The sequence below is a fragment of the Erigeron canadensis genome, chromosome 6 (genome assembly GCF_010389155.1).
Source record: "Erigeron canadensis isolate Cc75 chromosome 6, C_canadensis_v1, whole genome shotgun sequence".
NCBI lineage: Eukaryota > Viridiplantae > Streptophyta > Magnoliopsida > Asterales > Asteraceae > Erigeron > Erigeron canadensis.
Window position 1 is genome coordinate 11,469,503 of NC_057766.1, and position 72,089 is coordinate 11,541,591.

General features: G+C 35.0%; 5 protein-coding genes across 5 annotated transcripts in view; 4 read left to right on the plus strand and 1 right to left on the minus strand.

Annotated features, from left to right (window-relative positions):
* Positions 1 to 538: 538 nt before the first annotated feature.
* Positions 539 to 1,583, plus strand: LOC122603990 (endochitinase EP3-like). The gene is made up of 2 exons (XM_043776866.1): positions 539 to 974; positions 1,110 to 1,583. The coding sequence occupies exons 1-2, from the start codon at positions 578 to 580 to the stop codon at positions 1,517 to 1,519; spliced, it is 807 nt and encodes a 268-aa protein (XP_043632801.1). The 5' UTR covers positions 539 to 577; the 3' UTR covers positions 1,520 to 1,583.
* A 36,522-nt stretch (positions 1,584 to 38,105) lies between these two features.
* On the plus strand, positions 38,106 to 39,462 carry LOC122604305. Its single transcript, XM_043777192.1, has 3 exons — positions 38,106 to 38,465; positions 38,612 to 38,664; positions 38,979 to 39,462. Exons 1-3 carry the CDS (start codon positions 38,106 to 38,108, stop codon positions 39,460 to 39,462), a joined length of 897 nt encoding a protein of 298 aa, XP_043633127.1.
* A 16,204-nt stretch (positions 39,463 to 55,666) lies between these two features.
* Positions 55,667 to 61,713, plus strand: LOC122605912 (peptidyl-prolyl cis-trans isomerase FKBP16-3, chloroplastic). The gene is made up of 7 exons (XM_043778872.1): positions 55,667 to 55,793; positions 57,085 to 57,365; positions 57,710 to 57,793; positions 58,073 to 58,122; positions 58,273 to 58,321; positions 58,790 to 58,864; positions 61,376 to 61,713. Exons 1-7 carry the CDS (start codon positions 55,757 to 55,759, stop codon positions 61,493 to 61,495), a joined length of 696 nt encoding a protein of 231 aa, XP_043634807.1. The 5' UTR covers positions 55,667 to 55,756; the 3' UTR covers positions 61,496 to 61,713.
* Positions 61,714 to 64,254: 2,541 nt separating this feature from the next.
* Positions 64,255 to 64,999, minus strand: LOC122603397. Its single transcript, XM_043776084.1, has one exon. The coding sequence runs from the start codon at positions 64,922 to 64,924 to the stop codon at positions 64,424 to 64,426; it is 501 nt and encodes a 166-aa protein (XP_043632019.1). The 5' UTR covers positions 64,925 to 64,999; the 3' UTR covers positions 64,255 to 64,423.
* Positions 65,000 to 71,579: 6,580 nt separating this feature from the next.
* The window catches only part of LOC122603396 (ferredoxin--NADP reductase, root-type isozyme, chloroplastic-like), a 3,378-nt gene continuing 2,868 nt past the window's right edge, over positions 71,580 to 72,089 (plus strand). The window contains exons 1-3 of the mRNA XM_043776083.1: positions 71,580 to 71,798; positions 71,875 to 71,934; positions 72,078 to 72,089. The exon at positions 72,078 to 72,089 is cut by the window's right edge and continues 324 nt beyond it. Of these exons, the coding sequence (XP_043632018.1) occupies positions 71,754 to 71,798; positions 71,875 to 71,934; positions 72,078 to 72,089 (117 nt within the window). The 5' untranslated portion in view covers positions 71,580 to 71,753. The remainder of the gene's footprint in view (positions 71,799 to 71,874; positions 71,935 to 72,077) is intronic.

The following is a 72,089-nucleotide window of genomic DNA, read 5'->3' on the forward strand; positions in this document are numbered from 1 at the left end:
TTTAACTTCATAAAATTCATGAAGACCAAACATGTATTCATTAAACAAAAATTATTATAAAATAATATTTTGAGATATTTCACACCTAAACTTAGATGTCGAATAACTTTATATTTACTTTGTCTTATATTATTTATTTTATTATCACAACATCATATCAAATTTAATTTTAAAAAAAAAAAACAAACATTTAAATCAAAACTCTTCCACAGAAGAGATTTAGTATTTTATTTTATGTAATCTTTCAGATTTGCATTACGCTGTATTGTTTAGCCTTGTGTTTAAGTTTTTCTTACAGGTTCGAATTACCAATATTGTTTAAGTTGACTTTCAGAGGGTTTTAATAAAATATTTAAATAGTTAATAAATGTCAACAAGCGGACTTGTGAAAATTTGAAAATAAGCACTTTTAATTTTGACGACATTTCATGGTCAACTAGTTTGACAAAGTCAGCTTAAAACCAAGTCAAACCATACAACACTGTTTATTCGACATCCATTATGTCCCCACGCTTTTCACACACACTATATAACTAACACCACAATTCCACAAACTAAACCACACAAACCAATCATCATGAAAACTTTCTCAGGAATCATCATCACCGTACTACTTTTCATATGCATCCTCACCGCCTCCGCACAAAACTGTGGCTGCAGCCCAGACTTGTGTTGCAGCCGCTTCGGTTTTTGTGGCAGCGATGAGGCATATTGTGGCACTGGATGCCAACAAGGGCCATGCTTTGGTCCACCTCCGACAAATGATGTATCTGTCCCTAGTATTGTCACAGATGCATTCTTTAATGGAATTGTGGACCAATCAGATGCGGGTTGTGAAGGGAAAGGGTTTTATTCTCGTGCCGCGTTCCTTGAAGCCATAGAAAATTATCCTCAGTTTGGTAGAGTTGGTTCGGAAGATGATTCAAGACGCGAGATTGCAGCTTTCTTTGCACATGTGACACATGAAACTGGACGTAAGTTTATCGATCAGTTTCTATTTTGGTAGACTAATTACATTATTAACCAATATAACTAAAACATGTGTTGATGTTGTAAAAGGATCCATTAATTACTCATCTTTAATTAAGTTTGTGTGGTTTATTGAGCAGATTTTTGCTACATCGAAGAAATAAATGGTCCTTCAAGAGACTACTGCGATGAAAACAATACTCAATATCCATGTAACCCTAACAAAGGTTACTACGGGAGAGGTCCAATCCAACTATCATGGAACTACAACTATGGACCAGCTGGGCAGAGTATCGGGTTTGACGGATTAAACAATCCCGAGACTGTGGCCACAGATCCAGTAATTTCCTTTCGAACCGCCTTGTGGTTTTGGATGAATAATGTTCAATCACTCATAGTTTCAGGCCAAGGATTTGGATCCACCATTCGGGCTATTAATGGAATGGAGTGTGATGGTGGAAATTCTGATACCGTAACTTCTCGTGTCCGGTACTACACCCAATACTGTGATCAACTCGGTGTTGCACCTGGTGATAACCTTCGGTGTTAGACTATATATACGTGAAATAACTGTGTATTGATTTGACATTGAAAATGAACTCCAATTATCTGAACTTGGTACAACGTATGCGTATTAGAATTCATTAATTGATGTTACACTTTTTGTTATCCTAGCATATATTCCCGGTATTTTGTAGATGTTAAATCAGTTAACATCTATTAAAATACTTGTAGAATTATGTGAAATCCCATAAAAAGTTTTTAGCAAGAACGGTCAACAACTACAGCAAATTCAAGGGATTAAATTAAAAAAATCAAGCAAATAACAGATTAAAATAAATACAAATCAAGTAAATAACTCACCAACCGTCAAGCGGGGTTCTATTCCCCCGTGGAGGATCACCATGTCCATCACCATCATGTCTGCTAAGATCCACGTCTATCATCTAAAAATTAAAATGCAACAATACAAACTAGTGTCATCAAGATCTATAAAAACACAACCTAATAAAAATATTACCAACTTAAAAGTAAAACACAACTCGATATATATATATATATATATATTGATTTGAATTAATGTCTTATTACTTATTACAAATCATGATTGATATTCAATTGGATTCGTCACTAGAATAATTGTATGTAGCCTTATCACGACAGGCAACATAAACAGCTTCATTGTTGAGTTCCATTTCGGATGTATCACTATTAGGATCATCGCGCGGGTTACGGTTGATTTCTTTGTGTGTTTTAATTTTGAAATAAGGGTTTTGTTTACCAAATAAATATGGCGGGTGTTTTGAGTGTTTTCATCGGAGAAATCGATATAGCAATAATAAAAAAAAATAAATTCTACAGCAAGAACATTGTCTTTGCATAATGTTTATGATATATTTTTTGTTTTTTTAATATTGAGTAGTTATTAATACTCTTTTATAATCTTAATCTTAATATATACTATAAGACAATTAAATATCTTATAAAACAGTTAAAGTAATGACTTATTAACCAATCAATTCGCTCAATTTTATCAAATTGACTTTCGCTTATCTCATCATTTAATTTAGTTATAATTAAAAAATCCTACTAACCATTATCCAAATGTATTACTCCGTATTATATTAGTATTTGTAGAAAAAGTTTCATTAATTTGCAATTTTTTTTTGTTTTTCATTATTAATTTATACTTTTTAGCATTGAATACTTAATTTATATTTATTTTAACCATCAACTTGAGAGAATTTTAAAAAAAAATCTCATTTAATTAATTAAAAAAATTTCAACATATGAAATATTATCTACAATTTTTTTTTCAAAAGATAAAATAAATATATGTGTTCAATGTTCAAGAAGTATATTCTTTTAAATTTGTTTTTACTTACATTTTTTTACAGTTAAACATTTATCTTAGCTTTAAAATATTATAGACAATCCGCGTAATCACATCTCTCGATTTTCTCAAATTTTCAAGTTTGACTTTTCTTGACTTTTTAGTATATAAATATAATAAACTTTGTTATATATTTAAACTTTATTAACAAAATTTTCTCCCTTTTATGTATTAGTTTTGCGTATTAATGTTTAAAGTTATAATTGTCACTCAAATCAAGAGTCCTAATTGTTATCAAAGAATATAAAAACAATCATAATTGTTATCTAATTATCATAGAACATGTGATTGAAAATAAACTTTTTCGTGTTATGAACCCGCATCATAATTAAAAACATATAGCTAAATGTCAAGTACGGCATTATAAGTATGTTTATATTTTAATTCTTAGTTATAATTCATAATAATATCACATTATGAGTAGAACTGGTTTCAATAATTGTACAATAGATGAATTATTGTAGTATGTGTCTGGTGTAACGATTACTGCAAACAATTTCATTAACATCTCTCAGCTAATAATGACAGTGACGAACCTATGATTATTATACAACAACTTGCAAAATATAACACTTGGAATCGTCTATCTTCAAAATTATAAACTTTTATGACTTAAATGTATGAAGATTTAATATTGATAATATTGTAAGCTCCGTGTCCAGCCTAAAATCTAGTTTTAACTATATAATTTGTTAGGTCCAGATTTACTGGACTCACTCCAGACATAACTACTGGAGCCTTCTGAAGATTTGTCCAGAAATTATGTGAAGACCAGTGAACAACTTACTTGTATAGAAATCTGGATTCCACCAGATTTGTTCACTGGACTTTACTCCAGTCAAGATCTTTCCACTGAAGAACATTCTCATTGAAGTCGAAGACTGAAGTCTGAAGAAAGAAGTCTGACAAATAGCGGAGCTCACTGGAAGACTTACCAGATCTCCTAACTGGAGTGCTTATCAGTGTTCTAGACCTTACAAGTCTGAATACTGATTACGAGGAATTGACTTTATGCTTTTACAATCCATTTATCTTTTGTTAAAAACCTTACACGCATGTAAAGGTGGTTGGTTAATTAGAAGACAAGTCACTATCATGTGACTTTATTCTTGTACTTTAATTAATGCTTTTAAGGAATTAATGTAATTTCCTTAAATGCATGTAACCATATTTGTACGGCAAAAAGAATATTATATTTATTCTTTTTGCCTATAAATACCAAGTCACTTCCTCGTCCAAATTATATACTTTTGCAATTTGGTGTCTTTGCTCAAATACTCTCGATCTAAACAGTCATACTTCACAACTTTAAGTATTTCGATCAAAGAGTTTATTTAGCAAAGATTAGATCACTTGTATTTCATAGGTTGTTTAGATACTTACTTTGTAATATCTTGTTCCGCAACAACCTTGTATTTTATTTAACATCAATAAATAAAATACACTTGAAAATTACATTGTGTCTCACCATTTACTTATTTGCTTATCTTTATATTGCTTAAGTACGTATTACGTTATATATATATTCTTGCATTTATATTAATCGTAATACTAGTCCAATCTAGTGCTTACTTGACATTTAATACTAGTCATCTCTAGTGATTACTTGAGTTGTTATTCTACACTTGTGGGTTAAACCATCGAGTGAGGGACTTCACAATTGGTATCAGAGCAGAAGGCTAACATACTTGCCTAGATCTGCATTCTCTCGAATGCCAACCTAGAGAATACACAAGGAAACCCTTTAAATGTTGGACCTCCACCCATAAATGAATTTGAACAAACCAATGACCAGGCTAACAATAATCCACCACCACCACCTCCTATTCCTGCTTCTCCACACGTGCATGTGCATTACTCGAATACTCCTGTTCCCAAATTTAGTGGGAATGGTGATGAATTTGGCACGTGGAAGGCTAGGATGTTATTACATGTTACTGGTATTGAAAGGAACATGCTTAAATTTTTAAATGAAGGACCCTATATTCCTAGAAGTCCTCTCAATCCACTTCTTGATCCAACTGGAGCAAGATCTGGGAGGGAAAAGAGAGAGGAACATTGGTCTGAAGAGGAAAGGAGACTTGTCAATATTGACACTACTTTAAAAGTCATGATCCTTGGGGCCGTTCCTGAAGCTCTAATTCCTACACTAGTGCTTTATCCCAGTGCCAAAAGCATGTGGGATGAACTAGTGAACCAGTATAAAGGTGGTGATGATACTATTGTTACCAAAAAAGTGGCTTTAAATAAGAAGTACGAGTCATTTTTTGCCCTACCCAATGAATCATTAACTGGTACCTACACCAGATTTATGTCTATCATAAACCAGTTAAGAGGGCTTGGGGTAGAGAAGGACAAGGACATACTTCTTGAAAAATTTTGTGATATTCTTCCTTTAAAATGGTCTCATATGATCGTGGTCTTGAGACAAGGTAAAACCTTGCATTCCCATACTCTGTCATCTTTGTACGGAGCCTTCAGATTCACTAAAGAGAATCAAGCCCAGAGAATTGAGGCAGAAAAAGATGCTATTAATCATGCTTCCAGTAGTTCCCCTGTGGTTAGTAATACTGAACCACCCCGTGTAGCATTAATGTCTTCCGAGAATGTATTTTCTATGAAGAAGATGATGTCTGAATTAATGGATTCTGGAGTCATGAATAATATCTCTCCAGATTATGATGAAACTGATAGTGATGATCTCATGGCTATGATGGCTAAAACGTTTAACCGTTTCAAAGCCAGAGCTAACAGACCCACTGGACACACTGCACCCAGTTCTTCCACTGATAAGACCAATTTGACATGCTTTAAGTGTGGCAGAAAAGGTCATTTCATGAAAGAGTGCAAGTCAAATCAGTTTGTTTCACAATCTGGTCCATCAACTCTTATAACAAGCCTGATGATAGCTATAGATTAAAATACAAAAAGCTTAAGGCTCAAATTGCTTTCATGTCTGCAGAAAAGGATAATAATAAATGCATGGTGGCAAAAGAATAATGGGTTCCCTCTGATGACTCATCAGTCGATGATGAAGAGGAAAGAAATTGTTGTTATATGGCTCTAGCTGATGAAGAGCATCTGGTGAAAGAAGATGTCACATCTGGAAGATGGGTGGACATTGTCATTAAAAAGGTAATAGATTATGACAAAGAAACTGATCCTGAGTTAAAATTGGACATTGGTGAAGCTTTAAACTCTGATTTAATGTTTGTGGAAACTGTTCGTTCAGAAATGTCAAATAATTTTGAAACAGATTTTTCTGAAATGACAAACTTACAATCTAAGTTAAAAGAATTGCAAGATATTGAACTAGCTTTCAAAGCACAAGTTTTGGTTACTGAACAATTGGTTCAAGAAAAGGAGGAACTGGAAAATCTTTTATCAAAAGAAAAACTTGTTATCCAGTCATGGCTTGAGACTAAGAAACCATATGATGCTGTACGTAAGCAGTACCCCTCCCAAAAACGTGCATATCTGGGGGTAATGTGAATGCTGCTGCATTAATACCTGTTGTTGACCGACTGCCTGAAGTGTTAAAACCTAGCACTATCTATGATGAACCAATACCACCCAAAACTTGTATTATTCCTCTTGTTCAATTGTATGAGGTTAAGACTGGAGCTCCACAGATGAATGCTACAGTCAAGAAGGTTAAGCAGAATAAATCTTTGCCTCAATCATCTTCTAAAGAACCATAGGTTCAGAAAAAGAAGAATGTTGTTCCTCCACCTAAGCCAAAAGTACAGTCAACTGGAAAGGCTATGGTGTCATCTGAAGAAAATATTTTGTTAAGGCTAGAGAGTCAGTTTTTACTACTGGCTCGTCAAGTTCAAAGTTGTAATGCAAGAATTAACAATTTTGAGAGTACTTCATCTGGCCCTAAACAAAATACAAAACCTTTTTCCAAGAAAGAAAAATCGAGCACACCTATTGATAAGCAAAAGAAAAAGGTTTCAAAACTGTCAGCTCTAGTGGTGTTTACTGAGAAACCCACTATTTTTGAAAGTGAAATCAACCAGATACCTGCTGGGATCCATCCTTGTGGATCCAGAGAACCCATCAGTCGATGGGTTCGCAAACCTTTAAACTAATAATCTGGTGGATGTGCAGGGCGATCGAAAGAAATATATATAGTATCTTGACAGCACTGCTGGCAGGACAATGACCGGATGTAAGACCCTGCTGGAGGAGTTCGAAGTTTCAGACGGACCCTCCATTACTTTTGGAAATGATGATTCTGGAAAGACTGAGGGATATGGTGTTCTGAATAATGGTCAAGTCAAATTCAGACGAGTGGCTTATGTAAATGGGTTGAAGTATAATCTCATAAGTGTGAGCCAGTTGTGTGATGATGGCTACCAGGTGTTATTTAACATCTCTCAAGGCATCGTATTTAATAAGGATTGGAAGGTAGTATTGATTGCTCCCAGAAAAGGGAATGTGTACATAATGGATATGGAAAGCTCTCCTTCAGAGCAGTGTTTCTATACTAAGGCTGATGAAGACACAAACTGGCTATGCCATAAAAGGTTGTCCCATTTAAATTTCAAAAATATCAACAAGTTGTCCAGAAAACAACTTGCAGATGGGATACCTTCTGTCTCCTTCAAAAAGGAAAGGCCATGTCCAGGATGTGAGATGGGGAAGCAGAAACGCACCAGTTTCAAGACAAAACAGAATTTTAGCATATCTGAACCTCTTCATATGCTTCATATGGACCTCTTTGGTCCAGTGAATGTTCAGACTCGTGCTGGTAAGAAATATACCCTGGTAGTTGTTGATGAATACTCTAGATATTGTTGGGTAATATTTCTTAGATCAAAGAATGAAACTGCTGCTGAAATCATCGCTCTTATCAAGCAAATTGAACTCAAATACAAGCGAAAAGTGTGTCAGTTAAGAAGTGATAATGGAACAGAATTCCAGAATGCAACTCTGGGGAAATTCTGCACTGACACTGGCATCTCCTAGAATTTCTCATCAGCACATACACCAGAACAGAATGGAGTTGTAGAAAGAAAGAACAGGACGCTGATAGAAGCTGCCAGGACTATGCTTGCTGAATCTGGTCTTCCTAAAATGTACTGGGCTGAAGCAATTGCAACTGCTTGTCACACTCAAAATCGCTCAGTATATGTGAAGAGGCACAAGAAGACATCCTATGAAATATTGAGAAATAGAAAACCAAATATTGGTTATTTTCACGTTTTTGGATGTCCATTATACATCCTGAACGACTCCAGTCAGTTAGGCAAATTTGATGCTAAAGCTGATGAAGGATATTTCTTAGGATATTCAACCATTCGCAAAGCCTTCAGAGTCTACAACAAGAGACTAGAAAAGGTCCAGGAGTCAATACATGTCACATTTGATGAGTCAAATGAGACAATCAATAAAAGGCCAACCCTTAATTCCCCTTCAGAAAGTCCAATTATCTTTGGTGAATCTGACCCTATCAACTACAATAAAGATTCATCTGAAGATGCTTCCAGTCATCCTGACTTGGAACCAGTGCAATTTGCAAAACCTTCCAGTAATACTTCATTCTATCCTTCAATAAGTTTCAAACTACCCTCTGAACTTGTTATTGGATCAGATGTTCGTACTACTCCTCCAGTATCAGATTCAATTGATTTTGAGCCAGTAATCCAAGAAATGCCTTTAAATGAAGAATTTCATGATGCAAATCGTGATCTTACAGATTCTGATGAAGATGCTGAAGTTGTCTGGCAAGATCCTACTCCAGAGAATCAATTGAATTCTTGCACTGATATTGTTGTAAGAAACAATCCTGGTCAATACTCTAAGTGGACAAAAGCTCACCCAATCAAACAGATTATCGGTGACTCCAGTAGAGGGGTTCAGACCTGAAGTGCCTCTAGTGAACAATGTTTATATGTCAGCTTCTTATCACTGATGGAACCGAAGAAGATTGACGAGGCAATGAATGACCCAAGCTGGGTGATAGCTATGCAAGAAGAGCTTCACCAGTTCGAACGAAATAAAATTTGGAATCTGGTTCCTCCTCCAGTTGGCAGGAAAGAACCAATTGGAACCAGATGGGTCTTCAGGAATAAGGTTGACGAAGATGGTCATGTGATCAGAAATAAGGCCAGATTGGTGGCACAAGGTTATGTCCAGACAGACCTTGACTTTGAAGAATCATTCGCACCAGTAGCAAGGTTGGAAGCCATCAGAATGTTTTTAGCCTTTGCTGCCCATCATAACTTCAAGGTCTACCAGTGGACGTAAAAAGTGCATTTTTGAATGGAGAATTAGAAGAAGAAGTTTTTGTCAAGCAACCTCCAGGCTTCATTGATGAAAAGCATCCACATTGGGTATATCGTCTGGACAAGGCATTGTATGGCCTCAGACAAGCCCCTCGAGCCTGGTATGATACTCTGACCAAACACTTATCAGAAAATGGTTTCAAAAGAGGTGCAATTGACAATACCTTATTTATTCTTCGTGAAAGAGGTAATCTTCTGTTGGTACAAGTTTATGTTGATGATATTATTTTTGGTTCTACTGATGAATCTTTGTGCAAGAAATTTTCAAAAATCATGTCTTCAACATTTGAAATGAGTTTAATGGGTGAATTCACATTTTTTCTTGGACTCCAGATTAAACAAACCAGTGATGGTATTTTTATTAATCAAGAAAATTCGATATGAATTCTTCACCCTCAAAATCAACTCCTATTTCTGCACCTTTAACAATAGATTCAGACCCTGATGGGAAGCCAGTGAACGCCACTGTCTATAAAGGCATGATTGGTTCACTAATGTATTTAACTGCCAGTAGACCAGATATAATGTTTGCAACATGTCTTTGTGCCAGATATCAGTCTAACCCAAAAGAATCTCATCTGGCGGCTGTAAAGCGCATTTTGAAGTATCTTAAGGGTACTCCCAGTTTGGGTCTTTGGTATCCCAAAGGCTCAGGCTTAGATATAATGGGTTATTCAGATTCAGATCATGCAGGTTGTAAGATAGACAGGAAATCCACTACTGGTGGATGTCATTTCCTTGGTGGCAAACTGGTGAGCTGGACCAGTAAGAAGCAAATTTCAGTCTCTTTATCCACTGCTGAAGTAGAATATGTGTCTGCAGCCAGTTGTTGTGCTCAGATACTCTAGATGAAGCACCAGTTGCTTGATTATGGTATTAAGTATTCTAAGACTCCTATCTTTTGTGACAATACTAGTGCCATTGCTATCTCAAACAATCCAGTCATGCACCATTGATGTCAGGTATCATTTTATTCGCGATCATGTAATGAAGAATGATGTTGAAATCCACTTTATTCCCACTGATAAACAACTTGCTGACATTTTTTACAAAACCTTTGGATGAGAAAACTTTTCAAAATCTTTTCAGTGAGTTGGGAATGTTGAACCCTTAATCTGGAACCTTGTTATGAACGCCTTTGTGACACTGGCAGGGTTCTTTGATTCCAGATTTATAAATCTATACCAGTAAAACTATCGAACGCCTTTGTGATACTATCTTTGCACTGATAGATTTATGGATCACCATTCCAAGGGGAAGACTCAGACCACATTTCTTTTATATATCTAAGTTTCAGGGGGAATTTATTAATTTATTTTCTCACTAGACAAATTTTTCTGAAAAATGTTTCTACTACCTTGTAAATGTGTCCCTCTCATTAATACTGGATAAGTTGATGTGCATGTTTGAAGTAACTTCTGTTGCTTTGTAAATGTGTCCCTCTCATTTGTTTATATTAGTTGATGTGCGTATTTGAGGATTACCAGAATGGTCAATCTAGGTACTTACTGGAGTGTCCCTCCAGTGTACCATTAATGCATGTTCTACTGGCCTAATCCAAAAGTGAAACTGGAGTGTCCAGTCAACCTCCAGATGCATTAAAATGAGTTTGTGTGTGTCAAGTCATTTCTTTTTAATATTTAAGGATAGTGCATGCCAACCTTACAAATTTTTCATCTGGACAGTTACTGTTCAGCTTACGTAGCATGACACTTTCAATTTAAATGATGGTTTTTGTTACCTTGGGAAGACAAAAAGTGTTAGTGGGTATTTTTTGTGGGCTGTCAACCGTTATACATTTATGTGTGATGGGAAACATTAAATGCGGATGTCAAAACTGTTTTGAACTTTTTCAAACTTACCGTTTTGAATTCCATTTTCTCTTTCCTCTATAAATACTCGCATTTACCTTCACTTTCAGATTCATCTCGAAAAATCATTTACTCCCATATCTTCAAATTCCTTCATTTATTTCCTTCTTCATGTACTCTCCAATCATCATCATCTCTCTTATTAAATTTCTGCTTTCACTTTCATTTTCATAATATCTAAAATGGCTCCTAAACCATCTCCTAAAATTCTTCTTGTTGCAAACTATAATCCTGCCGATAATGTCAAGAAGGCATCTCATATATCTCTTTCTGTTGATGCCATCCGCATAAATAAGAATAATTGGATGGCAAAACTCTCAACAAATCACACTGCCACTTCTATCATTGGAAGGTTGAACATCTTCTTCTTAAGTAGTCCACTCTATGGTGCCTTAACTCTAAATCTGGGCAAAATGTATCATGAATACCTTTGTGAATTCTGGTATACTGTTGTGTACGTGGAAAATGATGAATCCATCCACTACACCTTAAAGCAAGGCACCAAACACTTCACCATTACTGTTGATTCCCTCAGAGATGCCCTGAGGATGAATTATTTTGATGAGAATGAAATGCCCATTGAGATTCCATCTGGAATCAATACCACGGAGGTGTGCAGGTTGATGGGGCACACAGAAATAGTGGACAAGAATGGTCAGCTGCTCAGGAAGGGCACTGTATATATGAGCAGGCTGACAGACTCATGGAGGTATTTCTTCACTCATCTTGTTGAGTGTTTGGGTGGCAGTTCTGGAGGTCTGGATCAGATTAACCAGACACAGCTCCAGATTGCTTACTGCCTATGGAATAGATACAGGGTGGACTTTGCCCAGATCTTCTTTAATGATCTGGTGGACAGACTAAGGGTCAAGAGCAGGAAGGCCTTCATTCCTTACATTTGATTTCTGTCCATCATATTCAGAAGGGCCCTGAAGAATGAGTACAATGTAAATACAACTCATTTTTCAATGTGTGAATACCTGAGGGACCTCAACCAGTTGACCTCATCTCCTACTGAGGTCGACATCCCATCGGTGACGCTCTATCAGTCCAGAATTCAAGAAGATGCAATTGCATCATCACCTGATGAGGAGGTTGCTGGTGAGCCTCATAATGATGAGGAAATTGTTGATGAAGTTAATGCTGAAAGGGTGCAACCTATTTCCCAGATCGCCCCAGATCTTCAGCAGCCTGGTGTGAATATTGTTGAAATTCTACCTAACCCCACCAGGCCAAGAAATAAAACTCGTCGTCTGAGGAGAGACGGAGTTCTGGTATCAGCCCTTCCAGAATCTACTCATCAAGATTCTAGAGAAATGGGTCAGGAGACTGCCCCAGTATAAGTAGAAGGAGGTGGTGAACAAGAAAGAGGATCTGGATCTCCTCTTGTCATTCCAGTGGCAACTGCTGAAAGTGGGGACATCATGGCTGCTGATGGGTCCTTGATTGTTGAAGAAGTTGAAGGGGAACAAGTTAGGCAGGTTGAAGGAGAGAATCTGGAGCAGGTGGCTCAGATTGATTTGAATGTTGGGGTGGAGAATATACAAGTAAAGGACCAGGCAGGTGGAACCGGCCCAGATTGGGATATGGTTGATTCTCCACTGTCTGAGGATAATGATTTTGATGTGAACATGTGTTTTCTGGGAGAAGAAGAAATTGATCGCACCATCCACTCTGTCTCCCAGTCAATTCTATCTAATATGCCTCCTCTACTCCCAGTAAATACACCAACACCCCTTCCAGAACAAACAACAACAATTCTTGAATCACCCTCTGCTCCAGAAATTCAACATTCTGAACCACTAGCAGTCACCCAACCAACTGAAAATATCACAAGGGTGTTGCCAGTATCAACTATCACCAGAATTACCAATCCTCCCAGTGGTCTCTCCTCTTCTTCTTCAACCGAGGTCCAAGGCCTTTTTGATAAGGTGGCGGACCTGGAGAGATCACTTCAGGCTTCTTCTCAAGTTATTTCTGACTTCAAATCTATAATTTCAAATAATCTTAAGTCAGAAATGAACATTTTTGCTGGTAATGAGAAGATAGTCTTCGAGAAGCTGGATGAACTTGTCATGGCTACCAATAGAAATTCTGAATCAGTACAAGTTACAGTCCAAGGTATCAAGGAGGATGTGGTAAGAAGTGTTCAAACTGCCATTCAAACTGAAGTTGCTCAACCTCTGGCAAGTCTGACTGCTGATGTTCAGAATCTGACCATCAGAATAAGCTCTCTGGAGAGCAGGCCAACCCTGGTGAAAAACTCAGTGGTCAGCACCCTCAGTGATGGAGTTGTTAGGAAGTTCAGAGGAAATATGTTGAAAGAAATCACTGAGAAGGTGTCTGAAACTCTCCTTAGAAATCTCCGAGATGGGTTGTTGACTGAAGTTATGAAGATGATTGACGCCCAGTTGCCTCCCCACTTTCCTCAGGATCTTGAGATAATCAAAAAGGAAGTGATGCAGTTGAGGAAAACTGTAAACAACATTGCTCCAGTGTCTGGTCGAACATTTGACTCTTCTGACAGACATACACTGGATCAGGTGTGGAATCATCTTCAGTCTGGAGATGTTTCCAAGGGGGAAGGTTCTGGTTCTGGAACAGAGAAGGTTGATCTCAGGAAGAAGATAGAAGTCTGGAAGAAGGTGATTGGTGAAGATGTCACTGGTACTGAAGCCAGTGGACAAGTTAAGGAAGAGGCTGTTGGTACTGATGCCAGTGAGCCAGTTTTTGAGGAATTCCTAGATATCACTACAACAATGAAAAGTCTCAAAAGAAAGAAAGTGGTATCTGGGGAACCAACAAATGAGGCAGAAGAGTATGTATCTGCTGATGAGGCCAAGGCAAAGAGACTGGAGTAAGAGTGCATCTTAATTGAAATCTTGAAGAAAAACTTAAAAGATGACTTGATTGCTCACCAATTGGATATGGCCAGGCATGCGACTCTGGATTCTTACAACGCTGGTAGGTTGGGCGTACAAATTGAAGTTTACAAGAAAATGAAGGATGATCCCAGGCTAAAGAAGTGTCTGGATGCCTTGGATGATGTCTATATTCGATCTTATTGCCCAGAGAAGAGAAGAACTGAAAAATCTCCAGCAACAAGTAAGGAGTAATGCAACTGCTCTGGAGCATGAATATAGGAAGAAAGTCAAGGGTTTGCCTAAGGCACCAGTCAGGAAAACCAAAGCTGCCAGAGATGCATATCTCAGCACCTTCGTTCCCTTGAACACAACTGAAAGGATTAATAAAGAAAAATTTCAACAAATTGCTAAACAGAGAAAGGTGTCCAGGGAAGTGGATGAAATGGTGAAAAGGGCTCAGACAAAGGAAAAGTATGAACATTTGTCACAATTTAGAGCTGATGTCCGACCAATAATGGGTGCTGAGATCCATCTGGCAGAAAATCATGATAACTTCTCTAAGTTCCATGTCAAACTCTTCAGAGAAGAGAACTTTACTGATGAAAGAAAAGACACATCAATCAGGGCTTTTGGGTGGTCAGAGTTAAGAGAGATTGGGCTTTCATTCAGGGGTAAAGATGTCTCCCAGGATGTGAAATACTTTACGAAGAGGATTGGCAAGGAATGGATGAGGAAGGAGTTGATGGAGATGGAGCTGGGCTTAAGGACTTCTCTTACTTTGTCTTCATCTCCAGGTGTAAAGAGGAAGGCCACTGAAGAGCCAGCTGGGCATGCTGAAAAGAAATAGGCCTGACTTTGATATTGTACTTGTATTTAATTTAATGTTGATAAAATTGTAACTTTCCTCCAGTTGATGTCTGTAAATATAAGTTGCAATTCCTAATTTTTTTTTTACAAGTACTTATCCAGATTAAGTCTAGAAATTAAAATGTACAAACTTGGAACACTAATGATCTATAAAGTGGCTCTCCAGAAAATCAAATTAGACTTAGTCAAATTTTTCAAGGATTCTTCAAGCACAAACTTGTATAGATAAAAGCTTGAAAATCCTTCCATAATTTCTAAACAAATAGGGGGAATTTGTTAGGTCCAGATTTACTGGAGTCACTCGTCCAAATTATATACTTTTGCAATTTAGTGCCTTTGCTCAAATACTCTCTATCTAAACAGTCATACTTCACAACTTTAAGTATTTCGATCAAAGAGTTTATTTAGCAAAGATTAAATCACTTGTATTTCATAGGTTGTTTAGATACTTACTTTGTAATATCTTGTTCCGCAACAACCTTGTATTTTATTTAACATCAATAAATAAAATACACTTGAAAATTACATTGTGTCTCACCATTTACTTATTTGCTTATCTTTATATTGCCTAAGTACGTATTACGTTATATATATATATATATATATATTCTTGCATTTATATTAATCGTAATACTAGTCCAATCTAGTGCTTACTTGACATTTAATACTAGTCATCTCTAGTGATTACTTGACTTGTTATTCTACACTTGTGGGTTAAACCATCGAGTGAGGGACTTCACATAATTATTTTTCATATTTTTGTTATTGTTACTCTTTTATAATTTTAAGTATATATTTTCGTTGGTCGTTCAAATAAGGTTATAATGTATTTTGTATTTACAAGCTAAGAGTTAGAGTTTAATTCTAATTCTAATAAGGAATTTGAATCTATATACAATTAAAAAAAACTAATTTAATAAAATAAATAAATTAAAATGACACGTGTACGCCACGTGTTGTTTCAAAAATATCTCAATCCTGTTTTAGTTTATTAGTATATATATATATAATAAGAGAAAAGTGAGTATGGGGCTGTTTATGCCCTAACTTGGGTGAAAAACCTCTCACATACTAATATTTTGAATAAATATTTAGCCCCTAATGATTTTTATGGTTTAAAAAGAGGTATGTGAGTGATTTTTCACCCAACTTAGGTGCCTAACAGCCTCATATTCCTTTCCCTATATATATATATATATATATATATGGGAAAGGTTATATTAGGAACCCAAAAATTGTAGGAACCTTTTTTAAATAAAAATTATTTACTATATGATTGATTACACATCTTTATATGACTATGTAATTGCTTACAAATGTTCATAACTATCTATATACATTTGAGCATCACCAATCTCATTAAAACATTAATCTACAAAATAATTGCATACATATAATCAACCTGCATACATGTGATCAAATCATTATTCATGCACATTTGATCATAAAGTTCATTTCTCCAAAAATTGTATGATTGATGATAATCCATGTTTTTACATAATTATAAAATTAAAAGTTGAACCTAACTAACAATCGTCATGTTAAGAATAATCAAAGATTAAGTTTGATTTAAAAAAGTTTCAAAAAGTTCCCGCAATTTTTCGGGTTCATAGAATAACTTTTCACACACCAATTAAAAGTGAATATAAGTTTGTCTCAGACCTAAGTTTAGGTATGGAACCCGTCACACACCAATTTTTTAATCCATTAATTCTTGGGGGTTATGTGATTTATTTATTAAACAAAAAATATTTAAAAAATTGGCATGTGAAGAGTTTCATACCCAAGTTTAGGTATGAGACAACCGTATACTCACTTTTCCTATAATTATATGTATATATATGAATGAAAATATGTAGTGTTAGATACCTAAGCTTGGGTATAAAACCTTCATATCTTAATATTTTAATCCATAAAAAAATGAGAACCCATCATTTATCCATTATAAAATAAATATTAAAAAAATTAATATGGAAGTGGTTTTAAACCCAAACTTTTAGAATATGTGAAATAACCAATATAATACCATTCTCATATATTTACAAGATTTATCCTTCAATGCTTAAACTACATTTGTTACACTCTTTACATCAATTACCTATATTACTCTCCACCACCAGTCGTCGTCACCGTCGCCGCAACATTGAGTAGGTATCACGCTAGCTAGTGTGTGTGTGTGTGTGTATGTATATATATATATATAGGGAAAAGGGAATATAAGGCTGTCCGGCACCTAAGCTTAGCTGTGGATACCCGACAACCTTATATTCCCATCCCCCATATATATATATATATATATGGGACCAATGAAATGAGAATACCTTTAAATCAGAACAATGTGAGAAAACTTTAAAACTTTATTTTGATGCATAAAAAGTCCATAAAACTAACATATTGTACAACTAATTATCATTATTTAAGTGTTTAACAACATAAATTCTATCAAAATCGCGAAAATCATGTTTTTTTATTTTGTGCATCCATCTTGCATATTCATCAAAATGGATGAACCAAACAAAAAATGATGTTTTTTGATTGTGCACCAAACCGAGATTAGGCTTAGAATGGGGATGATAGGTGTTTTTGGTTGTTTATCGGCGATTCCCAAAAGGTAGAATGAATCTCTTTACACCGATTGAGTTTTTTATGCGATCTCTTTATGATCGAGTGTATTGTGTTGAATGCCTTTTTGAGGGTCTTACGACCTCCTTTTATAGGGAGGAGTATTCTTGGAGAACAAGTAGGCCGCTTAGGGTTTCCTAAGTCTTATGCCAGGGATATAATTTCCTCCATTATCAGTTGAAGGTGATAAGATTAAATCCCAAAATTATAGGGGAACAATTATTATTTTGTTATCTTACTGCAGGAGCCTTCGTAACAGGCAGTGCTTCGTACCACTTCTTTAGGTCCTGCATACCGCATGAGGGGTACGTCATCAAGCCCCCCAGTCCAAGGTGATGGGTTTTGCCAAATGAGCATTACCTTGGACTATAGTTGTAAATTTACTAACTCTTGTGGACTTTGTTGAAAAATGGAATCCAAAAAGTCTTGTTATGTCAGTACACGTATCCCAAAGTGTGTAATCGACGGTTAGGATTTTCGTTGGTTTCTTTTATTGCTATAAAGGTGTGCAGTCGTTGATGATCATTAAAGTATTTATGCTACTTCTTTTTTCCTGCTTAAAGGTCTTCTGCTTCTTCCCTTTATAATATATCGCCGCCATTTACTGTTTTTTCTTTATTATTCTGATTTCGTTGTTCATGTTGTTGCCGATCTGAAAGTCATGTCGTCCAAGAGGAAGTTTACAGATGTTGGATCTTCTGGTGCTCCTGTTGATGATGCTGTCGTAAAAAAAGGGAAGGGTCTTGTTTGGATGTCGTCTATTTCTTTTACTGGTAATACTTCTCGTAAGTTCATTGAAGAAGAATTGTCTTCTGAAGAAATGAGCGAGCGAAAAAATTTCTTGATCCGTGGTTTATGCTGAGAATATGTGTATTCTCAAGATATGTTCAAGGAATCCCAACCGGTGGTCGGGAGTTTGCTTGACAGGATCGCTGATTTGGAGAAACGCCTAACCGAGCAAGATGTGGAGGCAAAGGCTCTGCGTACTGGTTTAGAGAGGCTTCATGATGAACTTTTGCAGAAGGATCTAGATAATATGTGTCTGCGGCAAGAAGTGAAGAAAGTGATTCCTCATTTGTGCGAGATTCTTGCGACAGGTCCACAGGCGGTTAGTTTGATTGATGCTGTTGTAAATGCTTCCAAGAAGAAGGGGGTCCTGTCTGCTACTCATTCCGAGCATTCTTCTGAATATTTGGAAGCGAAGGAAGTTTTTTATCAAGCCAACTTGAAAATGGCAAGTTATCACAACAACTATATTTACGATATTACCCATCTTCGTAACTCTGGGGCTTACGACTTTTTGGTCGTAAAGCCTCATTTTGATTATGGAATTGTATGCAGTGGACTTATGTTGTCCTTTTTTTTTGTTCCATATACTTTGTGTGTATTTTTGCGTATGCCGAGTTATATGTTCAGGCGTCCCTGGCAGTTTGTTCCCTTTACTGAGGTTGTGACCCTCTATTTTTAAGATGGTGAGTCTTTTAGTTAATGCATTGTCCCTCATGGGGCTTTTGCTTCGTTGAATAAGTGGGGCTCATAGCCGTATATGTGTAAGACTATTTTGGAATACTATCGGTCCTTTAGGACTATTGGTCTTTTAATGCGATATGCCCCATTAAGGTATTTTGCTTTATTAAATATTTCAAGAGCATCCTAGCTGATACATATTATTGGAAAAGAGAGAAAACTTAACAGTAGAATTTTCGCAAGTTCGAACTGTTCCAAGTTCTATCAACTAGATCCCATTCGGGTGTTTCAAGTTTGTAAGCTCCGTTCCTGAAGGATGTCTGTACTCGATATGGGCCTTCCCATGTCGGTCCCAATTTCCCTGTGTACTCTTTTTCACTTGCGCTGTTTAACCGCAACACATAATCTGTGGTTTTAAAAGTCTTGGGATTTACCCTTTTATTATAGTATCCCTCAAATTTCTTTTTAAAGGCGGCTTCTCTGATGGCTGCTATCTCTCTTCGTTCTTCTAGTAGGTCCAAGTCTATTCTTAATTCCTCATAATTTCCTTCTGTATTTAGCATTCTATAGGTGGAAACTTGGAATTCTGCTGGGGCTACGGCCTCCGTTTCGAATGCTAAGGTGAACGGGGTTTCTCCGTTGCTCCTTTTTGGTGTAGTTCTGTTAGCCCAAAGGACCAACGGTAATTCGTTTATCCACCCTTTATGACTTCTCCCCAATCGTTTTTTTATCCCCTTGATTATTTCTCTGTTGGTTACTTCTACTTGTCCATTTGCTTGAGGTGGTAAACAGATGTGAATGATTGCTTAATTTGCAGTTGTTTGCAAAATTCTGCATACGATGTGTTCCCACATATATTTTATCATTTGATCTCCGTTCGTTGTAGCGAGCGGCTTTGCTTCAATCCACTTAGTGAAATAACTAATGGCTACAACCAGGAATTTTTTCTTGTTTTGAGCCTCGGGGAGTGGCCCTACGAGATCAATTCCCCATTATATGAAGGGCCATGCTAAAATAACCGAAGTCATATCATTCTTCGGTTGTTTGGGGAAGTTAGCGCGTAGCTGACATGCTTCACAATTTTTTAGCAGTGCTACTCAGTCCTGATGCATGGTTGGCCAGAAATATCCTAACCTCATGGCCTTCGTAGCTACAGACCTTGCTTCGGAATGGGCTCCGCAGATTCCTTCGTGTATCTCCCGGATAATCATTTCCGCCTGCTTAGGTCCTGCACACCGGAGCCATGGCGTAATGAACCCTTTTTTGTATAACTTCTTATCAAGGATTTTGTATTGTGGAGCCTTAACCCTTATTTTCCAGGCTTCATCTTTATCTGCTGGGAATATCCCACTTATTAGGAATTCGTAAATGGGAGTCATCCAGTTTTTTCCTTCCTCATCAACAAGGCCCGACACTTGTTTTTCTTTGATTGAGCTTTCTTTTAAGACCTCCACTAATACCTACTTTCCCAAACGTCTGAACGTGAGCGAAGCTAACTTGCTTAAGGCATCCGCTTTTTTGTTTTGGTTTCTTCAAATGTGTTCTATTTCGAAGTGGCTAATTCATTCGATCAATTCTTCTACCTTCCGTAGGTAGCACTTCGTTGTGCCTTGCTTTGCATCATATTCTCCTTTTACTTGTCGTGCCACCAACTGTGAATCGACGTATACTTTTATGTTCCGGATCTTCATATCTCTCGCAATCCGCAATCCTGCTAGTAGTGCTTCGTACTCGGCCTCATTATTTGTTACCTCAAATTCGAACCTTAATGCATAAGTGAACTCTTTGTCTTCAGGGCTAGTTAGCATGAGGCCGGCCCCGCAGCCATCGGAGGTAGCGGCTCCGTCAGTATACAATTTCCAGATGTCGCTTTCAACATTCCCTACTACTTCTAGTGACACAAAATGTGTCATTGAATTTTTTCCTTCATGCACTTCACTTATGAAGTCAGCCAGCACTTGTCCTTTAATTGCGTGTCTGGCTCTGAACTCTATGTCGTGTTCCCCTAACTCGATGGCCTATTTAGCCACCCTTCCTGGTTTTTCTGGTTTCAACAGTATTTGTCTTATCGGTTTATCAGATATCACGACAATAGGGTGTGCTTGGAAATACCTTCGTAACCTTCGAGCTACATGAACCAATGCTAAGGTGAGTTTTTCCAGCTCTGGATAATTGGCTTATGCGCCCGGAAAAACTCTGCTTACGAAGTAGATCATTATTTGGTGTCTGTCCCTTTCAGCCACCAATATTGCGCTTACGCATTCGAGCGAAGCTGCTAAATACATGAAAAGTGTTTCTTTTGGTTTTGGGGCTGTGAGTGTTGGTAGATCTGCAATATATTCCTTCATTTGCTCCAGGGCCTTATTCGCTTCATTCGTCTATGCAAAGTCCTTGTTCTTGGTGCAGTCTTTCAATATTTTGAAAAAAGGGAGCTATTTGTCAGCGCCTCGAGAGAGAAAACAGCTAAGTGCGGCGAGTTTGCCATTCAAGCTTTGGGCTTCCTTGATCGTCTTCGGTGCTGAGATTTGCTTCAGCTTGTTCACCTTAGAGGGATTGGCGTGGATACCTTTGTTGCTGATGTAATATCCCAAAAATTTTCCTTCTTCTACGCCAAAGGAGCATTTTTTGGGATTGAGCTTCAAGTTTATCCTTCGGAGGTTTCCAAAGGTTTCACGAATATCTTTTATGAGGCCTTCCTCATCCCTACTTTTGATGACTATATCATCCAAGTTTCTTCCTATTTATGTGGCAAACGCCTTATCGACTAACCTCTGGTACGTAGCCCCTGCGTTTTTCAGGCCGAACGACATCTTTTGGTAGCAATAAGTCCCCTTAATTGTATAAAATGCTGTTTTATCTTCGTTCCCTTCCACCATCTGTATTTAATGATACCCTTAGTACGCGTCTAAGAAACACTTCAGTTGGTGTCCCGCTAGTGATTCTACCTTCCAATCAATCTCGGGTAGGGGGTAGCACTCTTTCAGACATGTCTTGTTTATATTTGTGAAGTCGACACACATCCGCCACCCCCCGTCCCCTTTCTTTACCATCACCGGTCCAGCAATACAAATCGGGTAGGGGGGTTCTCTTATTATCCCGGCTTTCAGTAGTTCTTCCACTTCCTTCCTAGCAGCCTCGTCTCTATTAGTGGAGAGACTGCGTTTTTTCTGATGAACCGGCTCTATGTGCTTTCTTTCATTTAAACGGTGTTCCGTTACAAAGGACTTTCCTTCCGGTGTGAGGATCCTAGGGACTCCAATCATGTCCTTGTACTCCCATGCAAAAATATCCATATTCGACTGTAGCAATTTTTGGAGCTTGTGCTTGCACTCGTCTGAAAGGTGAGCACCTATGGAGACCGTCTGGTCTGGGAAGTTTGGGTTGACCATGATCTTTGTCGTTTTTCTTCTTCATGGGGTTCCTTTAGGGCGGAGGTTCCTCCGTCTTTTACTCTTTTCACATCGTTGATTTGCTTCGTTGGCTCATAAGACGAGCAAATCGTGCCTACTTGTAAGGTACCCTATTGTTGCGTGGATCGTAATAAGATGTGATTCGTTATGTCAAGAGTACGGAATCCTCTTGAGATAACTAGATTGCTATTGCCTTCCGTCGATTAATGAGCAATTAACCAACCTAAGGAGATGCACAAGACTTGTGGTTCATGTAGGAGATCACATGAAGGAACAATTAACCTTGATTCGTGTATAATCAAAATGATTCACTAAGATCTATAAGGATTCAAAACGATTAATCTAATTCTGTAGATTAGTTCTTGTATTTATACTAATTGGTATTGGGTTCGTGTGGGCTTCGGCCTTAATTACGTATTAGGCCCGTAACTAACAATAACCAATACACTTCATGCTGACGTCAGCACGAGGGTAATCTCATGTGCTGCTGATGTCAGCACGAGGGACGTGCCTTTGGTCCTTTGTTTGACTTCGTTTAACTCGTACATAACATCCAATCATCGTTTAAGTGTTCTACGACACTTATAAACCTTGATTCTATGTTCTTGTACCTGCAAAACAATATATAACACACAAACACAATACAAAACATAAACAAATATAATATTGAAGTTCATACGTAATCATTAAATATCAATACAAGTTCTTATTTAAATGATTACAAACATAGTTCCTAAAACATAAACGATAATCAAATCTATGTTGCGATTGTCACAACGAATCTGCATCTACAGACTCCCCTTGATGATTGCAACTAGATTTCTTTAAAGTCTTCGAACTTAAACTTCAAAGGTATCCCTTAAATAAAAGTCTTATGCTATTCGCATGAATTCTCTCTTGCAAACAATGTGCGAGAATGTTGCGATAGCGCCTTTATTCAACTCTCCAAAATTCCACTGCTGAACAAGGTGTATCCAAAAGTCTTCTCTGATCACCTCTTGACAAGTTGACAACCTGCATTGGATCATAAATACGTAGCAACATTTGTTCCTGTGAATCATCAACAAACATATGTGCTTCGCCTGACTTGATATCTATTTGCCAAAATGTCATCTCTGTCAGCATATCTTGATCCCATCTGATAGCGGGAACCTTCTTAACACATTTAATCCTTCTCTAGACAAACTGAAATGTGCCATCTGGATTTTTAATCTTCTTCAAAGGTGTTGGCTTAATCAACCTTTCTTCTGGCTTCAGACCTCTATTACTGAAATTTCTAATTCTTTCATCTCTGAATCTATTCCCAAATCTATCATGTCAGAATCACTGAGAGAGTGGAAATGTCTTTGACTCATTGACATATACTGGCATCCTTCTTTTCTCTTGAAAACAAATAATTAAATTCTATCATCATAAAACCAACTTTGTATCACTGAGAAATACTTAGGTGCATCCTTGTCTGAGACAAACTCCCAAAACATCGATGGTTTATACGTATCACGTAGCAACTAATGGAGTATGAGACCTCTCCATGGCTTCATTATAAGCAGCAAACTCTATTAACTTCAGCCAGTGAACTCTGAGAAGTTGGAAGTCTCTCTACAGCATCAACTCCTTTTCCTTGTCTTCTTCTTCGCTTCGAAAATCTTTCAGCCTCTTCTTCATCCTCTTCTGAATCATCAACCACATTAACAGGCAATTCAGAAGGACCAACATCAACACCAACTAGAGCAGAGGTTGAAGTAGAAACTCCAGTAGTTGGTGGCACAAGATTTGCAGGATCATCAATATCCTCCATAAGAGCATCCATATCTGAATCATGCTCCAGATCTCCAGCATATAAAGGAACATCATTAAGTCCCTCAAACTGATCAGCTCGTTCTTCTTGAGGATTATCTTGAGCCTGATCATAACCAGCAGCAGCAACAACGGGTTCTTCATCTTCCCAACCTTGTCTAGGTGCAACATAGTTAGGATTGATCAAATGTCCGAACAATGGTGGATTATCAACATCAACTGGAACATTTCTTCCCGACAAATGCTTCATGCTTTCAACAAATGCCTTATAAGTAAGACGACCTAAATTGAACGTAGGACCGTCAAATGGCAATTCAGCTGCAAAGTGACGACTGATTATCATCACAAATCTTGGAAACAGAAAGAATTTCTTGTCTGTACCAAATGACCTCAGCTGCTTCTCTAAATTATCAAAAATGTACTGAGAAAAGTTGTATGGCTTGTTCAGCACCAAAGCAACCAACTGAGAAGCGTTTTGGATATTCATTTCGTCATAGCCTGTACTCCGATGACTAATGGACCTCAACAAATAATAAGCAAGCAGCTTCCATTTGCCACGAAGATGATTCCTGAAGTGAGAAATAGCACCAATATAACCCACACGATGTAAAGCACCGTCACAAAATTCCTCTGAAAAGTCAGTCGGACCTTGCTCTATCTCGACATCACCTAAGTGTAATATCATCCGTAAGTCTCCAGCCGAGAACGAGAATGAACGTCTTCCAACAGTAGTGCGAATGTACATATGATCACCCATCTGCACTGAACGGGTTGAGTTCCAAAACTCCCGAATGAGACTTATCACCAACGAAGAGTTCTCTATCACTGCAAAATATACACGAGAACGTAAGAAACTGTAGGACATCGTGAAACTCTGGTGTGCACCTCGTTTGTGTAATGCTAAGATCGAGCGCAGCATTGTGCTCCTTAACGAACACACGAGCATTATTACCTTGTCCTGCCATACCTGCACAAAAACAGACAAAAAAACGACAAGAAAACGAAAAGTTAGAAATTAAAAACAAAAATTAGGGTTTTTGGACTTCTGCTTCGTGATGACATCATCACGAGGAAGATCTTCTTCGTCGTGACTTCAGCACGAGCTTCAAACGAAACCCAGAAACACGAAGTAAAAACATCTCCATTTGATGAGTTAATCAAATAAAATCATCAACGTGGACTTCTTTATGGATCATGTATGCCCAAAAAATCAAAAACCGAAACAAATTTGATTTATATCAACACCAAGTAAAGTGTTCTTCGTGTTCTTCATCTGCTTCGTGTGAATAGTAAACGAGCCATAGATTCTTCGATTAAACTTGATTTTAAACATGTTAATGTGAACTTTTATTAGATTTAAAGTGTACAAACATCAATTATTCCAATTTTATGTCCAATTTTAGTCCAAATCATCAAAAATCAAAGATTCAATCCTTAGTTCGTTCGTAGTACTGTTCACACGAAGGAAGGTTCAAACATTGGGAATTATAACGACTTGTAATCGTTAGTTCTTATAGTCAAAACATCAATAATCAATCATAGATCATGAAAGTACCAACAAATCTAAGTAACAAGCACGAAAAGAAGATGAAATCGATCGAAAAGAGATACGAATGAATAGTGCGCACGAGGGAGGCAAGTTCGTGTGATTTACTTTGGGTTAATTTTCGATTAATGGTAATTAATGAATAGTAATAACTCATATTTATATTCGAATCCTCATGGGCCAGGCCGAACACTTAGTTCGTGGGCATCGTGATGACGTCACGCGAGGCATGCTGACGTCAGCACGAAGGACTTCAAATTTTCAGATTTTTATTCACACAAGCTTCATTCCTTAGCCAAATTTCGTGAATTTTCCAGAATTCTAAACAAGGAAAAATTACGAAAATTCCAGAAACATAAACCTGTAGATACTCGTTACCAAAAACCTGTATCTACTCGAATATGCAATCGTAGATCATCCGTACTAACTTGTCATCACAATAATGTATCAAATACATCTTACATTATTATCTTGACATTAAATCGATCATTTCTTCATTGATGTTTAACTTTAAACAAATGCAAACTTACATCAAAACATATTTAATGTATAATGCATTACAATATATCAAAATATCATATCAACAACCTATCACATTACATCTTAGGTTGTGATCTTGATAGTACAGTTATAACCTATCACACTAAGTCTTAGGTTAATAAATACAAGGCAATCCATCCTTGTAGCACAGTTCTTGTAATATCTGAGCACCTTTTATTGTCCGTCGCAATGCAATTCTAAAAGCAAGCGAAAACAATTTTGCCTTTAATTACAAACTAAAATTTTGATGCCAATTACATTGTAAAATGAGTTTATTATATGTAACCTGCACACTTAACAAACTTCATCAATGCACCAAAATCAACAAAAGTATCATAAATATGCAAAACAACCAAAATCTTAACCTAACAATCATTACAAGATCTAAGGCAATTCCAATCTTTGTTAAACATACTTATCAACAAAAAACAATTGAAATTTCAAAAATTTACTCGAAACATATTCAAAAATATTTTGACTTTTCAATTTTCAAAACATTTCATTTTCTAAATTAAACAACTTATGTATTAATTATAAAATCCATCTTTTAAACATTTATACCGTAAGCAACAAGACTTATATAACTTACTAAGAATTATAACTTTTAATGCTTATCAAATCTCTCGTGCAATAAGAACTTGTTTGACACACAAACTGACACTTATTAATACAAAAATAAAAATAAAAACAAAAACAAAAATAAATAAAATAAAATAAAAACTAAACTACTTTATTTATTTACAAGAAATTTTAAGTTTCTGCAGATTAGATCAGATTAGCATTTACATAAGTCTGCAAGTGAGAAATAATTCTCTTATTATTAGTTATGAACAGTGACTCAACCACGATTACTGGTATATTTGTCCTCTTAAACACTCGGTACTTCCAGTTTCCTTTGAGTTGTGACACTTTCGACATACCGTGGTCAAGGACAGTCACCATGTAACCCGAGCAGCCTAATATGCCATTGAATACACATTCAGATATACTTCCGTAATCGATACAAACACTAAGATAACAAATATTCAATATATATTCAAAAACATCCTGAAACAAATCATGAGACACTTTTTAGATAACAATATTTAATTACTTTGTGATTTAACTTATTTGCTTTTGCATTTCATTATTTATAAGGAACCCGTGATTTTCTATGAGACCCATGTAGCGAACTTTCTGACAACCTATCCCAAGTTATTTAACTTTCATGCTCATGAGTTGTAGAAGTTTTTGTCTATATTTTGAACAAATCCTATAGTAATGCTAGATATTTCACAAAATTTAAGGACTAGATCAATTCATTACTGAAAAGCAAGCATTCTCAGCCATATATCTGAATATGTTTCCCACAAGAACATTGTATAATTTAAGTTCAGATTAAGGAAACCTTGCTACTTTGTGTCTACCAATATATCCCAAATTGTAATCACTGAACTAAACAGTTATATTACGATTAAGCAGACTTAAAAGCTAAGTATCCTCACTTCTAATCATCTTACAGCATTAACTTAAATCTCGTCATATTTTTGTCATTTTCTGATTTTTTCACATTTTTTTGGTTTTTTATGACACTAAGAACTCTTTTTGTATTTTTATGACTCTAGCTATTTACAGACACAAACTTACAAAATTAGTTCTTTGAGAGATTTAATATGAATCAGCATTCTTCATCCCATTGAGAAAAATTAACTTCTCAAATCGAGCCTTATCAAATGCTTTGGTATATAGATCGGCTAAATTATCATCGGTTATAACCTTTTCCAAATGAATTAACTTCTTTTGGGCACAATCACGCAAGAAATGATGTCTAATATCAATATGCTTGGTGACCTTATGCATGACAGGGTTATTTGTAATGTCTATAGCTGACTTATTGTCTATTCTAACAATAGTATCAAGAAAATCCATACTGTAGTCACGAAGTTGTTGCTGAATCCACAATACCTGGGAACAACAGCTACCAGCAGCCATATACTCTGCTTCACATGAAGACTGAGCAACACATGTCTGCTTCTTGTACTGCCACGATACTAATCTTCCTCCTAACAACTGACAACCTCCAGTCGTAGACTTTCTGTCATTGTTACAACCGCCAAAGTCCGAATTAGTATATGCAACAAAATCAAACGTTCCTCCCATTGGATACCATAGACCAAGCCCTTGGTTTCCCTTAAGATAACGTAGAATACGTTTTGCTCCAGTCAAATGTGACTCTTTCGGACTAGCTTGAAATCTAGCGCAAAGACAAACAGCGAACATAATATTTGGACGCGAAGCAGTCAGATACATCAATGAGCCAATAATAGCACGATAATAAGTTGTATCCACAAGTTCATCTTTCGGATCAAGAACCCCTAAACCATGATTTTGCTAAATAGGAGTACCATATGTCTTGGACTCTAACATTTGAAACCTCTCCAAGATGTCATCGACATACTTAGACTGGTGAATAAAGAATCCATCTTTCCTTTGATCGACTTGCAGTCCGAGGAAAAATTGAAGTTCCCCCATAGCTCTCATTTCAAATTCATTTTTCATGCTCATTTCAAACTCTTTGCACATCTTTATATTAGATGAACCAAAAATGATATCATCCACGTAAACTTGTACAATTAGATAATCTCGCTTCTTCCACTTGATAAAACAATGTGTTGTCTATCGATCCTCTTGTAAAACCATTTGTCAACAAATGTGTTGACAACTTTTCATACCACACTCTGGGTGCTTGATGCAATCCATAAAGAGCCTTATCCAAACGATATGCTCTTCTTGGATAATTCGGATCTTCAAACCCCGGTGGTTGGTGAACATACACTTCTTCTTTGACTTCACCGTATAAGAAGGCACTCTTAACGTCTAACTGATACACCTTTATACCTTTGAAACTTGCATAGGCTAAAAATAACCTTATAGCTTCAATCCTAGCAACTGGTGCAAAAGTTTCGTTATAGTCATATCCTTCTCGTTGTGCAAACCCCTGAACAACCAAACATGCTTTATTTCTAGTAACGATCCCTTTGTCATCTCGTTTACATTTATATACCCAACGAGTTCCAATCGGTTCTTTACCTCTAGGCACATCTACTAACTCCCAAACTCCAAGTTTCTCAAATTGAGCTAATTCTTCTTGCATAGCTTCAACCCAAAATGGATCTTGAAGTGCTGCCTTAACATTCTTAGGTTCTACTTGTGAAATGAAACCAGAATATAAACACTCAGTTATCAATCCATTGTCTTTCACTTCACAAGACAAACTAGTCAGATCCTTATTCAACTGATTTCTAGTTCGAACAGGTTCTGTAGCATTACCAAGAATATTTTCAACTGGATGATCCTTATTAATTCGATATTGAGGAACCGAATCAACATTTAGACTTTCTCCTAAATTTGTTCTAATCTGAAACTCAGGAGAGCTAAAATCATCTTCCGATTCTTCAGAAATAGGCTCATCATCTGGCAGTGTAACCTTCGATGGAGTAAGTGGTATAGTTTTCTCGAGTTCATTATCATCTGAATCTGATGTCTTACTCTTGTCCTTACCACTTTTATCAACATCAGTAGTAGACTGAACTTTGATTGGAGTAGTATCGACATTTCGAGTAGGCGGAGATGTAGGAGTATTATCCATGTGATCTCTTAAAATAATCACATCATCAACTGTCTCAGGATCTGAATAAGAATCAGGACCGTGTAGTGAACTAAACACACTATCGTAATCGAAGTTTTTGCCAGTTCCATAATGAATAGCGGGCTTATGACTGACAATCTTGACATTTGTACCCAAATCAACTTTGCCGGTCTGTTTGTTGTAAACCCGTCGAATTGATTTTCCCGGTTTATAACCCATGAAAAATCCCTCTTCAACCTTTGAATCAAACTTTGACTGAGGTAGATACTTCAAGAAAGTACACGGTACACCAAATGGTTCAACATTCTGTAAATTCGGTTTCTTCTTATGTAGAAGCTCATAACATGTCTTATTATGACGCTTAACTACAGTAACCCTATTTAAAATATGACAAGCTGTATTCACTGCCTCCGCCTAAAACATAGTAGGAAGCCCTGAATCTGCAAGCATAGTTCTGGCTGTCTCGATTAGAGTCCTATTCTTTCTTTCAGCAACTCCCTTCTGTTGTGGTTCATACGGAGAACTGTATTGATGTTGGATTCCCTTTGACAAACAAAAGACATCCATCACATTATTCTTGAATTCAGTTCCGTTGTCACTCCTGATTCTCTTAACACGAACTCCATAAATGTTTTCAGTTTTGACAAAGAAATTTATCAAAATCTGCGGAGTTTCATCTTTCGATTTAAGAAAGAATACCCATGAGAATCTCGAGTAATCATCAGTAACCACCAAACAGTAGTACATCCCACCGATACTTCTTACATTCACTGGACCAAATAAATCTATCTAAAGTAACTCGAAAGGATTGGCAATAGAATTTTCCTGTTTCGATTTATGTGAAGACTTTTGTTGTTTACCTTTCAGACAAGGTACACATTTGTCTTCCATTCCAAACCGTTTCATGGGAACGCCTTCAACCAAACCATGTTTGACAATGTCATTCATCTTTCGGAATTTGATATGTCCCATTCTTCTATGCCATAGTAAAGATTCAGATTCGTTTGCTTTCGATAACAAGCAAACAGACTCCTTTGGATCATCAACACTTAACACAAGGCCATAGATGTCTCTCTTCCTAGGAGCTTTTAGCAGGATCCAGTCCTCAGGAATAACATATCCTGGTTTCAATATAAGTGCTTCTTTCTCAGTAAAATGGACATTGTTTCCCTTGTCACAAATCTGAGAAACACTTAATAAATTATGTGCTAACAGTTCCACATAATTGACTTTCTCCAGCGTAATCTTCCTATTGACAACATCACCTTGGCCCGAGATGTTGCCGCCCTTGGGACCTGCGAAACTAACATACGAACCATTTACATCTTCATAATCGGACAAAACATTCTTGTCCCCTGTCATGTGCCGAGAGCATCCACTGTCAACATACCAAAGACTGATAGGCTTCCTTGGTTCTCCCTGCACATCAGACAATAAGATGGTTAGTTTCTGAAGGGAACCCAAACCTTTTGAGGTTTAGGTTTTCCGAATTCATCTCTAATGATCAATTCGGTCCAATATCCATCGCTCTGTAAAGGAGCCTTGGATGAAGATGGTGTCACAGACTGTTTCTTAGGTGGGGTGAAACGAGTCTTAAGAGGTGAATTCCTTGGTGAGTGAGTACCAAATCTAGGTTGACTCCCTAATCGATCATAGAATTTAGACGAACTATTAATTCTAGAAGGAGGAGATCGATTTTGTTGAGCCATCTTCCTAGGTGAATAACTCCTTTGAGGTGTGCGAGAACGACTCGGACTTACACTACTAGAAGTAGTATTCTGTGAAGGTCCCTGTCGTTTTGGTGTCTTAGATCTATTGAAATTAATCCTTTGATCTGTAACTGCAGACTCACCATATGACACATTTTTAAGTAACTTAACATAATTTTGTGCATCTTTATTATCAGGATGTCCTTTTGCATACCTCTCATAATAATCTCTTTTATATGCACTCATAAATTGTGGTGAAGCTACTTGTTCAACTAATTTACCCTTCCCTTTAGTATTAGGAATATCACTAACATCCTTTGACTTGACTTGACTGTCATTCTTAGGATTCTTGACTTTCCTATTTGGACATTCAATAGCTATGTGACCTTTCTCACGACAAGTATAACACTTCTTTACTTGTTGTTTTCTAGATTGACCATTTTCTATTTCAAGGATTGCTATACCATACTCCTTCTTTTCATTTATGGTATCAAGCGTCTGTATTGCTTCTTCCATAGTTCTTGCTGGTTTAAAAGGAGCATAATGTCTATCCTAATATGGAATTTGTTTAGCTAACCATTCTTTTTTATTTTCCACACACCAAACTTTATCAATTTTTGATTTAGGTTCAATCCTATTGATAGATACTTCTTTATCATAGAAAACTGTATCACAGTCTTTCAATGTGTAGTATACTACTTCATCTGGATTAAAACCTAATTCAGTTTGTTGGTGATCTCTTTGTAGAAGTAAATCAGAATCTTTAGTCACGTTACTTTCCTTCTTAAGAATAACATTTTCAGTGGTTAAAATAGTTAAATTTTCTTTCAATTTCAATATCTCAAGTTTCAAATCTGACACCATCTTACAAACGTCAACTATAGAAAACAAAGAACAAGATACCTTCTGATCTGCAGCCTTGCAATTTGCCATGTATGCAACAAAATCTTCAGTTGTCATACCTTCAGGTATCACGAAGTTCATCATTTGTTCTTCAATGCTCTTCATAGAAATGTCATCAACAGGACTCGATGACTCTTCCTTTTCTTCAGATGCTTTCACTGCTGTCATAGGTTCACTCTCAGATCTTACAGTCTCAGCAACATTACATACATTCTGCTTAACTATCTCAAATGCACTTTCTTCACTTGAGTATACAGCATAATCAATTGTTGCAGCTACCTCATCATATAATTCCACCATGTAGGCATGATTCGAGGTATCATCGGATTGTGTATCCCATTGATAAGTACCATCCGGATTCTGAACAACGGCCTTTGACTCCGAAAATGGTGACAAAACTGGCTGTTGTGGAGTAGCAGGATATGTAATCATTGCTTGAGTTTTATGATTACTTGGTGTAATACCGCCTTGATTGTAATTTTGATGACCAGCAATGGTATTATCAATCCTCTTAGATCGCTGACACTCTCTTGCAAAGTGACCAAATCCATCGCAATTATAACATTTCACCTTGGATTTGTCAAAGCCTTTAGTGCCATTACCTATAGGTCTCCCAGTTCTCTAAGTGAATCTTCTGACCTTAATAGTGAGCATAGTTAGCTGCCATTGTAGATCCATTTCTTCCAAATCATCAGAATCTATCTGATTGTAAACCTCATCAATTACTGCAGGATCAGTAATCTTTCCTCCGATAAATGCTTCATGAGCATTACGAAAGGCTGAGTAAACACTCATTCTACCTTCTGCAGAACTCATACTCATTGGCATAGAGTGAAAAGATTGTACATTGCTCTTGACATTCGTATGTGCATTGTCATAAGCAACATATCCAGCAATACCTTCAGCATCTACTATTGGTGTAGCTTCTGCACTACTTAGAAATGCATTATTCCCCAAGCTAGAACTTGCTAAATGAACAGACTTAGCATGATACAATGATGGATCTTGAGTGAAATCCGAGTGTGTATCTTTAATTCTTCTTTTCATATCTATGTTCTTAAGCTTGGAAACTACCTTTTCAAAGTCCCATGTACTATATTCCTGATCATCTTGAAGTTGATAAACATAGTCAGTCCATGTCTTAGGTAATGAGTCCAAAAACTTATCGACTAGCTCAGTTTGAGGATAAACAACTTCAAAATACGACAACTCAGTGGTCAAATGACTGAATCTAATAATAATCTCGTCAAGAGATTCTCCTTTCAGTCCGTTGAAGGCTTCATACTGGCGCTTCAGAAGTTTGATACGATTCTTCTTCAAGGTCACATCGCCCTCACAATATCTTTCAAGAGCGTCCCATAAGTCCTTTGAAGTAGTGTATTTTTTAAACAAATGTACACTATCTTGAGGTAAGCCATAGTAAGAGTGGACAAGGACTTTCCCTCAATTGCGTATCTTTTTCGTTCTTCAATCGGCATATCAACATAAGTATATCTACCAATCACTCCATTTTTCTCATACGAAGGCCAATCAAAACCTTGAGTTATCACAAGCCACATTTCCATGTCAGTGAGACGAATGTAATCTTCAAAACGTTTCTTCCACATCCAATAGTTTTCCATACGGAACAACGTTGGAGGTGTGTTTCCACGACCAACCTCATGATCATGCATGATCATTTGGCTGATGAGTAGGGCATTAGGTGAGTTTGCGGCAGCCGGTACGGTTGTCATTTCGAATCTTTTAGTAAACAAATCAAACGAAATAACACTAAGTTCATGTGGCACGAAGTACACGTGGCACGAGGCACAAAGTATATGTGGCACAAAGTACGAAGTATATGTGGCACAAAGTACGAAGTATACGTGGCACGAGGCACGAAGTATACATGGCACGTAGTACAAGGAACACTAGTCACGACCTAAGTCACGAAGAGTGGTTCGCGCTGACGTGGCACGAGGTTAACACGAAGTCAACAGATGACGTAAGCACAAAGCAAATCTTACTTCGTGCTGACGTAAGCACGAAGTGTCACATGAAGAAGAGCACGAAAATGCAAATTAACACGAATTTCGAAACGAATTTGCAATCAATAGCCAATCAAACGATCTTAAACCTTCTGGTAATCAACCTTAGGGCTCTGATACCACTTGTAAGGTACCCTATTGTTGCGTGGATCGTAATAAGATGTGAGTCGTTATGTCAATTAACCAACCTTTTGTAAGGTACCAATCTTTTAGTGCGGAATCCTCTTGAGATAACTAGATTGCTATTACCTTCCGTCAATTAATGAGCAATTAACCAACCTAAGGAGATGCACAAGGCTTGTGGTTCGTGTAGGAGATCACACGAAGGAACAATTAACCTTGATTCGTGTATAATCAAAATGATTCACTAAGATCTAAAAGGATTCAAAACGATTAACCTAATTCCGTAGATTAGGTCTTGTATTTATACTAATTGGTATTGGGTTCGTGTGGGCTTCGGCCTTAATTACGTATTAGGCCCGTAACTAACAATAACCAATACACTCGTGCTGACATCAGCACGAGGGTAATCCCATGTGCTGCCGACGTCAGCACGAGGAACGTGCCTTTGGTCCTTTGTTTGACTTCGTTTGACTCTTACATAACATCCAATCATCGTTTAAGTGTTCTACGACACTTATAAACCTTGATTCTATGTTCTTGTACCTGCAAAACAATATATAACACACAAACACAATACAAAACATAAACAGATATAATATTGAAGTTCATACGTAATCATTAAATATCAACACAAGTTCTTATTTAAATGATTACAAACATAGTTCCAAAAACATAAACGATAAACAAATCTATGTTGCGATTGTCACAACGAATCTGCATCTACACTACTCCTGTTTCAGATCAGAACTTGACAAGCCTATGGATCACTGAGGGTACTATCTCCATCCGCGGCATCACAGTTCTTCCCAAGAGAATGTTGTAGGGCGAAGGAGATCGCACTATCAAGAGGTCCAATGTTTCAGTCCTCTCATGTATCCCACCACTAATAGTGATGTCCAGGTCAATTTCCCCTAGTGGCCATGCATGCTCTCCCGAGAAGCCAGTTAGTGGACCCCGAAAGTCCGATTTTCAGGCTCGTAAGGCATCTGGTAATTTGAGGAAGCAATGCTCAAAAATGACATCGCACTCGCTTCCGCTATCCAGGTAGACCCTCCGTACCTCAATGTTAAATATCGTGGCTTGGATAATGATGGGGTCATTTGAAGGCTTATTTTCCCCTAGATGAGGGAAATAAAAACCCTCTTCTTCAATCTTTACCAGACCTAAGCAACCGGTTGTTGCCTGACTGATTGCCAGGGTAGATCTCCTGTTTTATAGAGATCTGTTTTTGTTTTTCTTCACCATTTCTTCCGGTGTGAATGCACAAAAATCTTTGTCACGGGTTTTTGATTTTGAGTGTGGTCCCACGGATGGCGCCAAATGATTGTGCACCAAACCGAGATTAGGCTTAGAATGGGGATGATAGGTGTTTTTGGTTGTTTATCAACAATTCTCAAAAGGCAGAGTGAATCTCTTTATGCCGATTAAGTTCTTTATGCGATCTCTGTGTGATCGAGTGTATTGTGTTGAATACCCTTTTGAGGGTCTTACGACCTCCTTTTATAGGGATGAGTGTTCTTGTAGAACAAGTAGGCCGCTTAGGGTTTCCTAAGTCGTAGGCCCGGGATATAACTTCCACCATTATCAGTTGAAGGTGATAAGATTAAATCCCGAAATTATAGGGGAACAATTTTTATCTTGTTATCTTATTGTCGGAGCCTTCGTAACGGACGAGCCTTCGTACCACTTCGTCAGGTCTTGCGTACCGCAGGAGGGGTATGTCATCATTTTTGATTTTTTATTTTTTTTGAGTGTACAATTTGTATAGTTTTTAGTTAAATTAGTAAGTAAAGTTTATTATTTTTTTAAGTTACAAGTTAGCAGATCTTAATTATAAAATCGCATGAAATTAACAAAAGTTGAAAAATGATAATGTAAGCATGGTTTTGCTTAATTCGTGTGATATTGACTGACAAACATGGGAAGGAGAAGAGAAAACAGATACATTCAAACTAAAACGCTTAACAAAATGCATCAATGACATTAAATTTCAAACTATATAAATAATAAATGATATATAACATGACGTAATAGAAATATTTTTCAAATACAATAATCAACAAATTTGACTGAGATCTGCTCGTTTTTCTTATCACGATTCAAAGACATACCATTTCTAGGAAACAACATCATTTTTATCACATGTTTACCTTTATGATTAACCTATAGGAATTATTGAGCTTCTTATATTTTATTTTGTATAGAACCATTTGAACGTTGATGATCTATATGGATCAATTGATGATCAATTGATCACCAAGGTTTACTCATAATCAGGGGCGGACATACAGTGTTAGCAACGGGGGTACTGCCCCAATAGTTTTGATATTGTTAGTACAAATGTTGTAAGTTTCTAAGATGTACATGGCCCAATCATTAACAATGCCCTCGGTTCAATTTTTTAGTGCCTCCTGAATACAATAAAATACTAATAAAGGCAATAAAATAAGATACTATACATGGCTTTGTTGATGTTGGCCTCTTGAAAGTTGTTTGCTGTTCTTTTCATGTCTAGATGAAGTAATCAAACAAACTATGTATACTACTCGTATAATTTAGCAAACACTTGACTGTTTAAATTTATGAGTTTTGTCTAATATTTCTAATGCCGTCAATTCAATAATTAACATATATATTTATTGTATACTTTTTTTTTTTCTCAAATGACAAAAGTTATTACAGATGTCATATATAAGTCTTACTATATCATTTTGAAAAACATTTTAAAAGATTATTATATTATTTGACAAACATAAGTAAAAGGTGTAATGAGTTAATAAAAGTAATTTAGTTTAATGAGTTGATAAAAGTAGTTTAATGAGTTGATAAAAGTAAGTTTCAATTTGGTAAGTAAAAGATGGTCTTAAAAGTAAGAGACATGAAAAAATTCTTTTAAAAAATATCATAATTTTTGGTGTATGAAAAATTTCTGTTAATATAACTGGAAATGTGGTAAATAACCTCCTTTGATGGCGTATGAACATTATTTTTTTAAGCGTTCATAATCTCTTTACTTCCAAGAAAATTTTTTTGCCCCTATCCTTAAACATTTCTGGATCCGCCACTGCTGATTGTTGCGAGGGATAGATTCTCATAATTATAACTTTCCAACTCCATTTGATGGGTTGCTACATAGTTTTTCCTTAGACACCAATTCAATGTTGAATGTAACATTATCCGGTTAAAACAAACAACGTAGGGATATGCCTTACGCCTCCGTCCATGTGTTCGTCCCTCGTTTGGGGACGAGTCCAACACTAGGTTCGTCCCTCTCTTAGTCGTCCCCTCCACGCACGAATGCTTCTATACCGTTTTCTTTTTCTTCATTTTTTTTTAACTCCAACGGATATATTTTCAAGTTTGTGGTTTTGACACTTTTAGTCCCCCAAACGGCTAGTATATTTAAATTGAAGTTTCCACTTTTGACATTTTTGTCCCTAAACGGCTATTTATGTTCCTAAAACTTTTATATACTACCATTTCACTATAATTCACATATCTATCTCCCATATTCACCTACACTTAAACATAAACAATTGAGTTATTCAAATCATAATGTCTTTCACGATTCCTTTATGTTTGAACTCATTTACGAGAGCCGGTTGTTTATAAACGACTTTGATGATGAGGAGCTTATGGGGGTCATGTCAGATTGTGTTGAGTTGCTTAAGGAAGGTGAAACGTCCCAACGAGCAGTTATTCCACGCACCGTAATAACAAGAGATCGGGTAAGCGCCAACGAGCAACTAATGGCGGATTATTTTATTGAAGATGCAAAGTACCCCCTTTGGTATTTTAGGCGCCGATTTCGAATGTTGAGACCGTTGTTCATGTGCACAGTTAACGATATAATCGCGTATCCATCTCGAAATTCAAGTCATGTGCCCGAGCATTTTAGAAGAATGCAAGACAAGATTCTTGATGGGCAACAACGGGTTGATTTAGATCAACACAAAAGTGTGTGTCCACCATACGTCAATTGGCATATGAATACCACCCTGACACGCTTGACCACTATCTTCAGATTGGAGAGGAAACGAGTAGAGTATTCCTAAACCACTATTGCAAATGCGTGTTTCAGCTCTACAAAGATGAGTACTTGCACAAGCCAACACCGAAAGATATACAACGATTGTATGCTAAACACGAAGAACTTCATGGTTTCCCGGGGATGCATGGGAGCATCGATTGTATGCATTGGCCTTGGAAAAAATGTCCTAAGGCATAGCAAGGGCAATACACGCGTGGTGATCTTGTCTATCCAACAATCATGCTTGAAGCGGTTGCTTCATACGATTTATGGATTTGGCATGCGTGTTTTGGCACAGCGGGATCGAACAATGATATAAATGTGTTGAATAATTCGCCTTTGTTTAGGTACTTTGAATTTCATATCCATTATGTTTTTTATTTTAAACATTGTATGTGTTTTAACTTTGTTTATTTAGGGAAATCATCGAGGATCGTGCTCCGGATACTTCGTTTATGGTTAACGGAACACACTACGGAAAAGGCTACTACCTCGCCGATGACATTTATCCGGAGTGGTCAACGTTTGTAAAGGCGTATTTGTGCTCACAAGATGACAAGAAGAAAAAGTTTAAAAAGTGTCAAGAAAGTGCAATAAAGGATGTCGAGCGTGCATTTGGATGCATTCAAAATCAATGGCATATTCTAAGCCAACCGGCTAGAGCTATAAGCATTAATCGGATTTGTCGAACCATGTACGCATGTGTTATATTGCATAACATGATAGTTGAAGACTCAGGATACGCCATAAGCTCACTTGAGGAGGACGGTATGTTCCAACCACCTCCTGTACCTCGACGTACTTTTCAGGAGCGGATGGCAGTTCACCAACGTACCAACAATGAGCTTCATGACCGACATGTGCATCACGCTCTTCGTCATGATCTTACCGAGCATATATGACGTCTCCCGTGAGCTTTACATTGGAAATTCATGTTTTTTTAATATTTGGAATGTTGTTTTTTATTTAATTTTAAGTATTTAGGAATGTTTTTTTAATTTTGTTTAAGTATTTAGGAATCTTTTTTTTATTTTATTGTATTTTCGATTTTGTTTAGGAATGTTTGTTTTTATGTTTTAGTTTTAATGAATTATGTGTGTTATTTAGTTTTTATTGGGGGATTGAAAGTGTAAAGTTGGATAAAGTGTAGAATTAAATAAAAGGTAGGTACAAGATTAGTCTTGGGTATAAGGTTGGATTTAAGGGGATTAGTCCTTAAATGGTTTTTTACTGATATGACACTGATTAGGACTAGTCTTCCTGAGAATGTGTCCTGACATAAGGCAGGTCCTAACTATCATGGTCAGAATTGACCTCACGTTTACAAGTAATGAGCATCATTAAGTTAATAGTTAGTTATTAAAAAATAACACTCGAAAAGTTCACTTTGATTAATTGCGTTTATGCTACTTAATAAGGGATGTATATATGTATATATCTATACTATTATATAAAAATATAAAAACTATAACCTTATGTTGAAAGATAAGAAAAATGAAACACACAAATTGACCTAACTACCCTTAATGAATTAAATCACCATCAACCTTTAATATTAAATTACACCATTAATTAGTCTCTTACTCCCTCCGTCCCATTTTAGTTTTCTAACTGTTGACTTTCAAATCTTTTGGTCTCAACTTTGACCGCAAATATTTTTGTTTATATTCTATAACACTTGATATAAAATATATAAATAAATTTGATTTTAAACGAACTTTTCAATGACATAACTTTCATCAAGTATTATATAATACAAACAAAAATATTTACGGTCAAAGTTAAAGCAAAAAGACTTTGAAAGTCGCTAGTGGACAACTAAAATGGGACGAAGGGAGTATATTATAAAATATCTCTACTAACTTTTTAAATCAAGCATCTTAACATCAATTATTTACACCATTTGATGTCGTCACCATCATCACCATTTGTGACTGTCATAGTCGTCACATTGCACAGATATCGTGCTATTATATACATATATATATATATATATTGAATTTAGTTAAACATAGAATCTTTTGTTCAAACTTGATTACATAAACATACATTCACCATTGGAACTGATCTATACACCACCAAAATTTAGCAATACACAACTAAAAGTGCTTTGTATTGTTGTACTGTATAGCACTGTAAATCATGTTCAATGGTGTATTGTCAAAATCTAGTGGTATACAGATCACCTCTCATTCACCATATTCAAGTCATACAAACACATCATGCATATGTAAATATACCTCATAACCTTTCACATTTTTTCACACTTAACATATTGTTAAACACCTAAATAAATAATTATAAGTATTTATATTTTGTTAGTTTTATAAACTTATATTATATCAATATAAAATATTTTCTATTCTTATGTTATTCTCATTTTAAGGGTTTGGTTATATTGAAAAATTACTCATAAATGATTTTTAAAAACTTCCTTGTTAAAAGATTTTTTAAATTGGCGATCAAAAATATAAGGAAGTGATTCCTACACAATTTATTTTTGTCATACACAACAAATATATGCATTACATGGTTGTACTGTATAACTGTATAATGCACACAGTGTTGTATATGGTTAAAACTTGTTGTGTAGGGATCATTTCCCAAGAACATATGCACCTTGTTTAATTTTTGTGGTCATGATTGCTGTTATAAACTTGTGATGACTAATGGGGTTCCAAAAACGATAAACAAATCATTATTTGTATATTTATGGGAAAAATACATAAAAAGGTAACTTATTTAAAAAAAATTCCTAAAAAGGGAAACCTATTTTGTTTTCGTTTATTTAAAGGATAAAGTTTCACAAATTTCCTAAAAAGGGAAATATCGTTAGTTTTAGACGACAGTAAGCTGTTAACTTCGTTAGTTTGCTTACGTGGCATTACCAAAACAGATTATACATTAAAAAAACAAAAAAATAAAACATATATACGTATATTATACATACATACATATATATATATATATATGTAACAAACATTTCCCCCTTCTTTCCACATTCTCTCTCCCCGATTCTTCTTTTCCCCCTTTTCTATTTTCCCCCCAAAACTCATGAACCCTAATTTTTCTATTATCAAATTCGTTCGATTTCTTATCAATTAAACACAATTTAGAAACCAATGCACCATCTTCGTAACCGATGCATCATCTTCGTATCTAAAAGGTTTTTTTTAAACCCTCCATAATAGTGACCAACTATTATACCCAACTTAGAAGAGGTTTCCATCATGAAATTTAACATAATTAATAACCAAAATAGGAAACTTACCTGTGCGATTAATCGTAAATCACCATCTTTTTAATCATAAACCACCATTCTTGAGTATTGATTTTGATTTTAGGGTTTCTAATTTAGGGGAAATTTGGGGGGGGGGGGGGGGAGAAGAAAGGGAGAAAACAGGGAGAGAGAAAGTCATAAAGAAAGTGTGAAAATGTATTATCTATATATCTATTAAAAGAGTAGTTAAATAAGCCTTCTAAAGCATTCTTCAAACGTTATATATATATAATATGTTTTAGTAATGCCACGTAAGCAAACTAACGAAGTTAACAACTGTCGCTTAAAACTAACGATATTCCCCTTTTTAGGAAATTTATGAAAACTGTATCCTTTAAATAATCGAAAATAAAATAGGTTTCATTTTTTAGGAATTTTAGGTAAAAAGGTTACATTTTTATGTATTTTTCCCTATATTTATATTTATATTATATGAGTAAGGTTTATGTGAGAACTATATTCATATATTTTATACTCGTAATATTTAAGTCTATTACATATGAACTAAGTATTGCTTGATATGTTTATATGTATACACAAATCTAAACATGCATGTCATATGTATACTTAAAAATGCACAAATCTAAACATGCATGTCTAAAACTAGACTTTCAAATATAATCAAGTCATTGATTTGTGTTAAATCATTGAATCTTTGATCTTGGTCATCACATGTATGCACATAAGATATACGGATCTATTTATATCATCATATTTTTCTTTTTGAAAAACTTATATAATCAAGTATTATGATGTTTTTTTTAAAGAAGAGACGAAATACTAATATCATTTCTTTTGAAGGGCTTATCAAAACTAGTGCTAGCTTGTACAACCAATTGTAAAATTTCTATGTTACGGTACAAATTTAGGGGTCTAATCGAGTCGAGTTGAGCTGACACAGTGTCAAGCTGGACTCGATTATAAAACTCGAGCTCGACCGAGCCTTTAATATCAAGCTCGAGCTCGTCTTGTGGATCGACAATTTCGAGCTCGTCTCGACTTTACTCGATTAAGTATTAAACCAAGTTTTAAATCCAATTAGTACTATAAGCTCTAAAATTTCAAGCTCGACTCGATTAATCAGCTTGGTAGCATAGTAATTACGTTAAAATATGTGATAATATTAAAGGGTAATATTGTAAATAAGCACAAACTCGATTAAGCTCGTGAGCTTTTCGAGTAGGCTATATTTAGGCTCAAGTTCGACTCAAAAGACTACTCGAGTAGCTCGACTTTTGAATAATTTACGAGTCGATTTCGGGTAGCTCGCGAATTGTCTTGTCTCGTTAACACCCGTAGGTTCAATTATCAAAGATATTAGTACAAAACTCAGCTCTTTTTTTAATGGTACTCACAGTCTCATTATAAGTGTCTTAGTTTGATTTTTAAAATAATTTTTTAAACTTTAACCTAGTCTTAGTTTGATTTTTAAAATAACTTTTTAAACTTTAACCTAATTATTTTTTGTTGTGTTATATAATACGAGTATCTGATATAAGATATATGAATGCATTTTGTTTTTAATTTAGTTGACAATAATATAAATTGCATCAACTATTATATATAAGGCATAAAAAATGATGCAGGCTCAGGCCCAAGTATTGAAGATCAGACCCTTTTGTACTTAGAAGGTGAAGACAAAAAGAGGCCTTCACTAAAATGGCCATAACGTTTGCTACAGAGCTCCGATTTCGATGTATGACCACTCAAAACGACCGTTGGAAAGAGGAGCATCAAGTTGCAAACAGCCAAAGGCGGTTAGGGTGAGTCTTCGGGCCCAAAAAAGCTGTTTTCTAGGAGTTATGGACCTTTTTGTTAGTTTTTCGGTATTTTTTGGACTTTGAAATTGTAATAGCTTTCAGCCCGCTTGTCTTTTAGGGCCCATTCGAATTTTGCAGCTTTATTTATACCTTTGTAATCATGGGGAAGTGATCAATTTTTAGATAATCAAAAAATCATTTTTTTCCCTAATCACATGCGTGTGTTTTAGTGTGAATTCTCTAAATTTCGGTATTCTTTTAGAATCAATGAATTTCAGAAGAATTGTTTTCCGGGTATTCTTTGAATCAACGGAATCAATATTTATCCTAAATTATAGTCAAAGTAAAAAGAAAAAGACTTTGAAAGTCAAATTATGACATTACAAATGTGCCGGAGGAAGTAAATAATAATGTGATGCATTTGCATTTCTTTTTCAAAACAAAAGTTTAAATAATGAATTGATGCAATTGTGTTGTTCTAGACAAAATCCTATGATGTTATGATTACTCTTTAATAAAGCAAACTCATCATTTTCTCTTTCAACTTTTACCTTTAAATCGGCTTTGATGCTTACCAATATAAATAATACTATATTTATAATATATCTTTTAATTTCTAAAATAACTACACTTCCATTTTATATCAATAAATTACACTAGTTGTGCCATCGCCCCATCACACTAACAATTTGCATCGAGCGGGTATTCATATTGTGTTTTTGGAGGAAAGGGTAATCAAACTAGTAACATAAGGTAAATTTTTAGGAGATGAATAAGTTTACCTTTTTAGCTTTTTTTTGTTTATTTGCATGATTGGTATGTGATTATTGTTCATATAATTTGCTAAAATAAGAATTTTTATATATGAACACTACTTTTTTATAAATAATCTCATATGTTATACAACGCCTTTTTTCAATTCTCAAATAAAGGGATCTAAACTTTTTAAACTATTAACATTACATGGATCAGATATTCTCAAGAGTAAACAATGAAAATATTACTGTAACAAAAAAGGATACATACAAACAACTAAAAAAATGGTATTGGGTGGGTACCACTAAACTCATGTACCCTTCAGGTACAATGCCTTAGATACATCTCAGGCAAAAATACTTCTGGGAACAGAATTCAAACCCGTGACTTATAGTCTGCCTAGAACCCCTTTCAAGGACGATAACCACTGGGCTATTACCAGATGGTTATGTTAGTATATGATCACGTAAAATGAACGTATGTACGGATAGTATTTAAGTCTACGGGGTCACACGTCTCGACACAAATGTAGTTAATATTAATTAATATACTTAATGTATTTAATTAATATGATCACGAATTGATTTTGACGAACGGTCGTGAGAAATGTTAAAAACTAACGGTTACTAGTTAACGACGTTAGTTAAAGAGGACTTAATTTGTAATTAGAAGATTCTAGAAGTTTCCTAATTATCCCTAAGGGGGGGGGGGGGGTTTGTTGATGGGTTTTCAACCCATTAACTTCACTTATTTTCCAAGAAAATTAACCCTAATCTATACCTATAAATATAAGGCTTAGGTTAAGGGTTATATATACAATTCAAGGAAAACAAAAACCCTCCTCCCCTCTCCTCTCTTGGCTTCGGCCGATCTCACCCCAAATGCAAAAGGGTTTCCGGTTTTGGTTGGTTCGATTATTGGGAAAGAACAAAGGTTGTTTGGTTCGCGATCAATTACTAACATACATACATCCTTGTGTCGTGTGTGCAAACGTAGAGGGATTTACTTCAAATCCTCATAAAAGTTTCTTATTTTTTATCTTCAATTAAAGGTACATGCTTTCTTTCTTAGTTAATTAATTAACTACATAGATCTATCTTCCGCTACGTGCTTTGTGATTTGATTTTAAATTGTTATATATCCCAACAGTGGTATAGGAGCCTACTATGTATGTTTCTTGATTACCAATTAAATCAAAACTTGAAGGGGGGTTAGGGTTCTTGATCTTCAAATTTTCGGATATATATATATATATATTTAAATTGATTTTGTAATTTAATTACATTATTTAAATAAGTAACAAATAATATTTATATTATTTAATTTATATATATATATGGTTCGAAATTTTCCAGAAAATAAAAAAAAAATTGTTTTTTAGGGTTCCTAATCCAAGTTTTGATTAATTAAATGTTTATGTGATAAATTGCATGTATATATATGGTGACCTTTATTTTTAATGGTTAAAAAGAAGTAAAAATCATTTTATTTTTCATGCAAATTATTCATGATTATTACTCAGATATATTGATATGAAATCTTGATCATTAGGGTTAATTATGCTAGATAATTGAAGAATTAATTGTGTGACAATGTGATTATGCTTTGTGTAATTTTCTGTTTAACACCAGTTCACTAAAACGAGCATAACTTATCAACCGTAATAAGTTGGAAGCTCAATTTTTACAGTAGATGCTTGACTCATAGGGCTACAACTTTCGTGTTTTGTGCTAAGCCCAGTTCGGCCTTCTTTAGGGCTAGAATTGGTCGTCAAGCTTCTGGATTTTCTAGATCAGCATCTTATAATTATGGTAGATAAATTTGTTATTATATTTTTGGCTTACGCAATCAAGGAAACTTGATGTATGTGGTCTTTTTCCTTATGAAAAAGGAGCCAAATCTTATACCATAGTGACCAAAATTAGGTTGATTACCTTAATTGTTAAGTTGTAAATTTAGTAAGTTACCTTAAATCGTTAAGTTGTATATTTAGTAACTTACCTTAACTGTTAAGTTGTATTTTTAGTAAGTTTAATTTTGCTTATTTTATGAAAATTGTATGCAAAATTGTTTTTGGAAAAATAAACTTGACTAATTAATATCGAAATAATTATTTTGTTTATAAAATTGGTGCCCTAAAATCAAAAGATACACCGACTCACCTATTTAAACGAACTCTAAGAAAGGTATAAGTCGGAGTGCATTAGCCTTCTAAAAGGGCGAGTTTTTAATTGCGTCCATCGCAAACCTTTGCTCTTGCGCTTCTTTGTGAGTTCAAATGGAGCTACCGAGCTCTTTTGTATTTAAAGGCAATAAAAATGAGTTTTATAAACATATTATGTTTAGAAGATATGCATGAATCTTCAAAACATAACTTTTTGATCACACATCAAATTGAATGACCCAATAAACTTAAGTCATTTGTCATCCAATTTGTCAAGGACACATGTGGCTGTTGTTTTACTCACTAGTACACAGTGGTGAAATGGCAGTTGCATGGCAAAATCCCATTCACTGGTACACAGTGGTGGACAATTTTGCGCGTTCTTAGTTGGACGACTTAAAGCGAGTTAAGCGGTGAGACCTTGACCCGTGACAAAAGATGGGACAAAACATGACTACATATAGATCACTTGATGAATCAAGTATAAAATTGTAGGTCTCATACTTACTAGGAATTGCACTTGTAATCCAATTACTGATCGTCACTTACCTTTTGAGTGAAATCATTTCTAGCAGATCAACTGATGAAATGGTTGCATGTCAATTGGATCCTAGCCTTAATGAAATTAATTGTTTATTTTGTAAACGTTGGGTAATTAATTTCTTAAGGATTTATTATCGAAAATACCGATAATTGAACTTGAATCTGTTTTGTAAAAGGCAACAAATCCTTCACAAAGCAGACACCAATCGGCTTTCAGATTGATGCTAGAAACAGAAAACTTTCTGAAACCAATTTCAATGACTATTTTGTCAATAGAGAATTGTTCTAATAGTTGAAAAGAAAACCGATGTCATTTGAAACTCAGATTCCGCTATTCCTGATGCGAATGCCACTGCTTTGCAGTTGGAAGCATAAAATATTCGGTACAATAGACATATTGAGGTTGCTTATTTGATGCTAGAAGCATGTCTCCTAAGCTTCAAAAAGTAATTCGGATTGCAAAATCCGTGTGATATGATCAAATAACTTAAGTCTATGTACGGAAAACAAGTTGGAGTTAACATACTTGAGTTAATTGAGTCACTCCATAACTTGAACACGAGTATGGGAAACCGGTAAGTGCTCATGTACTCAAGATGAAGAGTCACTTTGTGCAATTATGGAAATGTTAAAACTATGCATTTCTTCTGCCGATTCTAATGGGCATAAGAGACAATTACAAATTTGCATAGCATAGTTGGACTTCATATCAAGTTGATTGAGTATGAAGAAAACCTTTCAAGAAATATGAGATACCCCAAGTTCTTATGATCAAGGGGGAAATGGTTTAGAAAGCAAAACAACCGTAAAGCTAAAGCCAAGAACTTAGGTAAGAGAAAACAAAGTGTTTAGTCTCAAAACCTTAAAAGGCCCTGTGGAAAAAGGAGCATACGGCTAAAGACCAGTCTTGTCATCACTATGCTAAGGTGAGACAATAGAAGAGGAATTGTCCTAAGTATCTAGCTGAGTTGACCAAGAAGAAGAAGCAAGTTGGTTTAACTAGTTCTTCAAGTATCTTCTTAACTGAATTATAAGTAATGATGAGATTCAAATGATAATTCAATAGCAAAAGAGTCAAGTTAACTTGGACTCTATCTTTGACATTGTCATCTTGTTTAATTTTTGTCAAGAAACGCATTTAAAGACTTCCATGTGAAGATATCTTACAAATCAAATGATGAATCATTTGATAAATGTGTATCTTTCGAATTACCGTTAGCAAGAAAAGCATTGAAAAACTTCAACGTGAATGGATCTTACAATCAAATGATGAATCATTTGACAAATACATGTCTTGTGTTTTCAGCAAGATGACAAGAATACCCTTTCCGCATAAAACCGGAGAGGGCTAAGGAACTACTTGGACTAATACATATCGATGTATGTAGCCCATTTAGACATATGTCAAGGATTAATGCTAGCTACTTCATTATTCTATGAATAATTTCAGTCGTTATGGTTATGTTTACTTGCTTAAACATAAACATGAAGTGTTTGAAACATTCAAAGAGTTTAAAAATGAAGTAGAAAATCAACTCGGCAAAACCATCAAGATTCTTTGTTCGGATCGAGGTGGTGAATACTTAAGCCAAGAGTTTAAGGATTATCTTAAAGCATGTGGAATTGTCCAACAACTTACTCCTCCATACACTCCTCAGCATAATGGAGTGTCTGAAAGGAGAAATCGAACCTTGCTAGAGATGGTGAGATCTATGATGACCCTTACAACTCTCCCATTTTTATTTTAGGATTATGCTCTAGAGACTGTTGTACGCATTCTCAATATAGTTCCAACCAAGAAGGTTGACAAGACGCCGTATGAATTATGGCATGGAGATGTCTCTATTTTGTCTTACTTAAGAGTCTGGGGATGTGAGGCACTTGTGAAGGGTGATACGCCTGGCAAACTTGAACCCGGAACTACTAAGTGCATCTTTGTCGGATACCCTAAGGAAACGATGGGTTACGACTTCTATGATCCCGTCAAAAACACTGTTCGCGTTGCTCAATATGCTGAATTCTTTGAAAAGAAATTAGTTCAAGAGAACAGTGGGAGGGTTGTAGAACTTGATGAGACTCAAGAGGAAGACGTGTCACCTTCTGCAGCTCCTAACAATCATCAACTTGGGGGGGGGGGATGTTCAAAGTGATGAACCTCAAGTCGATGATAATGAAGCGATTCCACTTCGTAGGTCCGAAAGGACAAGACGTCCTACCGAAAGACTATGTCTGATGGTAGAAGAAGACGTTGGAGATCTCGATGAGCCTCCGAATTTCAAAGCTGCATTATCAGATCTGGAATCTGACAAATGGCTTGAAGCTATGAAGGTGGAAATGAAATCCATGAAAGACAATCAAGTCTGGTGCTTAGTTGATCTTCCACAAAATGCTCAAACTGTTGGGTGTAAGTGGATCTTCAAAAAGAAGACGGACATGGATGGAAATATACTCACCTATAAAGCTCGTCTCGTGGCTAAAGATTATACTCAACGTTTCGGTGTTGACTATGATGAGACCTTTTCTCCAGTCGCGGACATTAGAGCTATTAGGATTCTCTTAGCCATAGCTGCGTACTATGTCTTTGAGATATGGCAAATGGATGGTAAGACTGCTTTCTTAAATGGTTACTTGGTTGAAGAAGTCTATATAGATCAACCTTAAGGTTTTATTGATCCAAAACATCCCAACAAAGTATGCAAGCTTCAAAGGTCCATTTATGGGCAAAAGCAAGCATCAAGAAGTTGGAACAAGCGGTTTGATGAAAAATCAAAAAGTTTGGTTTTGTTCAAAACCCTGATGAGCCATGTGTATATCGCAAAACTAGTGGGAGTAATGTTACTTTCCTTGTCTTGTATGTTGATGACATATTGATCATAGGAAAACACATTCCAATGTTGCAAGATGTTAAATCCCATCTTGGAAAGTGTTTTGCCATGAAAGATTTAGGAGAAGCGGCATTTATTCTTGGAATCAAGATCTACCGAGATAGATCAAAGCGGTTGTTTAGATTAAGTCAAAGTGCTTATATTGATAAGATCTTGAAGCATTTCAAGATTGAGAATTTTGAGTGTGGTTTCGTTCCCAGACAAGAAATACTTAACTTATCTAGCAAGAACAGTGCTTCTACACCTAATGAGGTGGAGCATATGCGAAAAATCCCATATGCTTCGGCTGTGGAATCTATTATGTATGCAGTAAGATGCACTAGACCTGATATTGCATTCGCGCAAAATATAGTTAGCCACTATCAGCAAAATCCTGGATAGGATCATTGAATTGCTGTAAAGAATATTCTTAAGTACATGTGTGCTACTAAAGAATTATTCTTGGTGTACGGTTGAAATCCCGATCAAAAATTCAAATGGTAATAGAATTTGTGATGTTGGATTTCAGACTGATAAATATGATTCAAATTATGATTCGGGATACGTCTTCATTATTTAAATGAAGGCACGGTGGAGTGCTATGAGCTAAAAACCACAGTTGTCATGTCTACAACAGAGTCTGAGTACATTGCCGCCTCAGAAGTTGCAATGGAAGCAGTCTGGATAAGGAAGTTCATTAGCGGGCTAAACGTGATCCCCTCAAATGACTTACCCACTAATATGTACTGTGATAATACTGGTGCATTAATCATTGCCAATGAACCCGGAGTTCAGAAAGGTGCCAGACATTATGCTAGACGATATCACTATGTTTGTGAGCAGATCGAACTAGGGGAGATCAATTTACTCAAAGTTCACACAGATTTTAACTTAGTTGATCCTTTCACAAAAGCTTTGTCTAGGCCCAAGCTTGAAAGGCATGCCGAGGGCATAGGACTTAAATTAGCTAGTTATTTCATGTAAATCTGTTGTTTCGGTATTTGGATAAGGGATGTTAAACAATTTATATTTTCCATAATGAAATAAAGTACTTGATATGTTTGATTTCATTTAATATTAAATTGTATCCTAAATTTGCATGTTTAATCCTTGAATATTTTATTAAATATTCTAAATTGTCCATTGTCGATTAATTATATGGGAATATAATTAAACTAAGACAAATCTGAGTGATTGGTTATATTCTTGGAATATATAATGGATGCTCCCACTAAACTCACATGATATCCATAGATGATGCATATCAGACTACCCCACTAACGAATTATCACTTTATGGATCAACGTCATTAAGTGAAATTCGTAAATGGTTGCATTATTTATCCTTTGACTTGAGATACAAGCAGGTCAGCATGTATGGATTGCACTTACTTGATATAGTTCTAACTCTCCTGAATAAGGGAGTACATAAAGGGCTATTTTCCGAAAGTGTAGTGAAGTATGATGACTGACACGTGTAGTCAATACAGGATTTGTTCCTTTGACTTGAAAGTTGAAGTATGATACCATTGGCGCCCTCATTAGGACTGATTAAGATGTTTGCATGGCTGTGCCCAAATAAATCCAGATGGTTCTCGATTATATTTGGTAATCATTAATTAGTTATGGAATGAGAAATAGAATCGTTAAATTATGAAATGACATTGATCCATATTCATATTTAACAAGGTATCTGAACAAAGGGATAATAAATGCCTTAACCATTTAAATATACTTTAAGAAACTATACTTAAATTTTTTCGGGAACATTGGCGTGTTGCTAGGCGCTAACCAATGTTATTACCTTCATTCATTACGAGCTCAAGTGGGAGCTGTTAGTATATGATCACGTAAAATGAACGTATGTCCGGAAAGTATTTAAGCCTACGAGGTCACACGACTCGGCACAAATGTAGTTAATATTAATTAATATACTTAATGTATTTAATTAATATGATCACGAATTGATTTGACGAACGGTCGTGAGAAATGTTAAAAACTAACGGTTACTAGCTAACGGCGTTAGTTAAAAAGGACTTAATTTGTAATTAAGAGATTCTAGAAGTTTCCTAATTATTCCTAAAGGGGGGGGGGGGGGGTTGTTGATGAGTTTTAATTTCAACCCATTAACTTAACTTATTTTCCAAGAAAATTAACCCTAATCTATACCTATAAATATAAGGCTTAGGCTAAGGGGTTATATATACAATTCAAGGAAAACAAAATCCCTCCTCCTCCCTCCTCTCTTGGCTTCGGCCGATCTCACCCCAAAAGCAAAAGGGTTTCCGGTTTTGGTTGGTTCGATTATTGGGAAAGAACAAAGGTTGTTTGGTTCGTGATCAAGTACTAGCATACACACATCCTTGTGTCGTGTGTGCAAACGTAGAGGGATTTACTTCAAATCCTCATAAAAGTTTTTTATTTTTTTATCTTCAATTAAAGGTACCTGTTTTCTTTCTTGGTTAATTAATTAACTACGTAGATCTATCTTCTGTTGCGTGCTTTATGATTTGATTTGATAAATTATTATATATCCCAACAGGTTACATACAAATAACTATAAAACTTAAATATATTATTTCTTGCACGTTAATTTGATGATGAGTTAAAAGCTTGTTTCAGATGTATTTGATTATACACGCAAATATACAAAAAGAAATAATTAAAGAATGAGTTTAAACCTTAAAATGCATGTCTAACGTACTTTTGGAAATTTGCACGGTTGGGACGCATTTTAAGGTTAAACTCTTAAAAGAATCAATGAATCTGATCGATCCCCTTATTTTTCATTGGTTACATCATTTAATTAACATCAACTATATATATATATATATATATATATATTAAGCATACATCTAATTATATGTTGCTAATGACCAGGTCCTCTGGGACTAGGCCCGGATGCTAGTCTTTGGAGCCAAAAAGACATGCCGGTCTTGGCTTTCTCGTACACTGTTGAGTATGTAGCAAGATGGTTTGCCCCCGCAAAGTCCTCGGACAAGACCCTGCCTTCAACAACAAGCGGGCTGATAAGAGCAACCAAGATTACCACAAACACCAAAAGTGTGCATGTTTGTTTGAAAGCCATCTATGAGAGGATCGGATTGATTTGAGAATTTATATAGAAACCAACTAAGATGCTAATATTAAGCTCGTAACTTTAAAGATTTTTAAGCGAGTCTTTTACGGAGTATATGTATAGAGTTGGTTGATTGAATTTGGTATATGTGGAGGAGTGGAGGAATGGAGGAATATATATACACATATATACGCACATAGGGTGAAGTGATGGATTTTTGACTTGGACAATTTTGGATGTTGTTGGTTGGCGGTATGCGGAAGCACACAATGGTACACGTGTTGACCAAGAAAGGGCGAGCTAGGAAATAGTCAAATATATGTTGATGAATATATATGCGACATTTCTTCAATTGAGATTTTTTTTTCCCTTTTAGTACAAAAGAGATGCGTACCCGTACAATATGGTGGTAATAGCGGTAACTGGTGGTGTTGGTGGCGGTAGTAGTAACGATGTGGTTATTAATCTAAAAGTAATTGATGTAAATGGTAGTGTAATTATTTTATGGTTAAAAAATGTATATTTTGTAAAGAATTTTATTAAGAGTATTATAAAGATATTAGGTCTCCATATTTAAATTAATGAATAAAAGATAAATAGTTTGGAAAATATTTTAAGAATATTTTGGATAGATTTAGTGTGTAAGTTGAGAATGTATTAAAAATTAATTTTAAAAATAGAAAGTTAAAAAGAGGAGATGAGTGGTTTGTTTTATAATGGAATATATATAATTAAATTTGGACATGTGTATGTTACAAGTAAACACAAAACATTACATTTTAAAAATATTATAATAATAAATATTTCTTTAAGTTTTATATAGATTAAAGAGATAATTGCAGAAAATAGAAAACACATTTTGACTAATTTATGAAAATGGCAGTGACCTTTAAAAGTTTTACTTTTTAGAAATGAACTTTCATTTATTCCCGAAAATAATAACATTTGACACGCATACATGATCACATGAACATTTTTGATGACGTGACATCTTTTAGTGACGTCACATACTTTATAACTACAGAATATAGAAAGGACATTTCGACCAATTTACAAAAATAGCAATGACTTTTAAAAGTTTTACTTTCCAGCAATAAACTCTCATTTATTGTCGGATTACTCCAACACCGATGGCGGCGGTGTTGGAGGTAGAGGTGGTTTCTTCTCGACTTCTTCAACTAATTTAGAAACCGTCAGCGGTAGCTTCAGAAGACATAGATCTAGCTATTCTTTGTCTATCTCGAGATTAAAAATCTCTAAAATTAGATACCAAAACGTCGTTGTTTTAGCCAGAGGGAGATCCTCAAGATGTTCAGGGTGAGACGAAAGTTTTATAGGCCAGATCTGGACCGTTTTAAGAATAATTCATTGACAGATGACATAGATCCAAATAACGGAGGTCCAGAGGTTAGTTCGAACTCGAACAGACCGCCGACGGTTTTTAAATTAGTTGCAGAAATCGAGAAGAAACTACCACTACCTCCAATACCGCTGCCGTTGGTGTTGGAGTAATCCGACAATAAATGAGAGTTTATTGCTAAAAAGTAAATTTCATAGGTCATTGTTATTTTCGTAAATTGGTCGAAATGTCTTTTCTATTTTCTGTATTTATAAAGTATGTCACGTCACTAAAAGATGCCACGTCACTAAAAGATGTCATGTCATCAAAAAATGTCCATGTCATCATGTACATGTATCAAATGTTAATATTTTCATGAATAAATGAAAGTTCATTTCTAAAAAGTAAAAATTTTAAAGGTCACTACTATTTTCATTAATTGGTCGAAAAGTACTTTTTATTTTATGCAGTTATCCCTAGATTAAACGAATATTTGGGCAATTCAATTATCATCAGTAATAATACACTATAATCTTGATTACAAAATTTTTTTTTTTTTTTTTTGATAAAGTTGATTACAAAATAAGTAATCATATACTCGTAATATAAAGAGATAATATCTATCTTTCATTAATTATGATTTTAATCCGTGAAATTTAATATTTGTTCACACTATAACTTTGGTCAAAAAATCAACGATTTATAAAAATTGTTTTTTATTCATTTATGTAATAGGTTAGGTGTTATAAATATTTTTGCTTTTGACATTATCTTTAATCTATTCGTAACATATGACTTGTCATATGATGCTATTTATGTGAATAAAATACAAAATGGTTTTCCAAAAATAAAACGTTTGTAGAACATTATTAATTACTGAACAAATAAAAGAAAGGATCCCCAAAAAGAAAAAAAAAATTTATAAGACATCATTAATTATGTGAATTAGACCAAAGTATTGGAGGTCGAAGGTCCAGTAAATTGTTAATAAAAATTATCTTCAACACGTTTGAATTTACACTAACTTTAAAAAAAAACATATTTATACTTCTATACTATATTATAATAATTATTATATTTACTTTCATAAAAATGTTAGATATAAAATTACTAATTCTACCCTAAATAAATTAATTTATATCATTAATTTTTATTTTGTAAATTATCTTCACCATTTCCTTTACATCAATTACATTTATATCAATTATTTATAAAGGTACACCCACCACCAACACCTAAATAAATTAATTTATATCATTAATCATGTGGGTACCATGTTTGTAAATAATAAATAGATTATATGAATTTGGAAACAAAGAAAGGTAGGTGTTTTTATTTTGCATTATCCACACTCTTTATCTCTCTCAACAATATTGATCCATTTATTATCTGAATAAAACATAAAAATAAAAATGGCATCACTCACCTCACTTCTGCTTCCACTCGGCGGTAATACATTGTGCTTTATATATATATATATATATATATATTAGTATTATTATTTTTGAATTTTCCTATTGTTTTTATGATTAGTTTACCAGTTAGTTTGTCAATTTCCCAACTGGAAATTAATGAGTTGAAAAATTATAGTATCTTAAAAAGTTGTATTATATGAAAATGGAAGATTTAAATGACCATTTGAGGAATGGATATATAGATGGAATGCATCCCCGGTTAGGCCGCTACATCATGATTCGTCGTTCCGGCAACCTTAACTAGGAAGTAAACTCCCAATGTCGTCTTCCACGGGTTTTGGGTCCCAAATACCGTCTTCGACGGTGTATGGGGAGGTTGAGACGTAGCCAGCCTTACCCCTACCAAATGTAGAGAGACTGCTTCCAAGTTCTACCAAAGGTAGAAAAGGACCTCCATGAGGATCGAACCCATGACCTTTGTCTCCAGAGACAAGGGCTCCAACCACTGATCAACCTTAACTAGGAAAACCCTCCTAAAACAAACAAACAATCAGTTGAAATACATCATTCAGCGAAATCATATCGAGTCAACTTTGCTCACCTGTGCAAATACATGGGTTTGGTCGGGTTAATCGGGCTTGGGCGACACAAGAAACTCGTTTAATAAATGGGTTGGGTTGTTATATGTTATTTTGATGCAATAACATTGAATGTGTATATTCAAAATATTCTGAGTCCCATCTTATATTATCTATCTTGTACTTTTTGATTCTAGTCTGGGTCATCAAGTTGTCACGACTCACAAGTAACCTGGTTAACTAGTAAATTGGATGTGTCAGTGGTTTCATTTTCGACACGACTAAACTGGGTTCAGCACGCCAAACCTGCCAACTCAAACACAAAATAAATTTGCAACTCTGAAGTCTGAACCTTCTTAAGCACAATTCAAACTCTGAAGTCTGAACCTTCTTAAGCATTACCCTATCATAGGGGCCTATGTGGTTAAGATGCAAAACTTTTAAGCGGATAAGCAGGATCCTTGTTCAGACTACCCGTGGTCGTTTCCTAGACTTTTCCCTGGCCATCCCTAGATATTTACCTAGAGAAATTGGAATCCGGGTATTTTCTAAGACCTTCTGAAATGCATGAATTTGTTTAACCTAAATCAATTATCTATTCTATAAAGTTCTGCTATAATTGGTAAACATGAAACCAGTGGCATTTGGTCTTAAATCTTTACTCTTTATATTTTAGAAACTCATGTCATAAAATATACACATTACAATTCTGTAAGTGTTGGTTGATGAGTTAAAATCACCTATCAGGCTCTTCTTTTGCTGGGAATTTAACCAACAATCATCAAATAACTAGAGTGAAAACAAGAAGAGTGGCAACACGATATATGACTTTAAGAATCAGAATGAAAGCTTCACAACATATTGGTGACGAGGATGAATTGACGTTAATTAAGCGAAGGGATGTGTTTGGATTAACTTTGAGTTTTTCGAGCCTCTTAATTCACTCGTTAAATGCGGAGGCAGCTGGCTTGCCACCTCAGGAGGTACCAAGACTATGTGACGATTCTTGCGAGAAAGAGCTTGAAAATGTATGGTGAGATTGCATGTATCCCTTAACTTGATAATCAACATTTAAAACATATCGTTGTTTTTGAAAACTTTTGAGCGTTGGGTAATGTGTGTATCAAAATTTTGTCCATTTTTCATCTGTTCTGCTTATCTAGATAATGTTGGTAAATTCCAAGAATGCATTAATGCAATATGAAATTGGAACTATTGGATATTGATGATGCTGGCATAATGAAAATGTTAGCTCCAATTGTATGAAGTATAATCATTTGAGCTTCGAATAAGTAGTTCATCTACTAAATTTTTATGCTTATATATGTTGTATGAAATGTACTAATGTACACATGTTTCTCAACTTATGAAGGTACCTATGGTGACCACAGAATCTGGTCTACAATATAAGGATATAAAAGTGGGATCTGGCCCTACACCTCCTATTGGTTATCAGGTATGATGCCTACATTGAAAGCCAAAAAGAATCTGGTCAGTATGCATTATTGCATTTGGGGGAATAATTTATTGATGGCTTTCCTTGTATTTATGCATAGTTGTGTTGTATATCAGGATTAGTAATATGACAAACTAATAATTTATCATAACTGTTCTTTTCTTGTTAGATCTTGATTTTTGTAGATTATTGGTCTTAGTTAATGTTGGCTAGTTTGACTTCATCATTTGGCCTTTGCTCATAAGATGTCTGTTACTATGTTCATGTTCATTATTACAGGTAGCTGCAAATTATGTAGCAATGGTTCCATCAGGACAAGTATTTGATAGGTTTGATGCTTAGCCCTTGTTTATTCATACCCCTGTGACTACATGTATCATCTAGTATAATGAGCATAGTTACAGCACCAAGTTTATAATAATACCATTAAGACAGTCACTACCATCTACTCAACCATTTTTATTTTCGGTAACTTTCAGCTCATTGGAAAAGCGTCAAGTTTACATTTTTCGTGTCGGATCAGGTCAGGTAAGCCCTTCTACATCCTTTGGTGAACATATTTGTTGAGATCAGCTGGCATAGCATGTATGAGAATGTTTTTTGGAGATCGCATAGTGGATGGGTTGGGTAATGGTTGTCAGGTCGAAGCAGTTACATTATTATTCGGGTTGGGATGACCTGCAAACACTTTTTACACATTTCCTTTTTTCTTTTTTTGAACAGCAATCTATCCTACTTCTACGCCTAAACTATGGAGAATGGGTCTCAAACCCAGGTGGATCCTCCCAAGGTCAAAGACCTTACCGATGGGCCACCAACCCCATTCGCTAACACATTTCATTTTAAGATAAATATAGTTGATTAGATCCTTTGGAATGAGATATAAATGTATCACGCGAAGTTGCTTCTCAATATAAATATTAGATATCATATTCTTTTGTGTATTTCCTGATTTAGCTCTTTGTATAAACACCTTAACTGAAATGATTGAAATAGGTTGTGAAAGGACTAGATGAAGGGATTTTAAGCATGAAAGTTGGAGGAAAGCGCCGGTTATATGTTCCAGGATCTGTAAGCTTTTCAACCTCATGTTTTCCCTTTTTTAGTTAAACAGCATATAACCATCCATGTCGCTCTCTATCTAAACCTAGCATACCAGCTTGTGATAATACTTTGATTTTTCTCTCGACCCACACAGAACACAGCAGGTTGTCTTTAACAATTATGCATTCTCATCTGTCCCTAGAATGAGTCCAATGTTGACTTTTGAGGGTCAAATTTGTAACTCTAAAGCTGACAATTCCTATTTTCCTTTTGTGGACATGGATGTACTAACCATATTAGAAAATCAACATATTCAATTATGGTGACAAAAGTTGAAAAGATGTATATGAAAACTAATACTTCAATTAGACCGCCATTAAATATTCTTGATCCCTAAATTTGTAACTTTATGGGAGGTTGTAGTAAATTCAGAAGAGGTGCTCTAGATGTTTCCCCACAGCATAGATTGCTTCTACTTCTCGAAACGATTAGCCGAGCTCAACTTGATCTGACCTTTAGTAGCTCACACAGAATCTTATTACGTGTTTCTCTGCCTATGTCATGTCCCATGACAGATTATAGATACATGGTCCAAAATTTCTATGTTTGACAAGATGGGCACGTGGGGTGGATTGGGTAAATAGTCAAAATTGTTTTCGGGTTGACCCGGGAACATATTTTTTGGTGGTCATTAATAAATATTTAACACATTACTTCTGATTACAATGATAGTGTAAATCTTTGGCCAATATGGGATTAGCCCACTTGGTAGAGGTGACGTCCAGGGTTCAATCCCTGGCATGAAGTAGTTTAGGATTATTTGGGGTAGTTTAGGAGTAAAGTAGATTTGCCATTCAAAATAATATAACTAAAATTTTGAATTGTAGCTTTTAGGAAATTGTTTTCATAAAAAGTACACTATGGGAAGACTTCAATCTGATTTGTTGATTTTATTTGTACACCTAACTTAATTTATTCTATTTGACCTGTCTGAGATCTAAAAAATCCAAAATGTGTCAAATGTCGCCATAGTTATCTAAGGCGTGAGGCGCACTCGATGCGCAAAAGCCTCGCGTGAGCCTGGAAAAATAAAAGGCTCACTTAAGTAAATATAACTAAAATATTTACATATAATGAAAGTTAATAATAAAAGAAAACAAAAACTCTTTCAAAAACCAAATACCATAAAAAAACACCCATAAATTATTTAACGGGAAACTTAAAACCAAGGTGTTTATAACTTGAAAACGAAAAACACTTGAACCAAGTTGTTCATAAATCAAAAAATAAAAAACTCCAAACCAAATTGTTAATAAATTGGAAACAAAAAACTTCTAACCACATTGTTCATAACTTGAAAACCAAACTCAATGTTTCATTGTGCAATTAATGCACCTCGCTTGCTAAAAAAAGAAAAAAACATGATTTATATCAATGTTGAAGGTAATTTCTAAAGATCAGGTTAACTCCTTGTACCTGGGAATATGAACGTGCGCTTAGTGTTTCAATTCACAATTAATGCGCTTCGCCATAAATTTGCGCCTAGACCGGCCAGGCACTCGCTTTTAACAACTATGAATGTACCCTCTCTAACTATTTCTTTTGCACATGCCCTGTGGTTCAGTTAGCAATTAATTCCTTGTGTCTCAACCTTTTTCGACAATGCTTTATACTATATAGTAAGATATGTATATGTTGTATGTCATTTATGTTCTTAACCAATGGTAGTAAAATTATTGAGACAAGTTAATAAGATATGACCAATAGTTGAATATATAGGGATTATACAAATAATTTTCATTCTGGTAATAACCTGAGATTCAAAGGTATTAGGCTAGTGTATTGCCTTGGGTTTGGGGTGATGCATGATTGTATGCTGCTAGTAAATTAGACTATCGAGCCTGGTGAATGGTATATGACCAAGTGTAAAAAATCACAAGATCACGCATAATGTGATCCTGAGATAATTTATCCCATTCCAAAACGGAGATTAAATGAGTTCCCAAAATGATCGCTTCAGTGGCATAGAATGAAATGTTTGGGCTCTAGCTAGCAGCAAGGCAAAGGATGCTATGTGAAAGAAGTTTAGGTAACGGGTCAAAGCATGTGATTTCTTGAACTATTCAGGATGGGTCAGACACTAAGACTGAGTCGGTCCGACCTGTAAACATGTACTTATTAACTTTGATACACAATTAATGCACTAAATGTGGCTTAAAAACTACATTTTTACACTGATGACGTGATTATTGAGATAAAAGAATTAAGGTGGTCTCAGCATTCTGAATACATTTTGGGTAAGTTCTTGCCCACTTGACCCTTATTCATGTTAACTAATTTTTCACCCTTTGGACACATTAGAGGCTACTTGTACCCAAATTGATCTGTTTCTCCATATGTGTGTCGAAATTTCCACCTCCAATGCTATCGTTTCTTAGAAGCCTCAGCTTCAATGGTTCACATTTTGATCATGGTATCATTACATTTTCATAATCTTGTATGTTATATAACTAATCAACAACTCTTGTGTTCCTGTAGCTGGCATTTCCAAAAGGTCTAACTTCAGCTCCAGGACGACCAAGAGTGGCTCCAAATAGTCCTATCATTTTTGATGTGAGTTTGGAGTACATACCAGGACTTGATGATGAAGAAGAGTAGATAACTGTGGTATATCAACTACAAGTTTATAGCTCAAAGTCTATGAGAATACTTCCTCATTCCGCAAAGGAAGTAGTCATTTTTTAGAATATTTTTTTTCTAGAATGGTGACAAATTTGACATTCCTAAATCACCCTGTGTTTATTGAAGGTATGATAAAGTCATTTTGTTAAATTGTATTTAACCAATCTTGAAAGTATAAATTATACTTTTTTGAAGTTTTACAGTAAGCTAACCATTGGGTAATAGCCCAGTGACAACCAGTCGCCACTTTCCAGGGGAGTTCTTGGGTTCAAGTCTTGCCAAAGGCAAACTTGAGATAATCAGGGGATTATTAAGTAGTTGAGAATCACTTGGACACTAGCCTGGTTGGGATATTAGTGGGTACCAAATGGTACATGGAATCAGGGGGTTTCCATCCAATTACCTTTTTTCAAGTAAGCTTTATCTTTTGGGTTGAGAGGAGTATGTATTTATGTATGCATATTTTATCGGATAAATTTATCATAATTTAGTTGTATAAAAAAATAAGGTATTTTAATTCCATATGATGTATCAGATACGAGATCAGATGATACTCGGGTGTAATGATTATTTGCTGCATCACTTTTCACTTTACAGTGTTGGTATTTACACTTCTCTGATCTGCCTACGTTTCATGCTTACCAGTTGATCTCCAAGCTAATATATAAGCAGGATCGTTGAAGCTTAAAATTGGTATTTGTACTTGCTACGACTGGTGTACTTGTTATAGGTGTTTGCAAGTAAAAACATGAACATGTTTGGTTATATAAAATGAATGAGCAAATGAGACAAGACGAGTTTCAGAGGGGGTAAGTTCAGTTGAACTTTGATGAGTGTTGCTGGTACTCAACTAATTGCATATATATGTATTTATATCATATATCATTTTTACTGTATGTGATACAAATGATCATTCTCTTATGGTAGTCCACCCACATCAGTGGAACATCTATGTTCAAAAAAATATCAGTGGAACATCCTCAATGTAGAAAATATATTTCCAGGTGTTGCTTCTTGCAACATCCTTAAAAGCCTTATACTTCAGGACTCCAGGTCAAATGCAAACGGAACTTTATGTAATAGATATAACTGGTGTTGAAATTTGTAATTAATATGCAGATATAAGAAAAAACTTTCTACAGCAAATACTAATGAGGGTAAGTATGATTTGTTTTTGGTTCGAGATAGCAATACAGTGCAACTCTATAGCAACTTGTAATATGTTAGGTTTGCTGTGTTTCATATTATACAATTTATATTACATGTCTAAAATCTGCACGGGTCAGTTTGTCTCCACACCCAGATAAAATGAGGGTTGAAGGTTAAGACTTGGTAATTTGGTACTATCTACGACTGCTGTACTTGATTAAAGTGTTTGGGAGTGAACATGTAATGAGCAGACGTCTTCACGGATTGTGTTTTGAGTTGAATATATTATTTTTAAATATTTGATCAATGTTTTGGTACCCCAGAATCCAAAAAGTCCCAACTACATTTAGGCATTTAGCTAATCATGTCATCATACTTGTTATTTGTGATACAAACTAATTACAGTGTTACTGGTAGTCAACTTATTACAAGCTATCTGGCAACGATAGGCCCACTCTTTCTTGGAGGATCAAATTCAACTTATTCAAATGCTAACTCTTTGTATCTATATAGAGATTCATTGTTCCATATAAACATGTATATATAAACCGAAATTTTGTTACATAGTTCCGCCCATGGGCCCACTCTCATGTAAGATCTTCTGGACAGTTTCACTAGTTACATTGAAGTGGTTACGGTCGCAACAAATTCAAATATGCTAAACTAGGGATGAGCAAGATTACCGAAATACCAAAACCAAACCGGTACCGTACCTAGGGATTCGGTTTCGGTATCATTTTTAGATATTTTGTGAAATCGGTTTCGGTACTAATCGGTTCGGTACCGGTTCATTACGGGGAAACCGAGTAGTAGTACCGATTTTAATTATTTCATGTTCCTCTGCAACTATTTCACATTCTGCTGCAAGTTTCCATTTTCTTTTTCGAACTATATTTATGTTCTCGTGCAACTACATTCATGTTATCTTTATGGACTTACATATTGATATTTAACCAATTACTCTTTGAAGTTGCCACTTATTAAAAAACTCTAAGATACAGATAAATACTTGCATATGAATAATCTTGATGTTCAAATGATCACATGAGCAAGTTTTTATCCAATTCTTAATGATTTTCATCTTACACATGCTTTACTGTCTATATATAGATTATATATACATACGTAGTTACATACACGTAAATCAGATTCTTTTTATGGCAAATTCGGTACAAAGAGGTATGGAGCCCAAAATTTTAGTACCGTACTGGTACCGGTACCAAGAGCTTGGTATGGTATTTAGTAAAAGGTTTCAGGGGTATTCGGTTTCGGTACTTTCAGTATCGGTACCATACCGATACCATCCCTATACTAAATAATGGGTTAAGACGGTGAACTTCGAAATTCGAATTGGTCAACAATTGGCCAGGTGTGACAACGTAAGAACTAGACTAGAGTTAACAAACAATTTCTAAGGGAAATGATATATCTTTCTAAAATCATTTTAAAACCATACGGACGGTGGTGACTTATGAATTCCACCTATTCTCGTTTTTAATCTTGTACCTTGAGTATCATCGTCTTATGATTAAAAGGATTTTTAGTCTATATGATTATGAAAATGAGATATGAACAAACCAAAAACCTAATAAACCAACATTAACAAATTATAAGAACTATAAAATCACATAGTTACAGAAATGATATTACAAATACTCGTCTCCCAAATGATGTATGCAGGATGTTCTGTTTGGAGCTTATCTGCATTCTTTTAATAAACCTCCTTTTTAGATATAGATAATAGTAGAAAAAGCATCAGCCTCCCAGAGTAAGATAAACATTAGTAACAACACCAAGAGCATAAACACCAAAAACAGTTCCAACAACATTCATCCCAACTCTCCCAACCATTCCAAATCCAACAACCCCAACAGGAACAACCTTAACCAACACATCTTTCTCAACATTCCCAACAATTATATCTGCAAACAAACTCACTGCAAACTCCTCAAACTCTTCCTCTCCAACAATCACAATACTGTCATCATCATGATGTATTTTTTGAAGGGATTTATGGATTTGTGAATGGGTGGGTGGGGCAGTGACCCATTTGTTGATTAGAGGGATGTGGGTGGTATCATTTGTGAGAATAGTGTAAAGATTGTTGGATGCTGATGGGATTTGGTAAAGTGGGATACCTTGGAATGTTTGTTGCGCCAGTGTTATGGATTGTTGGTATACTGTTTTGCATGCTGTCGTGAATTCTGTTGAATTTTTTAGGTTATTCGTGACCCGTTTCGATGAAAATTGACCCATCCCCCTTTTTTGTATCTTAAAGATACACTCGAGTTTTATGTGTATAAAGTTGTGTTCGGTCGATGCGTTGACCGTTATAAACTATTTTTGTGTTTTTGAACGACTAATTTATTAAAACATGTATGAAGAAACTAGCAAAATAACGAAGAAATAAAAAGTAAATTACACGAATAAAATTCAGGACTTTTGAAACTCACTCCTCACCAATAATCCATCTTTGTAAATATGGAGAATGAAACTCGAACATACGGCAATTTTAAAAGAAAAAGTCAACAACTTTAGAAATAGCTCACGAAACCCAACAAGATAAGTAAAAAGTTTCATAAATCCAAAACACAAATAAGTATAGTTTCAAAATACAGTTTGGTCCTACCGGTTCAATCGTTGAACGTTTAGACACTTTGCTAGGATCTAAAATACATATAAAAATGGAACACTAGCAAGAAGAACGTGTTTGTCGCAGTTCATTTGCGTTAATCCATTTGTATGAATATGACAACGAATTAAATTATTAATCAAAATTTTTAATTGCCCCATGAATGGGGTGTCTTTGGATGCCCTTAGCCCTTGAATATCCTTTATCGATGAATCATGTTCAAAACTAAAGATTTTTTGAATAATACCCTTAACTAAGGGCATGCCCTTATTTGTTATTACTTAATATATTTTTGTTTTTAGTTGGAGTTAAAAGAATATGTACTGATATATAAGGATGTTTTTATGGTTGGAGATAAAGTTATAGAATTTGAAAGATTTATAAGGATGTCTAAAGATTTTAAGGATTTGTAAAAATATGATATAGCAGCTGAAAAATGCCTAATGGCATTCTTAACATTGAAGATATGCTTATGATACGGTATGAAGACAACCAATTGATTTATGAGTTGTTTTGTTTTATTTCCATAAGGAAACAAACTCCCAAACTTGAAAGGCTATCAAAAACAAGATGTCATGATGTGCTAATTTATTCTTCATTATACATTCAAATTGGCAAATCGAAGGCGATAAGATAACACCCTTTTGGGGAAAAGCAAACCTTGAGAAGATTCGACTATCCAACAAAATAATTTAACTTGTAAAGGGGTACAATTGTTTCTAAGAGAATTCAAAAGATACATTATTTATAGGATTTGTAGCTACCATTTGAGACTATTTGAGCAGTAACCTCATTGAAGCTATAGAATGTCCGAACTCAGCATGGCTCGAAACCATAAAATGTTATTTCGAGAGGACAAATTAAAACAATATCAATCAATACTCTTAATATAAGAAAAAGTTACTCATACATTGTATCAAAATTAGGATAGAGGTAGCTGCCTACATTGTCCCTGAGTTAGATCCACCAAGTGTTATATAAATGGCATTGGAGATACCACTCGTTTCCCGACGCGTTGTGGGTTAGAATCATTAATCAACTTCATCACCATGTTCCTCATAAATATATAAATGGCATGCATACTAAACGATCTGGTCCTTGGAATAATATTATGAGGATAATTGCTCAGCTTGATAGGGAAGAAAATGCTCCTCTAAATTCGATCAAGAGAAAAATAGGAGATGGGAGATCTGCGATATTTTGGCATGATAACTAGCATGATGAGTCAACCTTAGCTAACTCCTACCCCCGTTTGTATGCCTTGGAGAATGAAAAACACGCCAACATCAGAGATAGATGGAATGGTGTGGGAAGTAATTGGAATTGGAGTAGAAGCATAAGGGGTGGAGTTGAGGAAAATCAATTTCAGAAATTTTAGATCTTATAAAAACCGTGACCATAGTCGAGACTAAGGACACTTGGGTTTGGCATTATGGCATAAAGAAATTCGAAGCCAAATTGTTAAGATAACTCTCCCTACTCATTCCATTCCTACTAGATGGACTAAGACGGTACCGCGTAACGTGAATATCCACATCTGGAGCTGATGAAGAATAGATTGCCAACAAGGGTGAATATGTGGTTTCGTGGTATACATAATAATACTCTTACTTGTCTTAGTTGCTCAAATGGCATTGAAACCCTCCACCATTTAATGGTCGATTGTATTATTGCAAAAAAGGTTTGGATGTCAACTCTAAAATGGCATGACATAGATATCCCTTTTTTACTTGATTTTGCTGACATTGTTAAGTTTGTGGGAGACATGAAGCTGCAAAGTAAAGCTAAAAAGATCATCCTCACTATTGTTTAAACTTTGTGGTGGGTTCTTTGGCAATATCGAAATGATTTAGTTTTTAAAGGCACAAAAGATAGAAATGCAGGTATCAAGGATAATATTATTAGTTATTCCCATATGTGGTATAACAATAGATGTAAGTATGGATGTGCACGAGTCGAAACCCGGCCCGACCCGCCACTCTTGAAAGCATGAAAACGTGATCCGTGACCCAACCCGTGAAGGTTCGGGCGGGTCACGGTTTTCCTTCATAATTTTTCGGTTTTTGCCTTCACCCGATCCGGCCCCGCCCGGCCTATCCAACCCGTAACCCGTGAATGCACTAAAAACGTGACCCGTGACCCGGCCTGTTTGGGTTTCGGACGGGTTGGTTCGGGTCGGACGCGGGTCTTTTGCTCATCCCTAGATGTAAGCACTCCAAAATTCGGTGGAATGAGTGGATCAGAAATCCCCTACTCTACATTTAGTATCATGGATCGGTTGAGAGTTTAGATTGTGTATAGTCTTTTATTTCTAGACAATTGTTGTATTCGTTGGCCATTAGTATCCTATTAATGGTATTTTTTTGTTGTTAATATAATATACATCTTTGTTGTTAAAAAAAAAAAACTCCCATACATCAATCACGAATATAATGGGGCAGCCATTCTTAACTTCTTTTTAATAAGAATTAGTTACTCAACCCGGATTCACCCCAGACATGTTTATTAAAAAACTTAAATTATAAAATATATTATAAAAAGTTATGTCATGTTTGTTCTTAAAACGTTATAACTTGATATAAATTTAATAATCAACTAACACAATAATTATATATAGTTAATAAATCAACTAAATAAAAAAAGACTTTTTATTTGTAATATTATATAAAAGAGAATTTTTATTCTTTAAATAAATGATTAATATTTTTATTAACCATGTAAAGGGTTATTTTTATTTTATTTATACTAGCATGGTACCCGCGCGATGCGACGGTAGCCATGACGGTGACGGTGTGATGGTTGGGCAACGGTTGGTGTTGGAGCGACGTTGAGTTGTGTATCTAATTGATGTAAAATGTTAATGGACATATTTTAAAACATAAAGGATTGATAGTGTAATTTAATCATTAATGTTAAGGAAGTAGTGTGTGTGAAAGTATTTTTAAGGGGTTCCAAGTGAAAATATTACATATTTTCAACATTACCAAAAATAAAAAGGGTTATTCTTCTTATAATATAGTATAGATATGACATTATAACTAAATAAAAATGTTTTTTAAAGTGAAATATGGATTTAACACATTAAAAATTTTCTAAAAATACTTATAAGAAATAATCTTTTTTATTTATATATGAAAATTATGATTTTCAGTAGTATAAAAAACAAAGCACTCTCCATTGCTTTACTCTCACCTACTATACATGTTCAAAATCATAGTGCAATTTGTTAGTCCTATACCCGTAGACCATTACGAGCATAGTACCTGCGCGTTGCGGCGGTGGAGAAAGAGAACAGCGGCGGAGGATTATAGAAAGTCGATGATAATGTGTAATGATTAAAAAGAATGGGGAAATGAGGGTATTTAAGGGTTTTATATTTAAGTAAGGGTATTTTCGGAAGAAAAAAAGTGCTGAATTTTAAGAAATCCAATACTCTTTATAAGGGAATATAGATATGTCAATAATGATCGATCGAGTAAGTTCATTGAAACTGTACATATTTAACTGATCAAATTTTAATGAACAATACACAAATAATCTTTTAAGTAAAACAAAATTGAATGTAATACAATAATTTGACTTAAGCATACAATATAAGTAAAGTAATAATAGAGAACAATTTTTTTTAATTTTCAAAAAAAGTAAGTAACTGTTCAGTGTCGCCTTCTGCGGGTTTTGAGCCCCAATACCTCGACGGTGTATGGGGGAGGTTAAGATGTAGGCAGACCTTACCTCTACCTAAGTAGAGATGCTGCTTCTAGTTTCTACCTAAATGGTAGAAAAGACCCTCCAACCTTTGCATAGGATGAGGATCGAACCCATGACTTCTGTCTCCAGAGGCAAGGGTGTTTACCACTGATCCAACCATGTTGTTTTTTTTTTTTTTTATAATTTTCAAACTTATCTTAATTATCTATATTACTATATAAAAATTATACACTCATGTTAAAATGTTAAAGAAAAAAGATGCAAAATGACCATTTTTCCTTTAATGAATTAATTTACAGTACATCATTAGTCTCTTATCTTCTACTATATATATACACCACTCATTTAGATCAATTATATTTACATCAATTACCACCATCACTCGCCGTTAGCACCATCGCCATTCGACGCAATCACCACTCATTGCCGACACCTCTAGATTGCCGTCGCAGCTATCACCGCCGCATCGCGCGAGTATCATTTTTAGTAATGAGCAAACTAAATTGCTGTTGATGATCAATTCGATCTAACAACTTGAAATGATTACTGTGTTATAATAAATATTTTGAATTGTGAAATATATATATATACATTGTGTTTATTAATAAGGTCCTTGACTTTTCTTCATTATTCATTGTATTAATAAAATAAAAAAACTAGAATATAATTGTCATTATATATTATGTATATATATTAAAAACAAATTCTTGGTTTTCGTGCAAACTACGGTAACTATGTTTTTTTTTCCCACATATATCTTTTTCCACTTTTTTGGTTTTTTTTTTGGTAGTCCCCACCTATATCTTCTTCCACTTTTTGGGTTTTTAAATGTTTGTCCATACCCATCTCTCTTTTTAAATTTTTGGGGTTTATAAGTTTTTTTTAAAGTTTTTATCTTAAAAATAAGGGTAATGGAGGGAATCCTAGCCTCGGTACCACAATTGAATATCTATCAACTCACCACGTATGAGTCATATGATGCCGGTACAATACACCCATCCTAATCCTTGCATAACAACGTGTAAAGAATAGTATACTTATTATTCTTTTTATATTCAGCACATAAGTTTCAATCTTTACACTTTTAACACTAAACTATAATACTTTTTAGTAAATAATAGTATACTTTTTATTCTTTTTATTTTCACTACATAAGCTTCAATCTTTACATTTTTAACACTAAACTATAATACTTTTTAATAAAGAATAGTATACTTTCTATTCTTTTTATCTTCACCACAAAAGTTTCAATCTTTACACTTTTAGCTTTTTATTCTTTTTGTTTTCACCACATAAGTTTCAATCTTTATACTTTTAGCACTAAACTAAAATACTTTTTAGTAAAAAATAGTATACTTTTTATTATATTTATTTTCACTATAAAAGTTTCAAACTTTACACTTTTAGCACTAAAATATAATGCTTTTTAGTAAACTTTTTATTCTTTCTATTTTCACCACAATATTTTAACTATTTACACTTTAGCACTAAACTTTCATACTTTTTTTATTTTTTTTTTTATTTTAAAGTTCAGAAAACGTGTAAAGATTAATATTTTTTATTTTCACCACAATAGTTTCACTCTTTACACGTTTAGCACTAAAATTTAATATTTTTTAGTAAACTTTTTAATCTTTTTATTTTTATCATAATATTTTAACTTTTTATACTTTTAGTACTAAACTTTCATACATTTTGATAATCTTTTATTTTAATCACAACATTTTAACCTCTTACACTTTAGCAACAAACTATTTAACATATTAATATATACATTAAAAACAGAAATACGGAAATGCGTGTAAAGAATAGTAACGAACCATTTTATTTGTTTGGGCCCATTTTCATTTTCTTAATGGGCTAACTTCATTTTATTTTGGACCCATCTTATATTCTTAATTTTGGGCTTGACAAGTTATGTTTTGATTTTCTAAATTGCTTCTAATTTGTTTACAAAGATCACTAATTTTAATTGCATATTATCATTTTTTAAGTTTGTAATATTTTTAAGATTATCTCATGTTATTACAAGTGAATTATTACATAGTATATATATAGATAACAATAGGGTGTATATTTTGAATATATACACCTAACCATCTCCGAAAAATTTGTTTGCAATACTTATTAGTTTCAATGTTATTTCGGTTGATGTTTTATTATTATAGATTATTTTTGTTTCACTTTCTATTTTCAATGATTTGAAAAGTTAGCTTTAATTATGTTTGTATTATTATGTTTGTATTTTTATTTTAAAGATTCTACTTTTATATTTATTATCTTTTAGAATTTATATAATATATTAATCTGTAATAAAATTTTACTGTTGATTTTTTCTAATTTATAATTGCTTACTCATTAAAAAATGAATATCTACTCAGGTTTTGAGCTATATAATGTTTCTAAAAGCATGTAATAATTTTTATACAATAAAAGAACACAATAAATATAATATCTCCCGAGACAATGCCCAGGTAACGTATCTCGTTTATATTAGAAGAGCTTACACACTTTGGACTCCTCCTAGTCCCTATTACTCTATTAGTAGTAAAAAAATTTCCAGTGTAATGTAGTGCTTAATGACTTGATCAATAAAGAAAGTGCCACCAGACTATTGTCCTACTCCCTGATGCTCCTCACCTGTACCCTTTGATACCCTCGAAAAGCTCCTCTTCTAAACACATAAATACGAGTAATACATCTTCGCTTTGTTTACTTTCATCTTGTAATATTTCGCATTCAATCATGGCTGCTGCTGCTGCTGCACATTTGGGTGTTGTATCTCATCAGGTATTAATTAGTAATAAAAATTCCATCTTTTCTTTTTGGAATTACAGTTTTTTTTTTTTTTAATTTATATTAACAGGGTTCCTCAACACATCTCAACAGCAATGATTCTTCTTTTCTTCATAAATCATTTATCAAGGTATCTTCCATTTTACTTGCATTTAATTTAACAAGCCTTTTTATATCTTAGTTTTGTTATATAATTCAGAAAAATACATATATCATTGGCTAATGGGGTTAAAGAATTGACCATTTTTTTCATGATAATTTTTGTTGTCACAGACCCAGAATATT

Excerpts from the sequence above, each read along its gene's own strand:
- LOC122603397 (XM_043776084.1), bottom strand. The coding sequence starts at position 64,924 with ATGGGTCAATTTTCATCGAAACGGGTCACGAATAACCTAAAAAATTCA.
- LOC122604305 (XM_043777192.1), top strand. The coding sequence starts at position 38,106 with ATGTTTGAACTCATTTACGAGAGCCGGTTGTTTATAAACGACTTTGAT. Across the intron at positions 38,466-38,611 it reads TTCTTGATGGGCAACAACGG|CTCTACAAAGATGAGTACTT; the intron begins GTTGATTTAGAT and ends TGCGTGTTTCAG. Across the intron at positions 38,665-38,978 it reads CCGAAAGATATACAACGATT|GGAAATCATCGAGGATCGTG; the intron begins GTATGCTAAACA and ends TTGTTTATTTAG.
- LOC122603990 (XM_043776866.1), top strand. The coding sequence starts at position 578 with ATGAAAACTTTCTCAGGAATCATCATCACCGTACTACTTTTCATATGC. Across the intron at positions 975-1,109 it reads TGTGACACATGAAACTGGAC|ATTTTTGCTACATCGAAGAA; the intron begins GTAAGTTTATCG and ends TTTATTGAGCAG.
- LOC122605912 (XM_043778872.1), top strand. The coding sequence starts at position 55,757 with ATGGCATCACTCACCTCACTTCTGCTTCCACTCGGCG. Across the intron at positions 57,366-57,709 it reads GCGAGAAAGAGCTTGAAAAT|GTACCTATGGTGACCACAGA; the intron begins GTATGGTGAGAT and ends CAACTTATGAAG. Across the intron at positions 58,865-61,375 it reads GGTTATATGTTCCAGGATCT|CTGGCATTTCCAAAAGGTCT; the intron begins GTAAGCTTTTCA and ends GTGTTCCTGTAG.